Source organism: Rhodamnia argentea, chromosome 8 (assembly GCF_020921035.1).
Source record: "Rhodamnia argentea isolate NSW1041297 chromosome 8, ASM2092103v1, whole genome shotgun sequence".
Lineage (NCBI taxonomy): Eukaryota > Viridiplantae > Streptophyta > Magnoliopsida > Myrtales > Myrtaceae > Rhodamnia > Rhodamnia argentea.
The window spans coordinates 7,981,632-8,038,229 of NC_063157.1; the positions used below are offsets into that span (position 1 = coordinate 7,981,632).

Genomic DNA, 56,598 nt, shown 5'->3' on the forward strand with positions numbered 1-56,598 from the left:
AGGCGAACACGCACTCTCATGGCGCATCATTGCTTCTCATGCTCATGCTTCATGATTTTGCTCCCCATTGCCGATCATGATGTCCCATCACCAGCAATCATGCCCCTGGCTTATCATAATACCTTCCTAATTCTTTAGTTAATTTAAACTATTTTTGGAGCAGAAATGTTGTTCTTCTTAATCACAATCTTTAGCCAACCTCTCAAATCATATAAGATGAGATGGAATCCGATAGGATTCGACTGATGGGATATTTGCGGCAGGAGTGAAGATGAGCAGCTTAGGGTTGAGGCAAATCTTGCCAATGCTCGAGGAGAAATTGTTGTATGCCAATATTTAGTCTGGTCTTTGAGCTTTTAATGTCGTATTGAATCTGATTGATTTCGTCCTTTCGGATAATTCGACTTAATGGCATGTCTGACTTGCTTGAATCTTTTGATGGCGCTAATGACCAGACCCCGCGAAGCGATACCACTTGCGAACGACAGCGACAGTGGAAGAATCGCTTTCGCATGGCCCGCAGGGTGTGATAGGGACCCTGTTGACTTAAGCAACAAGCGCAAGTCTCGATGTTTCGAGATCACAGAAAAATGTTTAAGAAGAAGAGTATTCGAAATCTTGCTTGCAATCGTAATTTACCTCTTTTTTTTCGGGTCTTTTTTTGGGGACGAGTAGGTATTTATCATTTGCTATTGCAATCGTGGGGATTGGGGATCCCTTTCGAATCCGAAAATGCAGCACCTAACGATTTATCTTGACATTCCATTTTGTGCGTATTCTTATACAGTTTCCAAAGATAAAGATAAGAAAAGATGGAACGGGGTCTTATGATTCCTATATATCTTGGAAAGATTTCCCCGATACTTTTAAACGGGTCATTGCGTATTTCGCTTGTGCTTAAGATTTTTCGATTATGCTAGAAATATAACATCCTGTAAAGGATTCAAAGAATTTGTTATAAGCAGATCTATTCGAGCCTTCGAATGCCAACATGCGGCCCACTAGGTTGACCTTCCCCAGCCATCTAAAGAAGCTAGAGAAGCCCGTTAAGCATACGCACAAGGGCCGCGGTTGGCTTCCCTGGTCAATTATAAAGAAGAAGTCGAGCAAGCAGTCCAATGCCAACATATTGGCCCAACACCATTCTAGTTTGAATTGAATCAAAGGAAAAAGACATCAAAAACCTCAAACTATACGTATCGTGTGACGTGTTTGCCCTAATTTTTTTTTTTATGTGACGCAAAAAATGTCAAAATTTGTACCTTTGTCTCACATTTTTTACCCTCCGCAAATGAGGATCTTCAAAATCTGCCTACTTGGATACCGGGAAGCAAACATTATTGACATGGCGCCCGCGCGATTCAAGTGAAATAAAAACGACATTATTTTGATACAAAATCTGACGGAACCTTTGATGGAGGTGTCAAATAAGTACGAATTTATAATTTTTTTTTATGTCACGAGTAAAATTTTAGGGTAAATATGTCACTGGGCATATCTCAAGGTTTTTAATGTCATTAAAAAAAAATGTTCGACGTAAATATGCCGCGACGGCATAATAAATTGACATTTTTGTTTTTTTTTGGGCTTTTCTCCGTTGGATCAAAGTCTTCTTCCCCGTTGTCGGTGTCTGGTGAAGCGCGTCAAATCCAAACGGAGTCGTATGACATTCGAAACCACTTGCGTAACCCTTTTGACTGGTCTTCTCCTTTTCCATTTGCTCGTGGTTATGTGGGGCTTATGGATTTGTACAAACGTTTGAAAAAAAAGTAGACAAGTACACACGATGTTGTCCCTTGGGAACGATGTCGTTTTCCGGCTTCTCGAAGCCCCCGATCCCGCCACCAATCCCTGTCCTAAGTTGAAACGTCCCCCATGGGATTCCGGTCCAACGCAACCTTTGAAAATGTTTGAAAAATTCAATGCTGGAAAACATTGACATTTTTGACACACGACCTCCGTCTTCCAACGTCTGCGAAAGAGACCTCCCACCGCCGAGTGAGACCGGGGGGCAACAAATTGTGCGAGTCGATGAACAAAATCTTATGGGAAAGATTACGGAGCGAATGGATAAACTCGACGCGCTTTTGTTTCCGGTTGAATTAACGTCACGGCGTGGCGTTTGAGATTTAAATATGACACGGTCCATGAAGATCTCGCGGCGATCAAACTTTTGCGAGCACGACGTGATCTATTAAGCCACACCAAAATAATGCACTAGCCCATGCGCTCTATTGAACCAAGTTTATCTCATAAGATATATAAAACAACCCCCTCCCCTCCCCCCCCTCTCTCCACACCACATACACACATATTTTTAATAAGGATAATAATCCAGAAATTTATAAACCCATTGTACAAGTGGTCAATGCGAGTCCTAACATTTCGATTGTGCAAATTTAATCTTAAACCTTTTAACGATTTGCCAATTCAATTATAAATATTTCAATTGCGATAATTTAGTCTTAAATTTTTTGAAATTTTGTCAATTTAATTTAGTCATAAATCTGTTATTTCGATAATTGGCTGAAAGTACTATATTGGAAAATCGTCAAAAGATTTAAAATTAAATTGACAAATCGTCAAAATTTTTAGGACTAATTTTGTACAATTGAAATGTTTAAGATTAAATTGACCGATGTATAATAGGTTTATGAATTTTTGGATAATTTTCCCTATTATAGTCTTAGTGTTGATTAATTGTCAAGTGGAGATAGATTCACTGTAATTATTTAGCCGAGAATACGGGTAGAACTTGGGTAGATATCGTAACCGATCTTAAAACCTGTGATAAATTCCAATTTAAGGATATGCAAGCTAGGTTCCATTAATCGATTTTGACGCTCTTGTCTGCACATTATTCGAAAGCCCCCACAAAAAAGAAATGGGATTTAATCTGAAGGAGGGCAAGTTTATCAACTCCTCATGAGCCAGAGCCACACCGAGCGGAGAATTTATTCATTTCAAATGATAATCTTGGTTGGTCAGCTACGCCTTCTCCTTTCCCAACCAACCAGGTACCTTTCTTCTCTTCCTTTCCGTCTTATCTTTTTTTTTTTTTTTTTTCATGTGGGGGTAAGTAACCAGGAAGACGTCATGGAGCTTTGCCTCCATTGACTTGATTTGCTGACCTCGTGGTTGTAGCAATTTGGACCGGGCCAAAGCAAGGCGGGAGAGAGAGAGAGAGAGTGTGGACCGGTCTTGGAGTTTCCTCTTACTACTACAGCGTATCTAGCGCGCCAAAAACAAAAAAGCCTGCGGGATTCTTGGGGTGCTGCTGGCTAGTCTCTTGCCTTCTCGGACAACCACCACTAACGACTCTCCCTCCTCCTCCTCCTCCTGTTTCCTCTCGTAAAACCAACCCTTTTCTGCGTTTCACGCCAAGTTTTGCTTCATGAGAAGTTTGGCTGTTGGAATTCTTGGTTGCCCGAGTGTTCAGACACATTCCTTGTCTGATCTTTCTCAAGAGCAGTCCGCGCTGTATCAGACCGAGTCTTGCCCTGTCTCAGCTTGGAGGAGCAAAACTCCGAGGTCTGTTTGTCTTTCAACTTTGCTGCTAATTTCAATGTCGAGAGCTTGTTTTGCATGCCCAGTTTCCTTCTTCGTTTCGCTTCTGGGGGGTTACTTTGGTTTTTTTTGCTGACGGATGAGGCAAGGGGTCTTGAACAAACCCTTTCCGTCTCTTTTAATCTCGATTTCTGACGTCTAATTTGCGCCTCTGTTTTCTTTTTTTGCTGTCTTAACTCTGCATGAAACTGCGAGCCTTGCCTTTCTCTGTAGCAAACGGCAATATCCCGAAATCCTATCTTTCTTTCCCTTTTTAAGTGCTGAGAATCTCTTGTTCGGTAGTTAGAAGAGGGAAGTAGTTCAATGTCCATTGAAGTCTGAAATCAGGTGCAGGAGCGTCTGATTAGAAGGCTAAGAATGAATTAGGCATGGAATTTTAGAGTGTTTTATATTATTGGGAAAGAGAGTAAAGTGGTTCTCATGTTGCGCTTTGTGCTTGGATCCTTATAATTCTGAAGTTACTTGGTGCTTGATGTTGATGATGAGGTCACAGGAATCTTTGGCTCTTTAAACCGTGCTTGTGGATAATACCCATGCCCGAGTATGGCTCGTCAGTGCATTTTTTCGCTCACATAGCATGTTCCAATGTTTGATTCAGGTTCCAGTGATAAAGTCAGTCCTCACGACGTAACTGTCGTTAAGTAGCTAAAGGGCCATTCGAGACTTTAGGTGCGATCTTGCTTCGACCTCTCACAGATGGAAGGGGACATCCAGGGCAGAGATCACGGCATCCGACTGCAGAACAGTCATCCTGGTTGCTGGTGGGGGTTCTTTCACGTCCTCGACTATCATTACTGGCGTCACGTTAGGAGAGCGCTTCATGGAAAAGAGCGTCGAGGGAGAAAACGCCGCGGACATAAGCCATGTCGGTTTGCTCATCCTCCCTGGTCGCTTGTTTTATCGCCTTTTGCATCTCTTTTATCCTCTATAATAACGAAAAAGTGGGAAGTTAAAACCTTTTTTGCTATGTTTAAGAGACTGTTTTCTATGTTGATCTGTGACTGCTCTTTAAGTACTCTTCCATATATCCTGTTTCCTGTCACCGTCGCCGACAATCTGATTTACCCTGCTTTCCTTTTCAATGGTACAAACTTCGACGGTGGAAGATGTCTAGCACTGTGAGGAATTTTTCGCAGCATGAATTAATCAATGAACCAGATAACTTTAGATTATGCTGCCAACTCGAATATCACATTGCTTGGGTAGCTTTAGATATCACATTCCTTTTCTGAAATACCGCATTAACTGCGGGTATCAGTGGTGTTACATTTTATCATATTGGATTCACTATGGTAACTTTGGATCTCACATTCCTGTTCTTTCTCTTGCAGTTCTTATCTGAGTTTTATCTTCCTCTGGTTTCAGGTTGCACGACACCGAAAACAATCTCTTTCAACTGTGAGACTGGTCAAGGGCAAGACGAAGCAGAGCATCTACTGGTAAATTCATGTTTTTAACATAGAGCATCGTCTGAATTTCGGCATACGGCTCTCAATTTATATCATCGAATTATCAGCTGTATTGGAGAATTCTCGTTTTCAATTACACCGATGTTTAATCAGAATGCTTTCGCTGGCCCTTGTGTAACATTGAACTTGGATATCTTTTAATTCTGAAACTTTCAGCGGGAACGGCCTAGCATAGAAGCTGATTCTCTCAACGATGTTCCTGCGAGTAGCACCAGAGAACTACTTGCAAAAGATGCGCGTGAGGAAAACATCCATCAAGATTGGATTTTGAGCTTTCTTCTACACCGACATCACCGCACTGATTCCGTCCTCAATGAAATAAAAGACGAATGGAGGGATCCTATCATTATCCTTCATGATGGTGCCGACACTCCAATCCCTAAATTGCAAGACCTTTATTCCCCGAGGACAGGGGAGGAGCTTGGCGGTGGAAAGAGAGCACCCCTTTTCGAGAGAGGTGAAGAAGTGAAGCAAAAGCTGATGGACTTTGGGAAGGGCGAGACAAATTTGCAGCGGCAGAACAAAGATAAGGCCGAGAAAGAGACAGTCAAGGTAAACATGGATTCCCTATCCAATGGCTCCCAACAGCAAGATTCACATGCGGGCATTGTGGAACGATATGACGGCCAGCAGGCTTCAATTAGAAAAGCAAGCTTCACAAGGTCTCGATCATTTCCGGTGGCCGATGCATCAGGCGTTAGACATTATAGGCCAATCACTCTTAAGCACAAGCAAAGTGAAATGTGGTCTTTCCCAAAGGGTGAAAAGCCGACAACAATCAGTCAGGGGCCAAAACTCACCTTATCCAACTTGCTGCAAAATCATGATCTACAATCAGTGCAAAGCAGAGCCATGAAGCAAGAAGATATGGCTTCTTCCTCAGGCAACTCCCACCCAATTAAAGTGCACGGATGGAATCAGACAGTCATGAATCAGATTAAACGCATCAAGCGTAGAATAAGGCGTGCATTTAAAGAAGAAAGAATAGAAAATGCGCCAGCAGATGCTCGCCCTGACCGAATTTCTTCTGGATCAAGTTCTCCTGCCAACATGAAAGAGATTTCTGAAAATTCTCAGTACCAAGATGGCGAAAACTGGACCGACGTGAGTAAGCTACACCACATGGAAAGAACTTCCTCTATACACGATTCACTGGATAGATATGCTCAGTTATTCGAGAATGCTTATGGGAAGGAGCCTAAACTGCATCATTCCAATAGCCTAAAATTGACAAACAAAGACAGGAATTCTTCGGGTGGACATACGCGTAAATCATTCAGAAGGAGACTCTCCCTTCCGGACCCTGCAACCCTATCTTTCCTCCTTGGTGTGGTGTCTTTAGACGCTATTTGTTCAGACATGCAAGTGAAGAAGGATGGGGATTCTTGTGTGAAAACTGGGTGTGATTTAGGCAGCAAATTAAATTCTTCAGCTATTCCTTCAAATCCTGATGGAAGTGCTCTATCACATGATACTCCGGAGGTCAAGTTCCTTGAGGATATTAAAGAAGAAGAAGAAGAAGAAGAAGAAGGCGATGATGATGATGCAGAGACTAGTACTGAACTGCGCTCCAGCGCGGTTGTAGCTTTAGATCAGAAGACTGTTGAACATAGTGAAAATGTTGTTGAATCAACAGGGGAGGATAACAGGGCCCTGCATGAACGGGAGATGTCTATCACATGGGAAGCCGTCAGTCAAGGAGATGAACTAAGTTCAGTTTGTAGTCCCAAACCCTCTCCAAAGGTCGACCAAGCTACAGCAGGGGAGTTCTTGCCCTCAAACGGTATCAACTACATCTCCAAGACAAGTTTCCATTTTCGCATCTTTCGCCTGGAATTGCCTGGTTTATAACTGTCAAGAGTGGGACGGAAATGGCATTTCTTAAGCATATTAAGATCAGTCATGTCCTTGAATGCAGATCTTACAATTCATGTCCTCTCTAACATGTTACATGTTTTGTCTGATCCTAGTCAATCCAAGTTCATATTTAGACCTGCTATCGGAATGCATTTGCACCATTCATCCATTTGGTACTCTGTTTTTCTCGTGTGCAAGAGTTGGGTGTGACCGTGTGACAAATTGATCCACTGTTGCTCCAGGTTGCCTTCATCTGGAGGAGCCAGGTTCTCATGCAAACCTGCCCAGTAGCTCTGTGCCGGAATCTTTGTCAGTATCTTGCGAGGCTTCAAAAGATACGGGAAATGGGATGAAGAACAACATTGCAGACCATTTCTTAAAGACTTGGCATTTGGATAAAAGGGATGAGGTAGACTTTAACTACGTAAGTCACTTGCTCAACCTATCCGGCATCTCCGAAAGTGAGGAATTTGAACAGTGGCAAACTGCGGAGCAACCGCTGAACCCTAAGTTATTAGACAATTTGGAGGACTGCGCAGCAGATCACGAGTTAGGATGCTCAGATGAGGACGTCGGTGCTTGTAGCAACCACCAGCTTCTGTTCGATTTAGTCAATGAAGCCCTGCTTGAGATCTTCGAGCGATTGCCCGCTTACTTCCCAAAAGCCTTCTCCTTTACGACGAATGTCAAACCAATCCCGAAGGGTCAGCATATGCTCGAGGAGGTCTGGAAAAGAGTGAACCGGTACCGTACAAGGCCGGAGCGGGACCAGACATTAGACGGTGTGATCGCTCGAGATATGGCAAAGGGGGATGGTTGGTTGAACCTCCAGTGGGAAGGGGAGTGCGTGGCGCTGGAATTGGAGGATTGGATTCTTGATGATCTCTTGGATGAAGTATTAAGTCCTTGAGAGTTAGAGCAAGTTGGTGGGTAGAAGTAAGATGTCTGCACACTGTTTTCCGCTTTCTCGCGCGCCAAGTTTTGTTCATGGTATGGTGGATCTGTGCTGCATAGCATGAGATTGGGTTGTCTTAGATTATTTTCTAAGGGCTTGAACTTAAGGATTTTAGTATTCCGCTTCTTAATGGCAATCAGTTCGGTAACAAGCCCGTGAAGATTTTTTTTTTTGGTATATATGTTGATACAAGTCGCGAGGATCCGGAGTCATTCATCAGATGTCGATAGATTCGTCAAGAATATTTGCTCGATTGTACTAGTGGAATGGAGAGTTTGTTAGATTCGCCATTCTCTGTACTTTATGTTTGAATGAGTGAATGGGGTTGAGATCGGAGCAACTTATTACTACTTGCTTGAGCTTTCCTCTGCTAGTATGAAGAGACATGATCACAGGCTGTGAACTATCGGTTCCGGTTCATGAATTAACAGTTCCGACTCGTGGTCATGCTTGAACTGGAACCGGCCCTTGAAGGGGCGGTCTCGATTCCGGGGAGGTTCAAGGCCGGTTCCGGTTCGGCCCAATTTTGGGCTGTTGGAAGGAAAAAGAGTCGTTTTGTTTTTTTTTTTTTTTTTGGCGGTTCGGAACCATTGGTTCCGGGCTTGTTCCGAATTTTTTTAAACCGTAACCGGCCTGTGAGGGGCCGGGCTGGTTCCGGTTTGGAACCGGCGGTCCCGGTCAAACTATGAACGAGCTGAAACATATTCTGGGAGGTTCTGAAATCCTATTGGCTGTCGTTTAGGTGACACGGATCGCGATCCCCGTCTCACCAGCACACTCGTTCTCAGTCGTTGATTCTTCTCCTCACCGACGGTCCAGATTCACTCGCCCCCTCTTCCTCGGAAGCTCTCAAAATTTTTCGAAAGTCTCCCGCCTCTTCCAAAAGAACTCGAATTTATAAATACGAACGCTCGCGTCCTCTCTCCGTCATCACCATCGCATTCCTTCCTCATCTCCTCGCGAAAACCAAACACGAGCAAAAGCCCTAGGTTTCGTAACCAGAAATGGCTCGCACGAAGCAGACGGCGCGGAAGTCCACCGGCGGCAAGGCCCCGAGGAAGCAGCTGGCGACGAAGGCCGCCCGGAAGTCGGCACCGGCGACCGGCGGGGTGAAGAAGCCGCACAGGTTCAGGCCCGGCACGGTGGCGCTGAGGGAGATCAGGAAGTACCAGAAGAGCACAGAGCTGCTGATCAGGAAGCTCCCGTTCCAGAGGCTGGTCCGTGAGATCGCTCAGGACTTCAAGACCGACCTCCGGTTCCAGAGCAGCGCCGTCGCGGCCCTCCAGGAGGCGGCGGAGGCGTACCTGGTCGGTCTCTTCGAGGACACAAACCTCTGTGCGATCCATGCGAAGAGGGTCACCATAATGCCCAAGGACATTCAGCTTGCAAGGAGGATCAGGGGCGAGAGGGCATAGGAGGTGGTGTGTTGCTGTTCGTTTTGGTTTGTGTGGTAGGGTTTAAAGATCTGGATTTGTGGTTTTGGAGATGATGAGTCTGGTCTTGCTCTAGGTTTGATGATGAACCCAGTTGTAAATCTGCCAGTTAGATGTGATTCTTGTGTTTAGTGATGCCAATTACTGATTGGTCAAATCATTCCATGGCTCTTCGATCTTTCTTTTTCTGAGTAGAATGTATCAATTTACAAAGCTAGACCAGAACAGGAAAAAAATGTGTTCTTTCCATTTGAAATTTGTCAAGGACTCATGGTTGTCGAGAACTAGGAGATGGGCAAGCTGATCTAATCTTTATGACTGCAATGAGAATTTCTGGGTCATTGGTCTGATTAAGCAATTCTAGTTTTCTCATTGATGCGGATATATTTGACTACTTCCATCATCTACTTTGGTTTCTGATGTTTTACCGCATTACATTCATCCCAAAATGGCTCCATCGCTTTGTGCCTTGTGGAATAGACACAAATGTGCTGGGGTGGTTGATTCATACTGGTGGAATGAGACAAGTATCGAGGTTCCCAAGTCCTTGCTGTGGCAACTGGACAGCCTCACGAAGATCAAACCTGGCAGTATATATTTTGTTTGTGCCAAGAGATAAATGGCGACAGCTTGGTTGTGCTGTGCCAGTTCCTTCAGGGATACCAAGAGAATTAAACTTTCTGGGATAAGAATCGATTTTTATTGGTTTGAATCTTTAGCTTTTTATCCTGATAAATTTACTGTTGCCTGCAGGATTGAGATTTTTCCTTGGAAGTGTGGAAACAAACCCTTTGCAACGGCGAGAGCTCCTGCCGGCCGAGGGTCTTAGACTTGTTGGCAGATGCTCTATATTGTTCTTCAAGACAACAGGAACAAATGAGAAATATTTTAATGTGTGAGTAGCACCCTCTTCAAGGACCACAAGAAAATAAAAGGCAAGAACCACCATTAAAGCAAACTCCACAATCAGGGGACACGGGGAGTTGAAGACCCACCCACCATTTGAGAGCCTTTCCGTTTGCCTTTTCTTTCCATAGAAAGCGAATCTGCGATTCCATTTCCTTATCTTCGGAGCTGTTTGCCCATATCGGGTTGAACCTGATAATGCGGAGTCTCTGCACCACTCGTCTAGTAAACTTCCAGCCCTCACATACGGCATAGAGAAAGCTCAAGGACCAAATTTTTGCTTACTCTTTTGCTAGCATCGATCCAGTTACCTTCTGTCGATGCTCTCTGTTGCACATGAATTATCGGGACTTCTTGACATCAAAGCGAAGAAAACGAAATCCAACGTTTGAATTCAGTCAGGAGATGGAGCTCTGTTAATTCCTTTCGATGAATTCGAAGCGCCAATGGATTGTGCAACGAGACTAGTAGTAGCAAGTACTGCATAGAAGGCTGCATAATAAGATGGAATCCCCCAAGCCACTGAGTCACGTACCGCCTCTTTTGTTTTCTTTTGGGATGTCCTTGCAGTTAGTCATCAATCAATTTTTACAAATGAAGAATTCATAAATTAATCCTCGCAATGTTCTAATTAACCTGGCAAAGGCATGCTTCATGCCTTCAGACCTGGCTGTGTTTAACGACAAATTACTTTGCCGAGCTTCTTTGTCTCATAGTGTGATCCTGGTTTACTGTCATTCTTGTGGGAAAGAGAGAGAACAAGCAGACAAATTATGATTCCGGAGGCAAGCAATCATGGAAAGCACACTAATGATATGTTACTGCTAACTATTCCCAACCAGGGTATACGATATTATTAATTATTGCCTGACATGGTTCGATTCTACACAAAAAGTCACCATTCAAGACAATTGTGCATTGGACCGAAAAAAAAAAAAAAGGACAATTGTGCAAAAGAAGAAGAAAAGAGGGAGGGAATTTTCTCTTTGATCAGGCTCTAGTGCCTCAGGATTGATCCACGTGTATGGCGGATGTCCAACGTCAGTCTGCTCATCGACAATATAAATAGGACTCCGGTTCATGAGCTGAGGACTCATCCTAGAGTTTGATCCTGTATGCTCAGTACGTTCCAGAGAAATCATCCGAAGAGACTCCTAAACATGTCTTGCTGCGGTGGAAAATGTGGATGTGGCTCTGGATGCAAATGCGGCAGCGGCTGCAGCGGGTAAAACGATCTCCACGTTTACTCTTCTGAGTACAGTTGTTTTCATTTGGATAATCTCCTCTGCCGTTGTCGATTCAATCGCCTGCTAGTCCTGCAAGTGTCTAACTAGGAGAGTAAGAGAGAATGGTGAGTCTTTCCATACTCCTAGGCACAGGGTTATACACAGAAAAGCTTTGACACATCTGAGTGCCGCTAATAGCCTATGACAAACATCCTATTCCTAGTTCACCAAAATTGAGCTGACCAGTTTCCACTTTCATCTTTTCTTTGTCAAATGTTGGGCAGATGCGGCATGCATCCTGATGTGGCCGAGAACAGCCTGGAGACCATCATCAGCGGCGTTACCCCTGTGAAGATGTAAGTCAGTTCAACACCAATTACCGATTATGCAGAGCATCATTTTAACTTTCTTCTTAACGTTGTTGTCCTTTGCGGATAACGCAAGAACTTACTGTCTTTCTCAGGTGCCATGAAGTGTCTGAGATGAGCTCTTTCGGGGCAGAGAACGGTGGCTGCAAGTGCGGATCCAACTGCTCGTGCGATCCGTGCAAATGCTGAGGAACAGCACAAAGTCCCCCACACAAAGCAACCCTGTTATTCGTTATTAGCAAGTATCGACCCGTCTGGCGGTTCGGCGACCTTTCCATAGAAAATAAAATCTATAATGAAGCATATGTATAACCAGTAAATAAAGCAGCCGCAGCATCTACAAACCCTTTTCCGGGTCTTTAAGATGCTCTAAGGCTGTGTGATCGCTTGTATTTGGTTTGCTTTGTTGTGGGTATCATCGTTTGGGAACTATCCATGGTGCAATTCTTAAGTTCCTCATAAAGAACACCATTTTCAATGCATTGATCGCACATCGCATTAGAAAGACATTGGAAATAAAAAAAAAAAATTTCCTTAACTAGAACAAAGTTTGGAATAGAAACACTTTTTCTATTTCTGTTCCCGGTAACGATTTTTGAGAACGTAAACGCGTTTGGTAAGCGTAAAAAAATTCTGTTTCCGGAACAAAAAAGAAAGAAAGAAAAGAAACACCCTTGGTAACTGCAAAAACATTGTTCCTAATTTTTCATTTAATTAAGGGGACTATATGTATTAAAATTAAGATGTCTTTATCTTTTTAACTTACTAAATCAAATTAAATCTCATTTGTTCAATTTACTCAATCAAATTAGACCAATATGTGTATAAGTAATTTATATACGATTTATCAAATTACAATATGGATGAGATCAACTATAAAAAAAAAAAAAACCGAAAGAGAAGACGAATTGGAATTGGACAACGAGAACATCAAATATGTTTTCTATAGATAGGAAAAATCACACTTATGAGTCACATGTAAATGTTCTCAAGTAGTTAAAAATATGATTACCTTTAAACGGAGACCACTAGAAAAATATTAATTGCATTTTGAGTGAAACCGGAGACTAAAATGAAAAATATTTGTGCATTTAGGTCCTTTTAGTCCAATTGTGCAATTTTTCCAAACATGAGGACTGGAATGAGTTGCAGGGTATCAAAGTCTCATGTCATGACTCTAAAAGTGAAAAAATTTGGCTACAATGATTTAAAATGAAATTTTTTAGTTCATTTAGGATTATGTTCAATGAAGAGGCATGTGGTCCCAAACTGAATTTTTAAAAATTTAAGAGGCAAAAATAAAAATGGAATTAAAATAAAAATATGGACTATTTTTGCACATTTTTCTGACCACGAATACTATTTTTCCTGATTTTCGGCTATTTTTATAATTAAAATAAATCCGAAAAATGTCAAAAATTACGATTTTTTTTTCAAAATTGGTTCCTAAGGCTAGGCCAAAGCTTCCAAGGTTGATTTTGTAATTTTATGAATTTCTTTGGTATTTTTAATTAATTTTCTAAAATAAAAATGATAAAAAATCAAGTGTCAACATCGTGCAAGAACAAAAGTGAAGAGTGTGTGTTCAAAAATAAGTTTTTTTCCAATTGTTCCTTAAAAATATTTTAAATGTGTTTCTAAAAAGCGTTTCAGGAACATAGAAATAAGTTTATTTTTTTGTTTTTTATTTCTGGTCCAAAAGTGTTTCTGTTTCTTAAAAGTGTTTTCGGAACACTCTTTTATCATACGCGTTTCCGGAGTGTTACCATGCGCAGCCTAAATGTCCATGAGACACACCATTCACGAAATCCTTTTGATATTACACATTGAAGAAGACTGTTGTTATCAGAGTCTTACGTAAGTCTTACCCACGTACAAAGAAACTGTTGTTATCATCAATACGATCGTTACAAGCAAACTATTGTTATCATCAATATGGTCGGAGAACTATGTTCTTTTTATTTCTTAAATAAAAGAGTAAGCAGGGGCGACCAGCGCTAGTGATCCCAACTTGGCATTACCATAAGGTTTCTCCCACTAGCTATGGAATGTTAAGTTTGTGTCGTAGCTAATCCACATCGCTCACGAGACGAAAATATAAGGTCGACGATCCCGTCATCATAGCCCTATCGAGACACTAGCAATCAGAAAGTCTCTCTACACGAGGCATGCGCATCTAGTAATGCAGGATGAGCCGTTCAGAGGTTTGTTCACGAATCAAACTCGTGATGCCATGAGAGACAAATAACCCCTTTACTACTAGGCCCACCATTTTGGTGGTATCCAGAGAACTATACTTGCTGCTTAATGCTAATGGAATCACACCCAGCCCAATGCCGACCTCCTATTTCCCCATAGGAACAATCTGGTTCTGCCATTCGACTCTGAATAAACCCTCCACATCTCACCATTAATAGCCTATTAATCATGCAGGTCATGTGGTTCTCCCTTCAGGAGATAATTTCCATTGAAAAACTGCATCAGAACCTCCTTCTTTAATTACTGACATGTCACTATTGCATTTATTTTACACTACCTTACAATGGATTTGCAAGCATTTGTATTGAAGGTTTCAGATAATTTATCCTGCAAGGTCCTCTCAAGAAAACTGGGTAACTACAATCACTTGTACAAAAGGTTCACACAAAAGTCCTCCGTAGAGAATCTGAGTCTGCGATGTAAGGAAGAGTTCCATTCTAAAAATGGCTCCATAAACCTCGATAAACTCATAAGCGATAGTTTACAGATGAGAAAACGATGATTCGACTCTTGACATCAAACTTTCAGTTGTTTTGCTTACAAGAGAGGGGCAATGAGCAGAAGAAGCATACTAGATGCTTTCTACCTTAAAGGCAAGAACGCATCGGGAATAGGTTGCTCCATTATTCATGTCAGATAATTGATGAACTCTGCAGCAGTTGCGATTGCACCTCCTGTGATGGCATCCAACACAACCCTGTCTCTGTTATTGCTGCTGGCCGCAGATATTGTGAGGCCAGTCAAAGCACCCCCTATCATAGCGTTTTTCTGCAACATATTGAAAGGGAGTGAAAGAGTCTTGGTCAAACGCTCAGTCAATAAGAGAGATATGGGTGTGTTGGGTAAGTCAATAACTAGGGAGCGGAACTCAGGAAGTTTAGTAACAAAAAGTGTGGCATTTTTTCAGCTAGACTTGCATACAACAGTTTAGAAGTCTTTCATGTCTGATCAACCATGTAAAAGTTCATGTTGCATTTCTAGTAGTCAAGGAAGCGGAAGACATTGCAACATTATCCTTCCCACTACCGAGATTCGTATAAAAATTTTGAACATGCAAAGAACTCTTCTTGAAGAAAGCCAAATCCCATGAAGAAATGGAAATTTCGCCCAAGGCAGAGCAAGCATTACCCAGTCTCTGGTGCCACGGATTCTCTCTACCCCGTACTCCATTCCTGCATAGACTCCAGCAACCGTCCCTGTTTATACACAGGATAAATCTTTACATTGTCGCTGCTCTTGTGAAGAGAAGAATTTTTAGACACTCCCCCGGGCAAATATGATAAACTTTGCATGTATTCTTGATTGATACTTACCCCAGTATGCCCCTTCTTTGCACATCTTCTTCAACTGCAACATCCAAGTAATCACATCAGCAGGACAAAAGGGCCATCAATTATCTGTTGTCACAACTTTGCACAATGCAAATGAATATGCCACAGAAATCCCTCTTGGCAGATTCTACAGTCCAACAACTCCAAGAAGCAAAAACTTTTAAGATAATTTTGAACGAGTAAACCAATAAAAGCATTTTAAAGAATGGATTAGAACCTTCATACTGATTGATCATGTGAACTGTTCATTACATACGCATAATTTGGCAAGAAAAGAAGATATATATCAGCATTACAGATTGAATTGACCAGCATAGTCCAAGAATACTCACCGTGTCCTCAAAACTGTGACTTGAAAAATTCCCTGCAAAAAGCCACACCGAACATTAGCACCACTCCAGCCAATGGAACAACCTGTCAATCTGATTATTAACATAGAGCCCGCTAAAGAAAGTTCACAGGATGAGACAAAGTCCTTCACGGCCTTGCAGGTCAAAATCGACACACGAGACGTCGAACAACCAACTCAACATTTTCAGCTGAACCGCTAGGAACACACTCGACATACACATTTCTCCATTCACACAAACTTTTGGGGTCAAACCCCAAAAGGAAAAAGAAAAAAAAGAAAAAAACCAGCTTGCTAACATTTGCAAATGTAGAAGCACAGTCCAAGAACACATACAAAAAGTATGATCTTTATCCGATTTTTTTTTTTGTTGTCTGATGTCAAGTTCAAGAGAAAGACCTTTCTTGACGATGAAATAGGCATCTTCCGCTGCTGATCTGGTGGCTGCGACCTGCGGGAATCAACGACCCGGTGTCAAATTTCAACCGACAAATTCAGGGGAAAAAGATGGAGAAGAAGAAGAAGAAGAAGAAGAAGAAGACGAGAAATGGTACGGTGCCGATCTTGAGGAAGCCATCGACAGTGACGTTGAGAAAGGGGTTGCCCATGTCGATGGCGACGTCCACCTTGGGGCTCGAGATCGACCCAGCGAACCTGCTTCTCGGCATCTTCCCCGCTACTCTCACACTCCCACAACTCGAACTCTCTGCAAATGATCTGAAACGATTTAGGAGGATGATGATGACGATGATGAATATGTCGGGTGTTATGGATGCTTCCTGTGCCCCTCCCTCTCTGCCTCCCGGCCTTTTGACGGTATGGATGCTCTTCAATAAAATATCTCACTCACATGCTGACAAACCAAGGAGGATGATAATATCGAGTAAACATCTATGGAAAAAAACAAAATCCTAAAACCGATCGCTTCAAATAATTAGTTACATTCGACCGAAACAAAAAAAAAAAATTAGTTACAAAAATATTTTCTTTTACTAATTTAAATTTTTTAAAATTATCCATGATAATTTTACAAAATTTCGTATGATATCATAACACAACACATATGAATAATTCATCTTCTTGCTATCGTTTTCCTACTCCCATTGCTTATTCCGACAAATCATTCTTCGAAGCCTTTGTCCTGTGCATGTGAGAATCGATCGAAAGGCGCTTGAGTTTTTGGGACAAACGGTTTGCCTTAAGAAATTAGTGAACATCCTTGCAAACTGGACAAGTAAAAGAAGAACTAAAGAGAGCATTTTGAACTTCACCCAATATTTTCCGACCAAAAAAAAAAAAAAAAAATCACCCAATACAAAAATTAAGGTAAGCAATCCAAGAGACAAAATGGGACGCTCGTAGCAGCATGAACAGGAACCCCTCATCGTTGATTTTGCACTTTGCTACCTCTTGAATTTTCTCAGCTCAAAAAGGTCTTCAGTTTCTTAGGGCCCTGAGGAGACAAGATCCACAAAAACATGCGCTATGTAGGAAAAACAAGAGCCGAAAGAGAAAAAGAAAAGACTTTATCTTGACCAAGAAATTGCTTTCTCCACACTCCACAGATGCAGGGCAGCTTAAGCAAGCTGCATTGCTTAACTTGAACAAAATAAGTTTAATCTGGACACAGATCCCTAACTACACAACATGTTCCCAATTGACACTATCGTATGCATCTCACCACCGCAATCTTAGGAGGATGCCAAATCTCGCTCTGTCTGACGAGGCGGCTTCCCATTCCTCGTTTCGGCAATATCATCGACGTCGTGATTGAAACCTCGCTGACATTTTGATTTGGCAACTCTCCCCAGATTGCCATGCATGTTCCTCCATCACTTTTACAACTGATGCGGCGATAGCAACAGCATAGGACATGACTCTGCATTTGAAATCCTTGAAGATGGAGCATGATGACTGCCAAACATTCAATAGCCAAGAAGCATCACTCTCGACTTCCATGACCAGCCCATTTAGCCGAACTTCGGTCCTCACATGAGGCAGGACCAGAACATAACTAGATCCTAGTTACTCGTTGACTCCATGTGACATTCGAATGGCTGTTCAGTCATCACCCAAGCCACACACCTCTTAGATTACTCATTACAATTTTGATCAACTCCAATGCCATCACCCTTGAAATTGGCATAGAAGAGGGAGAGAAGAGAGAACAGCGTTAGAGAAAGAATGAGAAGAGAAAACCGTGTGTGCCTAGGTTGGGCACACATATTGTATTTATAATAAATAATAGCTTATTACATTAGATGGGTCAAGCTCAAAACACCAATAAACAATCATAAAATAATTAGTAAAAGAAAGAGGAGGGGGGGGAAGGAAGCTCACGTGACTTAACATTCCCTCTCAAACTGGAGCATATATATTCATTATGCCCAATTTGTTTCAAAGTGAACTTTATCATCTTTCCAGTAGTAGATTTTGTAAGGATGTCTGCAAGTTGATCACTAGTCTGAATATATCCGAACTCGATGACGTTCCTGAGCAAAGCATCTTTGACAAAGTGACAATCAATTTTGATGTGTTTAGTCCTCTCATGAAATTATTTCTAATATGTAGAGCTGATCGATTATCACACCATAATTTAAAAAGACAATCAATGGAATAACCTATCTCCGTCAAAAGTTGTTGCAACCATATAATCTCAGCAGTTCTACTTGCCATTGAGCGATACTTTACTTCGCAACTAGACCGAGCAACCACATCTCGCTTCTTACTCTTCCACGAGACGAGATTGCCACCCATAAATATAGTAAAACCAGATGTAAATAGCCTATCAGCGGGAGATCTAGCCCAATCCGCATAATAGAATGCTTCGATGAAACAATGTCCGTGCTTTTGATAGATGACACCCTTCCCGGGGTCCTTCTTCAGATATTTTATAATCCGCACAGCAGCTTCCCAATGAGAAACACGAGGGTTAGCCATAAATTGACTAACAACACTAACTAGAAAGGCAACATCGGGTCTGGTCATAGTGAGATAATTAGTTTTCCCACTAATCTACGATACCTCTCGGGCTCGGAATCGGGCCCCTTCCTACAAACACGAGCTTATCACCGGGAATCATGGGGGACTCACAATATTTTGCCCCGTAAAGCCTTGTATCCTGCAGGAAATTTGACACATATTTTCTCCGAGATGGAAAAACACCATTCTTACATTTATAAACCTTAATACCAGGAAAGTATCCTAGAGGACCAGGATCCTTGGTCTGAAATTGACTGTGCTGGAACTCCTTGAGCCCGGAAATGCCCGTTAAGTCACTGCCGGTGATCGCAATATCATCCACATATACAACCATATAGATACAACCTGTAGAAGAAGTATGATAGAAAACAGAATTATCCTTAATACTCTACTTCATGCTAAAATCCCGTATAGCATTTGTAGTAAACTTGCCAAACCATGCACGAGGTGACTGCTGAAGACCATGTAAGGAAAGACGAAGCCGACGGACCTTACTAGACTCCCCCGAACAACAAACTCGAGAGGTTGCTCCATATACGCCTTCTCGTCAAGATAGCCATTCAAGAAAGCATTTTTGACATCAAGCCGATGGAGGATCCAATCATGGGAGGCTGCTAGAGAAATAAATAACCGAACGGAGGCCATTTTAGCCACCGGAGAAAAGGTCTCAAAATAATCAACACCATACTGTTGAGCATATCTCTTAGCAACAAGACGAGCCTTCAAGTGAGCCACCCGGACTAACCTTGACAGTATAAACCCATTTACAACCACTAGGTTGCTTACCTATGGGAAGAGGAACAAGCTCCTAGGTCTCAATTTGAACCGGCGCCCGCATCTCATCCACCATAGCAAGACGCCAACTAGAATGAGCCAAGGTATCAGAAACCGATCGTGGAACAAAGATGGAATCTAGAGTGACAATCAATGCCCGTGTCGGGACAGCTAAACCCTTATAAGAGCTAGTATAGACAAGTCTATCAAGGCAAGCACAAACACCTTTACGAAGAGCAATAGCCTCATCATCCGAGGGGAGATCCGGTACCAATGGAAAGTTATCCAACGGAGGTGGCTTTGGCAAAGATGCATTTGGAGGAGGATCCAATGAGTCATCAGAAGGCACATTGGATGGGTTCGAAGAAATCACGAGAGTCGGCCGGCGATGATACACGGGACCATACCACACGTTAGTGGATTAGGCTGTGGGCGTGGATGGTGCCTCAGAGGTAGGATTGGACAAAGGACAATGGACCGGGACATCCTCCAAGAAAGTAGATGGAGAACATTCTTGGTGCCATAGGACTGAGACTCATGAAAGGTAACATCTGCAGAGATAACATAGTGACCTAAATCAGGGGAAAAATAGCGATAACCTTTTTGATGCCGAGCATAACCTAGAAAAATACAACGAAGAGACTTAGGGTTGAGTTTAGACACCTGAGGTCGTGTATCACAAACAAAACATACACACCCAAATAACTTGGGAAAGAGAGGAAACAGAGATTTAGTAGGGAACAACACACGTAAAGAGATTTCTCCGTTGAGAATAACAGAGGGAAGACGATAGATAAGATAACAAGTTGTCAAAACTGCATCCACCCAAAATTATTTAGGAATATTGTGCTGGAACAAGAGAGCACGAGCAACCTCTAACAGATGCTCATTCTTGCGTTCTACTACACCGTTTTGTTAAGGTACATCGGGGCAAGAAGTTTGATGGACAATACCATTACGGGAAAGAAATGACATGAATTGAGAGGATAAATATTCCTGACCATTATCATTGCGCAAACATTTAACAGAAGTGGAGAATTGAGTTCAAATTTCAGCATAAAATTTAAAAAAAAATTGGAACACCTCGGAATGATTTTTCATTAAATAGACCTACGTCATCCATGCATAGTCATCAACAAAGGTTACATAATATTTGAAGCCAAGCTTTGACACGACGAGACAAGGACCCCCTACGTCCGAATGGACTAACTCAAATGAAATTGACACTCTTTTATTGACTCTAGAAAAATAAGGCACACAATGGTTCTTAGCAAACCGACACGACTCACATTCACGGGAAACATTCTTAAATTGAGGATATAACTTATGGAGGGTGGTAGGAGCTGGATGGCCGAGACGACAGTGAATCTCATATGGACTAGGGGATGTGGCGAAACAGGCTACTGATAGTGGTGTGGCTTCAATAACATAGACTCTTCCTTCGACCCTTCCTCTACCAATGACCTTCCTCATCAAAAGATCCTAAAAAACATAACCATCGGGGAAAAATGAGACAGAAAAATTCAGTTGTTTCGTGATCCGACTAACCGATAGTAGATAAAAAGGTGAATTCGGAACATAAAGCACAGAAGATAATGTTAAATCCGATGTAAGACAAGAAGTCCCACTCTCTTTTACAATTGCTGAAGGGCCATTCGCCACGGTAATAGAACTAACATGTGATGAAGAGGAATAGGTTGTGAGATTACCTACTGTCCTTATTAGGTGATCTGAAGACTAGAATCAACAACCCATTTGCCACGAGACATGGAAACACATGCCGTATGATTACCTGTCTGTGCATATCTAGTAGTAGAAACCTGCTCGTCCACCCGAAACTAAGTATACTGTGCAAACTCCTCATCAATCATCTCAATCATTCTCCTCCCGAAAACAGGAGAGGACTCTTGGATCCTAGAAGATGCGAGTGCTGAGGCATTAGCGACTTTGTTACTACTCGGATAACCGTGCAACTTATAATAGTTGCTCATTAGATGATCGAGAATACCACAATGATGACAACACGCTGGTCCTTACTACCACCACAACCTCCACGACCACCATGTGATCTGCCACTCTCGGAAGAAGAGAACAAGGTGGACTTGTCACTAGATTCTGGTTGCACAGACGGAGTATAAGCCTAAATGGTAACGCTACTTAGCCGATTATAGAACTTGAGAATAGATATGGGAACCCTATGAAGACTCGGCTAGAAACACATAACACCGAGTTGCTCCCTCTACGCAATCATCGCATTAGGACTAGTTGGAATCGGCCACAACAAATCAAGTTCATCAAACGGGGCTCGAAACCCAGTATAAAACTCTTGAATAGATCGCTCCTCCCGATTAAGTTGAAATAATTTTTTTAACACATCTCACACACGAGATTTGTTGTTCGTGTTTGAATATAACATAGTTAAATGATTCGACACATCTCGAGCTGTTGGACAATTAGCAATCATAACCTTAACTTTGCGATTCATGGAATTTAAGTAAAGTCCGAAGATACGGTTCTCTTCAATCTCCCAACTCAAAATAATTACGGTCGGTAGACTTAGGAGGCAAATCAGTCAAATATTTAGTTTTACCTATACCTTTTAAACAGACAAGAATAGTCTTTCACCAAATTTGAAAATTTAGGGCTCCTTCCAATTTTTCATTGGACAGTCTCATTGGAAAAGAAACAACACCCTTGGTATTGTTGGAGCCAGAACCATCACTCGTGATCACCTCCTTCTGTGGATCATCTCCTGCCATTGTTGTTGCAAAAAAAAAAGAGACACCTGCTAGGTCTCTACACAAAGAAACTGGCACCTCCGGATCGGAACAAAAAGATAACAGCACCAGCACCTTAGGGCTGGAGGCAGAAGACCAGCCTACACCGCTTGGTAGGCTCGGCAAGAAATCTATGACTTAGAAGTCATGCTGATGTATGCCCATTATAGAAGAAAAGAGAAAAAGAAAAGAAGGAGAAGAAGAGGATGAGGGCCGATCAAAACAAGGAATGAAAAAAATACTACTCTGATACCGTGAAATAGGCAAAGAAGAGGGAGAGAGAGTGGCGTTAGAGAGAGAATGAGAAGAGAAAACAGTGTGTGCCTAGGTTAGGCACACAGCTTGTATTTATAATAGATAATAGCTTATTACATTAGATGGGTCAAGCCCAAAACACCAATAAACAACCATAAAATAATAAATTAAAAAGAGAGAGAGAGGGGGAAAAGCCCATGTGACTTAACAACCCTAATGTCAGCAAGCACGAGGAACTCCAAGATATCTAAAGCCATATGCGGTAAAATATATAAAGAAGCTTTTAAGGCCAAGAAACAGCAAAAACAATTATCTCAAAGCACAACAAGAACTTGCTCATATTGGACCTGGTTCTCCTTCCTAGGCATCAAGCCAACAAGAAGTTGCCTCCCAATGCGGTATTTCTTTTAAGGTCTATGATGGAACATGTACCTCCAAATGTATTTGTTTTCACAATCACATGAGACATATGTACTGGTATAATTCTGCTGGTCTTATTCTAAACAATAGCAGGGTAAGTGTAAATACTCCTCCGAGAGTTTTCAAGCACAAACCTGGATATATAAGGAGCCAAGTATGCTTGGAGGCGAATAACTTTATTTGAGGATAACGGCTCAACTAACCCCGCAGGAGTTCATTTCGCAACATAATCCATGATGAAGCTCAAGAAAGCATGACCAAAGATAGCTTAAGCAGGATATGCTACTGGTACAACGGACGGGTGCACGCCGAACCCTCAGAGTAGGCTGGTCTTATTTATGTAGAGCCCACCAAATCCAAGGGCTAGGACGCACTCAGTGAGCTCCATATCTTTTCCTAGAGAAGACTAACACTGTTCGAACCTTTGAAAGATGTTCAGCAAATTCAGCAATTCAAACATCAAAGTATAAAGCATAGAAGTTCCTTATGTTTTAGAAGCAATTCCACCAAGAATGATACTTACAACACAAAAGTGATGTATAGCCTGGTATTCCACAGAGATCTTCTGTGCTGTTATCTGGTTCCAAAGGAACTCCATGGGAAGAAAAGGTAGAAGTAAAAGAAAACAATTTTTGAGCCATCATGAGCTCATGTTGAACTACCATTTACTTCCGATGGCACAAGAAGTTGAAGTTCATGAACCCCGTGTCACAACATACAAAGAAAATCACATTTATGAAGCGATTTTTTACCCAAAACTAAGGGGGCAGTTCTTAGTATGTTTATCCATCCTTTGGAAAAATGATACTCAACAGTTGATAGCAAAAAGTGAGAAATCGTATCTTAGTTTGAAGAACTTGAAAGGCTTTTCCATTTTCAAGACACCACGTTCCTAGTTCTCGCTCCCCCAAAAAGTGACTTGATTAAAATATTTAAATATCTGCAGACAGGCCGCTGTCATGCAGTGCAAGCTGTAATGGATTACACAGAAGACACCATATTTCCTTCCTCTGGGAATCAGCAGGTTCAAAAGATATCACCAGCATCAGGGACACACATCACATTTCACATATTTCATGCAGTTATTCCCTCCCCAAGCCATCTATCATGAAGCAAGACTAAATTTCGGCCTCGTAAACCAAACAAAGTACCTTGTTAACCCCCTAGAATGCACTCTTCAGATTAAGGAATCTCTAAGGATATCTGAGCAGCAATAACTATCTACGTATTATATCAACTGGCCACAATGGGTATTTTCGCAGCCGTACTCTATATTCAACAGGCCGTGATGATATTTATTAGGGAGACAAGAATCACCACCATAGCGCCATAAATGGGCCTAACGATTACCCTTCAAAAAATAAAAACATATACTAATCCTCAATAGCCAGGGAAGAAAACTACTCATTAGCAACAAATCTGCACCAACTAGCACTATCTTGCTATCGTATTATTTATGTAACTCGTACATAGATCTTCTAGTAACCTTTCAATAACAGAACAAAAGGAGGAAAAATTAGGTTTCTTGAAGCGAATAAACCTCATCATTTCTCATTCACATAGAAAATAATCTTTAGTTGGCACTTTGTTACATCTAGTATAGAATGACGTTCTACAACATAGAAGTCTTCCGCTTGGCATCCGGAGATGTCACGTAGCGCATTCCCACTCCCAGTAATTCGACTAAATAGCTAAAGTACAAGTCATTACCTACATCTTAGCTAGAGTCATCCTCTTTATGACGGTGTCTTCTGCTACTCTTGGCAGATCGCTTCCTATCCCTCCCAACACGTAAGTCATCCGAGCTACTTGCTTGGGAAGCGGAAGATGCAGCTACTCTCCAGCTCTTCTTCCTGTGCCGCCTGTTAGAATCACCTGATTCATCTGAGCTGGAATCATCTGTATGTCTATGACTCTTCCTCCTCCTTTCATCCTTCTTACTCTTCCTATGCCTCCGTCGATGCTCCTCCTCATCTGATGACTCGTCCCTCTTCCTCCTCCTTGCCTTCCTCATCTTTCTTCTAACTTCATCCTTATCCTCCGAGAGACTACTTCTTCTCCTTCCACTCTTTCTCTTCTTCGACCTCCCTCTCTTCGTTCTCTCCCCCAGATCACTATCCGAGTCGTCATCTTCTGACCCATCCCTCCTCTTCTTCTTCGATAAATTTTCTACGGTGCCCTTAGTGATTACCTTCTTCCCCTCGCGCTTGGCAATTACCCTCTCAATCTCCAAGTCAACATCAGAATCCGAAGTCTCACTTTCGTCTTCTTCCTCGTTGCTATCCTCCTCACTTTCCGCTTCAGACTTACCACTCGCTTTGTTAGCACTCCCCTTCAGCTTATCCAACCCAGGAAAAGATGCAAGTGCAGCCTGCACTGCCTCCGTGTCCTTTTCCTCATTACCATCCTTCATATTCAGGAAGTTCCTACACTGAACTGTCAGGTGGCCAACATGGCCACACTTCTTGCATGCGCCCCGGGCCTCATCAGCATTTGACCCAGTAATGCGGGCAAGAGCAAGCAGATCTTGGAAGCACGTATACGAGTTCTCGGCCTTGGGCTCCGAATTAGCCGCCGCCATATTGGGAGCGGAGCTCTTTGCATCATCCTTGTTGGGGGCATAGGGATCATACCCGATCGCACTCTGCCATATACCATGGGTTTGAAGGGCTGCACTGCTGTGAACCCTATTGTTTGCGGGCATGCGAACCCTTCCTGCGGTGGCCGGCATCTTCAAAGCAGATGAAGCCCCTATTACAGGTAACCAAACAGACAAATCATAAACACCCGTTTCTGATTTCTCAGGATCCACAACGAATTGAGCCCAATCAAAGGAGAATTCGGCGACCAAACTGAGACATATGCCTTCGGAACTACCAAATTATACCGCAGCTGAGATTTCAACCCCAAATTCAAGAGGTCCGATACATGAAAACCCCAACGTCCAGACAACGCGTAGAATCGTTCGCGATTGAGCTACCTGAAAACGAGCCGGTACATAGGCGTGCCACCGTCTAACACCCACCGACATTGAAAATAACCACCGACATAGACAGCGAACGCTCGTCAAAACTAGGAACACAAACGATCGAATGCTTTCTATATATGCATCGGATCCTAAATTTAACTAATCCCAGAAAAAGGAAAAAAGGAATCAGATTATAGATAATGCAGGCGCCTAGATACTTGCTCTACCTGTGCTTGTGACTGGATAAGTTTGAATGGATAGAGCCGATTCGGTTGATGAGGAGAAATTGTCGGACGAACTTCGCGGCAAGCGAGTTTCAAAATCTGCTTGGATTGAAGAAAGAAAAGGAGCGGTTTCGATTTTGTCGGCCTCCCTCGTGTTTGGGCGGGCCTGGGCTCGGGTCAGGCCCGCCCGGCCCAACCATCAATCCGTTTGTTCGGATGGTTTTTGCGGATATTTTGCACGCGAAGAAGTATTAAAGAAATGTTTTATGTGACTCTAGAATTAAATATATATATATATATGTCTGTATGCATTTTTTTTTTGGTAAAGAATGTATGTTATTCTTTTTTTTTGGGAGTAGTGCTCACATTCCAAGCACCAATAGCAAGAATCCGATAAATAGGAAGCGGATTTAGATGTCCAGCAGATAAAAACATTTTATGTTACGAATTTAAATAAAAAAGATTGAAAACAGGGATTGCAACCCCAATTTCAATATTTCATTTCTGCCTACTAGACATTTTCACGAGTGTTTGATTTTCTTTTCGAACTCCGTCGGACGAATTATGCATAAATTATCAAAGCATGTCGGATGTCGGAACAACTCATTTGGCTCATCGAGGCTCGCTTTAAGTAAAATGTCTATTAATGCTCGGCTCAGCTCGGCTCAGCTCTCATGCTAGCCGAGATCAAATTTATGAGACGATGAGAAAAATTACGAAAAAAGAAAAAACTAAGAAGAAAATTGAATGTGTATCGTCCTTTCCATAACGAGTCATGCCGCCGAGTGGACAATACGAACACGAAGAATGATCATTTCGCATCCAGGATACGGCACACCAGATGGGCTTTTGCCCAAGTAGTCAAATATCCGACCAGAGTGACACTTGCACTTGAACTGAAAATACTGCTCCGCGGGGAGTCAAATATCCGACGGCTGTTATCTTCTCTCAGCTCGATCGTGCCGTCGTCGTCGCTCCTCCGCTGAACCTCCTCGAAGGCACGGGCGCTCCACCCGCCACCACCAAAGATCTCCTCCGCCACGCGCGCCCCCCCATGTCGACGACCACCGAATCGCCGGGTCAGGTCCCGAATCCGGACACGCCCGAGCCCGATCACCTCGCCGGAGCCGTACAGCTGGATCCGCTCCTCCAGTCGGGCTGCTTCATCGATCCCGCCGCCGCCTCCGATGGCGAAACCCTAGCCCCGGGCGACCGACCGGACCAGAGCTCCAATGGCGCCGCCGAGGAGGCGACCCCGAAGAGGCCGAGCTCGAACGGGGCGGAGGCGGTGCCTCCGACACCGGAGAACGCCCACTCAGCCGATGATCCTTGGAGCCGGCGGAAGACCCGCGGGGTGCTGGCGGAGACGCCGGATTGGCTGCCCGCTGGTTGGTACGTGGAGGATCGGGTCAGGACGTCTGGTGTAACAGCTGGAACGAGAGATAAGGTGAACTTCACGACCGTTGTTTTAGCTATCTTCAGCTATTTCAATCGCCAGGATATCATTTTAGCTGAACTACAATGAAGCGGAACTAGCTCTTGAATGTCGCGGTATTAACAAGACTGTACAGAACTGCCCAGTAACAAATATTGTGACTTGTCTGTGCTCAGCTGAATGTAGCAGCTCAGCTGATTGCTTTTCGTTAAGGAACTGTGCTGCAATAACTAATAAGTATATTGAACCTCGACACTATGGAGTAGACTCAGTGCCTATTAACAGAACGGTGAGAAGTTTATCTGGGCAAAATACTTTGTTTAGCTTGATGATAGATTGGGTTCTGTGACACAATCTGTCTTGTAAAAAGAGGAAGTGAGTAGCGGACGCAAGGCGTTGGTGCTATATGCGGTGTGGTAGAAGGCTAGAAGAGCAGATAATCTTACTGTTGTGAACTGAGAAGTTGATGTTTCTGAGTGATTCAGCCGTTGGGTTTAGATAGTTGCCAAAGCCAGTGATGTTACCATTTCATGAAGAAATAACCATTCAGTGGCAAACTTGGTGATGGCGTTAACTGCTCTAGAGCCATCGTATATAGTCGATGCGAGAATAGCACATTCAACTTAACTCTCCCTCTCTTTACTTGGAATGTTCTTTTGGAATTAAATGTCCACGATTACACTCTTGCAGATGGTTGTATTTAATTCATATTTGATTGTCAGGATTTGGAAGATTCATGTATGTTATGTCGTAACTTAGCTTATCAGCCTTTGCATGTGTTGAAAGCAGCTTAGCCATGTGCCTATTTTAGGGAAAAGAAGAGCTAGAACTCAATTCTCCTTTTGCCTTTTTAAATTCACTTCGTTCACTTGCAATCCTGAACCATATATCCTATCCAATCAATTGCTATTGTGTTGCGGGCTTACTTTTCCAAATTCTAGTGTCTTTCAAACGAATCAAATTGCTCCGACAGTATTATATCTACTTGTGATCTCTGTACCTAATATAAGTGTATTTATACAGTACTTCATGAGAAGATAGAGAGCTGGGTGGGATTTTAATTACTGGCATATTCCAAAAGATCAGCTGGTTAGATTTGTGACACTAAATTATAGAGTTGTATCCGGTGCTGTGTTTGGAGAGCATCATGGAGCTCTCTGTAGGCATGGATGAGTTTTGAGAGAATTAAGCACCTCTGTCTAGTGTAGATGGATTTGCTTTCTCTTCTGATGAGCAGGTGGAATACTGCCAAGAGAAGTCAATATTGTCACACATCACCTTTGTGGTGGTGGGTGTTTGTTTCTGTATTTCCAGAGCATCCACCTCAGTAGTCGGTTTGTGATATTGATCTTATGTTGCTTCTTGAGATATCATTAAGAGCTCAAAGGTTGGTCAATGTTGGAATATCATGCTCTTACAGCATGTCTTTGAGCATTTTCGAGTAAAGTACATCATGTAGGTTTTATGTCTCTGTTGTTTTGTACACTTGTGTATCCATCTACCGGCAAAATTCTTTACCTTGATACCTGTATGATACTTCATCTGTACGACATTACAATGAGAGTTTCTCTTAAATTTTTTAACCAGAGCCTTCTCTTTTTTCTCCTCACATAGATACCGTGATGGTTTTTCTTTCACTCAATGTTCACCCTCCTGATTCTCTCGCTTCCAACGTCGCTTATTGGAGAAACTTGAAGTGCCTCAAATAGACCTTCACACGTTGTACCTCACCTCGGCTACATGACGGTTTTTTTTCCCCCTCTCTCAATGCTCACCTTCCCTATGCTGTACTTCCATTATCTTTACTCTTCCCACTGTCCATAGCAGAATAGTCGTTGTACATCATGGCGGCCTTCTCTTTCTCTGAGTACTTGCCTTCTCAACTGCCACAATTCTGTGTCACTCTTCCTGGTTAGTTACATGCTTCATTTAAACCTCCTCACGTTTTTAGTCACCTTCACACTTTAAATTGTTTTTCCCTCCTTTAACTCCGTCCGACAGAGCTGCCACTTTTCCATTGTTTCTCCCTATAAATCACCTCTCAACATCCTTTCTATAGTCTTTAATATCACTTGACTGGGCTCTTTCTGTTTGCATTGGTGCGGTTTTGTTAAGGTCAGTACCTTTCGTCAAAACTTTCCCTGAGCTTACTCTCTTAGTTTATCTACTTGCATTTTTAGTTTAAACATTAATAGTTTGTTTTTTTTCCCCTATGCCAAAACATAGTTTTTCAATGTCCGCTCTTTGCATTTGTTAAGGAACCGATACTTTAGCATTCCTATCTTTTCAGGCTGCATCATTTGCTATTATTTTCTACCAGGATGCAAGTTATTTGTCCGGAAAGAGGCATTTTCCAATTTACTTGATTTGTTTCCCTCATTCCATTTATCTGCACAGGTCCTTCATTTATTTTGTTCATTGAATATTTGATTCTCAATCTTTCCGAGTTCATCCCATAGAAAGCGTACCCCTAGTATATATAACCTGCTTTCCTTGCGTCCTTCCCCTTCATTCAGCTGGAGCGATGAATTCGATGATATTACCCAACCCAGCAAAAGGGATATCATTGTGATGGATGCTTTCTCCCATTTACTGAATGTCATCTTTGATAATGTTTTTTTGTCTCATTCACACGGATTTCAAAAAGAATGGGGAGGTTTTCCACTACCCAGCCAAAGAAAAGGTCCCTTAGTATTGTTCATGCATGGTTCTTTTCCCATAGATTTCATTCAGCACTTGGCTCCTGAAACCAGCATACATCTATGAAATGTGAAAGAGAAAACATTATAGAAAATTGTGAATTGCTTCTTTTAATACGAATAGGGGGTCATGCTAAGGTGTAAACTTCTAACAAATGGTAAATATACCATCGCCGGATGTAGGATCAGGTTTACTAGTGCTGTTTTGTCCGAATCTTTTGTCATGAAAGCTAAATATTGGCGTGTGCAAGGCAAGGCAATTGAACCCCTGACCTGTTGGTTGCCATCCAAAGAAGCACAAACACATGAGTTGCACCCTCTCTTTGCTGAAAAAGAGGCTAGATTGCTGTAAGGTGGACTCAAAGGTGCAACCTCATGGATAATAATGGCTACCTCAACCATCTCGGCCAAATGGAAAATCATTCTGGTGATTGCATTATATTGTAAGAGTACAACCTACTGGTCACGTACCACTACTTATTCAGTTTGGTTTCTGGTACTGTTTGAAAATGTTTTGATGTTTCAGTGCATTGATGGACAGCAAATACTGAGGAAATAGAAAGTTTTTGTCTGGTAGTGTCCACGGCATTTCAACATTAATGACTAGTATCTGATTTCCTTGTTAGTATCTAGTCATTAGTGTTGAGAATTGTTTCTAATATTAGGGTAGGGAAGGAGCATTTACAATTATTGGGTTTGCGATCACCATCACGCGAGCCACCAGGCCCACCATCTAGAGCCAGATAATGGTCATTTACGTCTGTCGTCGCTGTCCTAGATCTTTTTCTCTTATCTCCATCCAAGAGTGCCGCTCTGAGCTATGATTTTCCCAGGTTACTTGGACAGGTTCCAGAGACTTTGCTCCTTCATCCATCGCATAGTCATGTCTTATGTATAAGTACATAAGAGTGTCTGATATCCTCTCTATAGGTGTGGGTAGATTAGCAGTTTTAGTGCATTGGAAGTTCTGTGTAACTTCTTTAGTCAGGGACTTTTCACTTGAAAAAGAATAGCAGCCATAAGATTTGCAAATCGTCTAGTCTGTCCTATATAAGTTGCTGAAGTTTTCAATTCTTGACATTATTTGCAACAAAATCAGAAGAAAAGGCAAAGCTTGACAGAGTGATTTGATATGAAAATAAATCATTTGAAGGGGAAGTTGTCTTGGTTCGCACTAGGACTGCACTGTTCTGCGTTTTGAGTTCATGAATCCGTTGACTCAACAGATTGTTTGGTCAAGTAGGGAATATGCATGATTTTCTACTTGATTAAGCTATTATTACAGCATTGTCTGCCGAGTGAAGAAAACGAGTGTCCATCTTAAGCTCCACTACTTGTGGATGCAGTGTTCGCCTTTTTGTCTTTATTCTTTGTGACTGGTTGATGACTTATTAGGCCGGGATTGCATGGTTTATTTTTTGTGTTTATGTGTTATGTGTAGGGAAAATTAACACAGGCTGCAAAGCTTGATGACTTGTGTTGGTTATGTTACCAACGATCAAAGATTCGGCTCTTTGGAATTGAACCAAAGTTGTTAGATTGTTGCATCTAAACTTGACAGTGGTCTGTGTTTATTGGGTTTATATTTACAATACAAGAGTAGGGTTGTGGACTACGCTGGCTAACTTTTCAATTTTTTCTGCAGTATTACTGCGATCCAGTGTCACATCGTGTATTTCGCTCGAAGAAAGAGGTACTATACTTTCTTGAAACGGGATTATCCCGGAAGAAAAGGAAGATGGAGAACGCTGATGCAAATAATGATGGGGGGAACTCCAATGCTAATAAAGCGGTGAGCAGGAAACTTCTTTGCATTTCTCCCTTTTCTTTTGCTCATTGCTGCAAGGGGAATCTCGTCACCCGGCTGAGACTTACCTTTGTTCCTGGTCATTTAAACCTGTTTACACTAATATGAAAATATTTTGACAGCAAGCAGATAGCTCTGGAGGCCAAAAACAGAAGAAAGCGAGCCGAGCACCACCCCTGGCGCCGCCGAATTTTGACTGGAACAATTGCCCCGAGCAGGTACAATGGGTTCTCAAAGATGCTTCGACCAATACATGGATTCCCTACATTAACAACGAGGAGGTGCCCGAATCGATCCGCAAAGAATGGGCTGCTGCATTGGAGTACCTTAAATACAAAACTAAAGCGTGATGTTTCACTGCAAAAATTTCGGAGGCTTGAAGTCGAGGTCTTTCTGTCGTTTGGGGCTGGGAAACTCTTGGTTTAAAGACCCAAAGTTTCTCGAGCACTTCCTTTTTACCTCGTTGACAGTCTTGTATCTTAAGTTCAATAATTTTGTTCGTGCTGTCAAAGGATAGAATATATCAAAGTGTTCTGTTAATGTACTTAAGTTCAATTTCGGAGCTCTGGTAGCTGAACTCGGGGAAAAGCACATTAGAAGTTTCAAATCTTCTTTTATTGCTTTCAGCTTAATGCAACAATTTCTCGATTGCTTGTTTAAGTTCCTAATATCGTTCATCTAAGTTACTCCGGCGACCCGAATCGCGGCAAATGGTGATGTGGTACTACTCTAATGTGAAAATTGCTAGTACGTGAACTTCTTAAGAATGTCGCGGCAACTTTTCCGGCAAGCAAGTAGTCAATGTAACTCGATGGAATGAATTTTGAAAGTTATTTTTTTTTTTCAGTCGGAAGAATTTTGAAAGTTATGAAACTTAAATATGACCGAATGTGTATGGATCCGTGTATCAATCAGGATTTGGAACACTATGTAGGGAAGAAAAATGTGTTGAGATTCGATGACTAACCCGGATATGAAAGCAAGTTAGATTTTTCTTTCCGAATTTTTATAATCATTTTTTTTCATATTATATCTCCCGTGATATTCGGTATTTTACCAAACAAATATAATAAATAACAAAGCCGTCCATATTTCTTATCTCATTTTATCTCATCGTATTCTTATTCTTGCCCTTGTAATTGGATGCATCCTGAAAATTATGCCGATAAAAGAAAATTGTCACGAAAATCGAAAAAAAAATTAGAATGTTATTGCTCCGTTACCTCCATTATTTTTCCCCTATAAAAGTGAAATGACTGAAGTCATATTTACGGTGGAAATTGGCTATTGTGAAACGGATGGATGGATGGAATCGGATTTGAATCGAATTGAATATGGTCCGATTCATATTAATTTATTTAATCGATTTTAATTTATTTTAACGTAGGACAAATCTAACCGCCTGTGCCCGATCCCAACCCATCCCGCGGAAAGGAAACTTCCATTTTCAGACCTCAGTCCGAGCTAGTAACAGTGATCGCACCGTATCGCCCTCGTCTTCCTCTTCGCGTTCTTCTCTGCGTTCCTCGAGAAATTCGCAATCGCAATCCGCAAATGGCGAGGAAATTCTTCGTCGGCGGCAACTGGAAATGCGTACGTTCACCACCGATGCTCTCCACTTTCTGTGCTGGAGTAAACTGAGATGCGTCTTTTAAGTTCATGCACGAATGATTCGTTCCTAAGACTGATCGCGCTACGTACTGTTTCCGTGAGTTCGATTGCGCGGCTCTCCACCGCGCGATCGATCGATTTGTCCATCTGCCTGTGTTGTCGTGCGTTGTCCGATCTTAGGTTGATTTTAGAACTGCGGACGGCTGATTTGTGTTTGCTGTTCCTGTTTCGACTTCGGTGCATGCTGGGTTTTGATTTGCTGCAGAATGGGACGAGCGACGATGTGAAGAAGATCGTTAGTATGTTGAACGAAGCCGAAGTTCCTCCCGAAGATGTCGTGGGTGAGATGCTTTTCGGCCCCTCTGTTGTATTTGGAGTTCCTGTTTGGTTGGTGTGACAGACACTCTACCTACCTTCACGTTTTCATGTGATGGGCATCTGCATGAGATTGCAAGCATGTGATCTTAGCTTCAGTCTTGCTTGGGTTGTCCTTTTAGTCATTGCTGTGTAGATAAGTTTCTTGTGGTGAAGAAGCTTTATGATTTGTAATTACAGAGGTGGTGGTGAGCCCTCCATATGTATTTCTTCCTCTGGTCAAAAGTCTACTGAGATCTGATTTTGGGGTTGCGGCACAAAACTGTTGGGTCCGAAAAGGCGGGGCCTTCACCGGAGAGATCAGGTAATCCAGTTCTTCTAGGCTCTTAGAGCTACCGATGTGCCTCTATAGTTTACCATCTTTTTGTACTTCGTGAAATCTAACTGATTATCTAGAGTTTGCTTGACCATGCAAAATAGTATTCACTTTCCTATGACGTCTCATTCTGAATACAACTCTTGAATTTTGAACTTGTATTTTTTGACCTGACTGTAAGGCTTAAATCCTTTCCACTTTCTGACCAAAAAAAAAAAAAAATTCCGTTCCACTTTTTTCATATTTCAGATTTTCGGCATTTAGTTCAGTTACCACTTACCAGCAGCTCTTTATATACTAGACCAAACTCCCTGGTTCAATAATTCCCCTCCCAAATTCTTCTCTTTTATTTTTTTTGACATAATCTCTTTCATGCTGAAATTCTTTCATCTTTTCTCAATGCTTGATGACTTCTTTTCAAATCCCATCTCTCTCTCTCGGTCTCTCTCTGTCTCTTTGTGGCTTTAATCTGTTAATTCAGTTATCAGAATTCTTTCCAAACTCGCTGGTTCCATCAGTTGGACCAGGAACCAATCTGTTCTCTGGTTAGGTTGCTGAAGTGGATTGCTTAACTGGCTGACTCTTTTGGACTGCAAACTTTGGTTATTTGACTGGTTTTATGACCTCTCGAGTTTTCAAAGTAGTGCTTGTCAGAGATCTGTTAAAGTTCTAAAATTTGAGAAGTTTTATATTCGTTTATGTGCTCTTCCAAATTGAACCATGTTAATCAAATGAAAGACTGAAAAAACTTAGAATACCCCTAAAAGAGCTTTTCGGAGAGCAGTAATAGCAGCTCAGGGATAAATGGTGTAATGGTTTGCCATACTAACAAACAGATGCAACTGTCCTTCTGAATGACAGTTGAGTCTTTTCTATATAGACGGTATTCTTGCAGTTTTCTATTTTGGATATCGGTGTAAACTGTAAAGTGTATTGCATATAGGAAAATATGAAGTATGCTAAGCAGTAAGCTCCACATGTCTCAAAAGTGGCCGAACCTTTCAAGGTTTTAACTGATCTTTAGCTGCATTTTGCCATGTTGGAGTTGTATACGTTGCGAAAATTGTCCAGATTGTTAGTGTAGTTAATCCAGGACTTTAAAACCTTCTCAGCACTCCATATAGCAAAAGGCTAGTCATAGAGTCCCATATTGTGGTTACTACCTCTGAGTTATGATCAAACCGGTGAAGTTAATCGTGTTTGCTATTTTTCCTGGTTCTCACTGTTGACTGCTGCCAGAGAATTGACATGATTGGATCGGTCAATCCCAATCTCAATGGCAATTGCATTTTTACTAATGGTTTAGTCTTCTTTTGTTTTTGCTAGTCCACTTCCTGTTTTCAACTTCAACACTAATGTGATACTGAGGTTTATGTATGCAGTGCTGGAATGCTTGTCAACTTGAACATCCCTTGGGTCATCCTCGGTCATTCTGAAAGGAGACTTCTTTTGAACGAGTCGAATGAGGTTTTCGACTAGACAACGTCACAGACTCCCTCTTAATTACTAGTCCTTCAAGTATCTCCATTCATTTAATTGCCTCTTCTCTTCATCCGTCATTTAAGAACTCATAGGTATTGCACTTGGAATATCCAATTGATGTGTTTATCTCTGCAGTTTGTTGGTGACAAAGTCGCTTATGCGCTATCTCAAGGCTTGAAAGTGATTGCCTGTGTTGGGGAGACTCTCGAGCAGCGGGAATCAGGGTCTACAATGGCTGTTGTTGCTGCACAGACAAAATCAATTGCAGGTACTTCTGTCCGACCAAGCCATTTCCTTAATACAGGAATATGGATTTTGAACAGATCTCTCTGTGTTAATTCAATTTCAGGATCATCAATGTACGTGTACATGGTTCTCCTAGTCAGGATAGTTTTCTTTTGTTTAAACTTAATTTGAAAATGCATGACCTGTTTTGGGGGTTTTGCAGAGAGAGTTTCAAACTGGGATGACATTGTTTTAGCCTATGAACCTGTTTGGGCCATTGGGACTGGAAAGGTTGCAACTCCGGCTCAGGCTCAGGAGGTAAATCCAGTGCTCATTTGATACACCTTCTCTTGAAAACCCTCCATGAATCTACTTATTCTTGTAAAGTTGGCACTTCTCCAAATTAGCTCACACGTAGAAATCTTTTATGGTTGAATAATACATACACTGGTATGTCTGATTAGGTCTTGACTGTTCTTTCTAGAACATCGCATAGTATTATGATGTAAAGTACTTCTAGATTTCTTAATGGAAAAGGAATATTATATTTCCAAAATCAACAACATAGACATTGGTGGAATAGGCTTAAGACATGAAGAGAATTTGTGTTTCACCCATTGATTGGCAGGTGAATTCTTGTAGCTTGCCTGCCATTCTTTCTGTTGCTTTGATTTATCTGCGAATCCATGCATCAATCTGCGCAAAATCCAGGCGTAATGTTATCCCTTGTGATCCCTGTGATCCTGTCTACCCCTGTCATCTCATGTACTTGCACAATGTGCTAACTCTGGGTTTTTTTATGATCTAACATTTGCTATAGTAGCTGAATAACTTCTTATGTGTCAGGTCCATACAGAATTGAGAAAATGGCTACATGACAATACTGGTCCCGAAGTTGCTGCATCTGTCAGAATTATATATGGAGGTATCTTTCTAGGTTTCTGAAGCTAAGTGTTTCAGATTAATTGACTCTGGTCGTAAGCTGGAATTTCTACTGGTCTTTACTGGTTCTTCAGGGGGAAAAAAAAATGCTGGTTCTTTGGGATGTGCTTGTCTTATTTTATTCTATGTCAATGATGCCTTCTTTTCTCTCTCCTTTCTCTCATTTCCTTTGAAAAGAAACTTCTCAAATTCCTGTTGTCAGATCGGAGAAAGGAGGACAATAGTGGAGGAAGCTCCTTCCTATTATTACAATTCAGTAGTTCTGTTTTACCTAAATGCAATTTATTGTAGGTTCTGTTAATGGAAATAATTGCAAAGAATTGGCGGCCCAGCCAGATGTGGATGGATTTTTGGTAGGCGGTGCTTCCTTGAAGGTGATCCCGTCTTTTAGCACATTTTATCACCATTTGTTGTTGTTCTGTTCATATGGGCGCCTCATCTGTTCTTTCATGAATGTGATCAGCCGGAGTTCATCGACATCATCGAGGCTTCTACAGTGAAGAACAACTACTAGAGATCGAATCAGTAGCCCGTTCAGCCTAACCATTCGACGCATGCTTTCAGGAGATCATCCTTGTTGCATTTTTCCCCCTGTATCAGGAACCCGCATGGGGCTGCATAGTTTCTGTAACTCGATACTCTACTTTCCCGTGTTTTTTGACTGTCAGGATGACTAAACTTTCGGACCAAATAAGGGACTACATGAGATGACTGAATTGGTATTGGCTACCGATTCTCAGATTTCTTGTTGTGCGATCGACCATTGAATTCTCTTCCATGGCAACTTCATGAGAAAATGGGGCGGGTGGATATAACTGCTATGCGGATGCAACCATGCAAATGATGGTTTCGTGCTGTACTAGTTTGCCTAGGCATAAGGCTCAATGTATCCCTTGCTCAACGCGACGTATTTTGCCTTGTGGAAGACAAGGCTCCGATGCGTGCCTCAACACGTCAATAGTGCGTTTTATGCGTAGAAAAAGTGATTTCGCCGTGTCTATTGACCCCATATTTCCTGATTCAACTTCTGAATCGGTTACCTCCACTTCTGGAGTACATGCAGACGTACTTAGTATGTCTTTTTTCCGTCCTCTTAGTTATTTCATATGGAGATGACGTGGGAGTAAATTCATTTTTTTCATTTTGTTGTAGGGGATAAAAAAACTGCCCCGCTAATAAATTTAAAACTAAAATTCTCGATAATTAACTTGAAAGTGAGTCTTAAAGACAGAAAAGCCAAAATGCAAAGAGCAAATAAAGCACCCACTTCTTCAGGGTTTGCTTTGTCTTGCGGGATGAGCATCAACTCTCTTTGATTCTCTATCGTCTCTATTGGTAATATAAAAATATGAGGCCGGAGGCCGAATGCCAAGCCTAGCTCTCGTAGCTCAGTTGGTTAGAGCACCCGTTTAGTAAGCGGGAGGTCTTGAGTTCGACTCTCAACGAGAGCAGTTCCCTTTTTTTCGTCTTTTCTTTTTTAGCTCTTTGGGCGTCATTTAAACTCTTTTGGTCATATTGATTATACACAAATGGCATTTCGATCTTGTCTGGTACCGCCGCCACATCGGAAAAGAGAAGCCTGCTCTACGCATGCGTCATGTCCAGGCATTATGCACGACTTGCCCGATTCGGTTTCACCTATGTTTTCCATCAAGTGACCCCGGATCGTCCCGTTTTTCCAGGAAAGAGCCGAGGCAGGCGGTCGGAGGGCATCGCAGCATCGCGGTCCGCCATTTATGTCATCACCCTCCCCTCTGCATGCGCCATGCATTGGGACAAACAAAATAGACCGACGAACCATCCAAGAAAATACACAGAAACTTCGTTTCCAACAATCCCACGGGGACGACAGTGCGCTCCTGGATGTCTCTTATCTTATTCGACCGAGCGAAATAGATCATTTTATGTAATGCTTTTGGGGAAAAGCTTGGACGAACAGGAGGGGCGAAACTTCTTCGCCTTCGGCCGAAACCCCCCACTTTCGACATGCACGCGAGCCATGAAGAGGCTCTCTCGTCCACTTTCTGTGTTCATGTTGGACTCTGTTTAGATTGCTGATTTCCAAGGTTCCTTTTTCTTAGTCTTTAGCTATTTTTTCTCGAGTACATGAGCGCAAAAAAGGAAGAGGAGGAAGCTTCATTCTCCGTTTTCCTCCGATACCCAAGTTGAGCATATTAAGAACTATTTGGCACATGGGGACTACACTTAGCCGGGGAAAAGTATCGAAAAAGCTCCACATATATTATGCGGATGGCAATTCGGTCATAAAATTTTTAATCTAATCAATTTAGTCCTGAACATTTCGACGATTTGCCGTTGTAATCCTTTTCGACCAATTTTGGGCGGCAATCGCCGACGTGAACACTAGCCATCTTACGTAGCAACAATTGGAACCGACATTGACACTTTTGGCAAAATTTCCAAAAAAAAAAAAATCTGAATTTTCCCTATTTTTTTCTAATTTCCCTTCGCCGGTTGCTATGGCTTCGGTGATGCCGATGGAGGTCGGCCACGGGCGAGGGTCACCTTTGTCCGATCTGGCCTCAACAACCCTCACTAGTGTAGTAATCTCACCTGATCTGACGGAGGAAAATATGGGGAGAAAAAAAAGAACAAGGAAAAAATAAAAAATTCAAAAACCTTCCACGTCAATGCCGGCTATGCCATGGAAAATGGCGATAGTGACGGAACCACCACGCCAACGATTTTCAATCGGGTCGGCCGAAAAGACTAAGTTGGTATATCGTCAAAAGGTTTAAGACTAAATTGACTAAATTGAAAATTCAATATAATAAATTTAACACTATTTTGTTATCGACATGTGATAGACTTAGTTAATGAGAGCAGAATTTGGTCCTGTATGAATCAAATCATCGACAACATGATGAATAAATAACTTGAAAAAACCGATAAAAAGTGAAGTAAATTATCTTGGATGCAACTGTTGAAGAAGTAACCGTCAACAAAATGAAGTCGAAGAAACTGTCAATGGAGTGGAGTCGGAGAAAATATTAACCTAACCATCAACGTATGTAGTAGAGTCGAAGAAACCGTCAATGTAGTGGGGTCGCAGAAACCGTTCGGTAATTGTTTGTAATATATGTTTCCAGCTTCTTTTTATAACCTCTATTTGTGACTTCCCTTTGTAACCTCTGTTTATAAACCCCCTTTGTAACCTTCGTCGACAACCGTCGATTATAGGCTTTAAATAGCCGTATTGTACTCTTCGGATGCACTTGAACAAATCGATCGATTTTACTAATTCTATCTTTGTTTTCCTATACTGCATTTTATTTTCCTTAACTGTAACTTTCAGATTCGCGTCACCGATTAAATTTCAGCATGTGTCTCTATCCTAGGTGCTACATCGTCGCTTAAAATTCTAGCATAATATCATTACGTAGTCAAGCTTTGTGGTCGATTGAATTTCGAGTGGGTCTGTCTACATTTGGTTCGTCAGCAACGCTTGTGCTTTTTAATCCTTGTCGTGAATTAAATTCCAGTAGGGTTTGTGTTTGTACAATACTATCGAAATTCAAGTTTTTGATTCTCTTGTTTGCCTGCATATCTCCTGTCCGGAGCCGGAACATGGACCTCATCCTCTTTAATTAAAAGCCGAAGAACGATTTCGATAAAAGATATTACGTCGCGGGAAACAATTTCCGGTGAAACACCCGCACACACGCATGGTCCACTTGGCAAACACATGATGGACATTCTCCACATTTTTCAGTCAACTACAATCCTTTCAAGTTAGTCGAACCTTGAACCTTAAGCAGATAACACCATTCCAATTCCAAATATAGATCACCAAATCGCTACTTCTCAAATCATATGATTAATAGGGTCATCGAGACGTACACATATCGAAAGTTTATATCAAACCCTAGAGCGACACTATCATAATCACTATCATAATCATAAGCTGCGGGCTACAATGTGTTTGTGCAGCCGCTTCAGCTACTTTTCTATGCCTCACTCACCTTACAATACTTGTCATCTTTAACACAATAGTAGTTGAAACTATGACAGTCTCGGACCCTAATTAAGGAAGATGACCCTCGGTCAACGCCGGAAGTCAAACCCTGAAGTTCTTGCCCGTGAAGGTTTGGCCGAACTGCCAGCCGGCGGGGACGATGTTCCAGGATGTGGAGGTGCGGCGGTCGCTGCCCGTGACCCGGAAGGAGAGTGACTGGCCAACAAGGACGGCGTCAGATTGCCAGTTCTGGCCCCAGTTGCGGCTCATGCTCATCCACCCGGTGCGCGAGCCCTTGACGCTCGCCCTCACGATGTCCCCCGCGCCTGCCACGTTGGAGATCAGCACCAGGTTGAAGTACCGGAAGCCGTTGATCGTGAACCTGATGCCGCCCTGCTTCCGGCACGGCACCCTGCGGTAATTACGGGAGCAAAAATAATGGAAGGGTGAGGAAGTAAATTTCCATATGGGCTCAAGCTGGGACAATGAGCAGGCAAGAGCGACCACATTCGAGAGCGTCGAAACGACGACGCAGGAGGAACGACAGTTATAACTAACCGTTACTAAAAACCGAAATGCAAATTTGGATGTGCGTTGGCGGATAATAAATGTGGAAACATAGAAATTCCTCCGGATTATCTGACAAGAGCAGGGAATACAAAGGAAGGCCCACAAATGGAATCTTTACCCAGTTGCTCTGTTTAGTAGCCGAGTCACGAAGAAGGGGAAAATCATATTCAGAATGGGCCCTTTACCTGCGGTGCGCGACGGGGACGATCCCGGCGCGGTACTCGGCGATCTTGAGGAACACAGGCATGGCGAGGTCGAAGTGGGGGCGGGGAGGGTTGCACCACCCGCCGTTGTCGCTGGGGAGTGCGTAGTTCGGGGGGCAAAAGTTGGTGGCCGTTACGAATATGGAATCGCCACCCGAGTGGCACCACCGTGGGTCGTCGGCGCACTTGATCTCGAAGCACGCGCCACAGCTGAGCCCGTTGTTGAAGAGCGCGGTGCTCAGCGCCGCCGTGTTCACGCCGTACCCCTGGCTGTAGAGGTTGCCGTAGCCACAGGCTCCGCCTGTAAATTCGTAAAGGAGAGAGCATCAGTACAAAGTATCAGATTCCATTCGATGGGTGAATTGAGACTGCTGCTGTCTGTGACTCTGCAGTCTATGAATTGTTCGTTGATTTCACGTCCAGTAGAGAGGAGATTCGATGGTAACTGAAAAGATTCGAACGCGAAGTAGGATTTGGATGAGGGTCGTCACACATTGTGATGGAAGGATCAAGCAGGCAACCACTAGTTAAAGTTCCTAGAATCTGTACTGTTAGCAAGTTCCTTGGTCAATTCTTTACTTGATGAAAGCGACAGTAGGTCAATCAGCTAATCCTGTTTAACATTCCCTTGACGAGATTGGCTAATTCATAGTTCTTTTTTGAAGGTTGGAACTGGGGGAGGCGGGCTCTGCTAAGTTGTGTGAGAGGTAATTTTGGCACTAATGGGTGAAAACAGGGGAATAAGAACAAACTAGGTGCATATTACGAAGGCACGAGAGTAAGCGTTGGATGAGCAGAAAATGAAGAAGTACCCATGGTGCCGGAGGCATCCGCGCCGCCGTAGAAGGTGGCGTGAGCGCTCTGCCACGGCCCTCCGGCGTAGACGCCAGGTATTCTTGCTTCAACCATCCATGTGGTGGACAGCATGATACCGAGAACTGCAAGAGCCAGAGCCATCACTCTAGCCGAAGCCATTGTCTCTGCTCTAAGATGCTAATGAAGCTGGACTTGGAGAGAGAGAGAGAGAGAGGGTGTGGCGATGAGGAGACTTCACCCTGCCAAGCCATGCTTATAAAGAGGATAAAAACAGGGGACGGGCAGAGGAATTTCCTCCAAGATCTTTGGCCCACCCCAGTTGTCTTATCGTACCTTGTGTTCTGCACATGAAAACTCCAAAATAAAGTGTAGACTCATGTGAACGGAATACGATGCAAATTTTCCGGACTTCTCGGTTGGCACGAAGTGTTAACTGCTCTTCCTCAATCATCTTTTTAAGGTTGCTACGTAGGCGATTGCCAATTAAAAAGCTAGCGATTTTGAATAAGTTTTGCTCCCCGCACCACCATTTTGTGATGAGCTCCTAGCTAATTGATTAGTCGGCTCTTTGAGTTTACCCGGGTCATCCCTAATTCGATGAGTCCGAAGGCAATGCGGGTTCGTTTGGGCAAGGGCGGTTAACTAGAGTCGAGCTTGGGGCAACATTTTAATATGACCCCAACGTACATGCGAACCCTCCGCTTCGGCCAATCACAACCGAAATTATTTCGAGCAAAAAGCGCATTTCTACCTATGAGAAGCAACAACCAGAAAAGGAAAAGATACAAAAGGTGATGATTATAAGTGCAAGGACACAGTTGGCTTTGCTTCAATCCGAAGTTGAGGCGTGAATAGTGCTTCTGATGCGGTTTAGTGACATTTTGGGTGGTCCATTAGGTTTTTGCTGTGCAAATGTGGTCGGTCCAATCTATTATCACATGGTCATATGTCGGTTTCGGAGTTAAAAGTCTAATATCTTGGATTAGTAATTAATTAGGTTGCTAATTGGGTTATTGCCCATCACCATACTTTTTTTTTGGGGGGGGGATGATGATCTGAGGTATTTTCCTCCTGAAGACTCTGTATTGATGTGCCTCCAATAAAGTATTGTCGGTGGGAAAAAAAAAAGAGGATATTGTTCAATATTCATAGGTAAAAAAAAAATTAGAGATTACGATATCAAAAAAAAAAAAAATTTAGAGCAATTAGAATGCAAATAACCTTGATATTAGCTGGCAGATGAGGATGGCTAAATTAGTGGTGTAAGTGATATTCGAAGAACTGTGAATTGAAATCAATTTGGCACTATGGTGTAAGAGTTTTTCTAACGTGGGCTTACATTAATTGAAATTGATATTTACCGTTTAACAAGGTTTGTCTAATAAGGTAGAATATATAAATTTTTAATAGTTTCATATGAAACTTGCTAATGTGGGTCGAATTGAGCCCACCCCATAATAAGAGCGCCCATGGCTGAAAACTCTATAAATATGACTCAAGTCCATTTTCTAATCCTCTAACGCATAAAAGTACTCACATAAAGGAAGAACGCATTCGTTTTTTTTTTTTTTTCTCATTATGCTAGTGTTCAGGTGAGGGGATAGATTGGAAGCACTCGAGTTACGAATCGTCGCCGTTTCGCATCAAGCCGGATAAATTCCCAATCAGGTGCGCCAATCCTCCGATCATGTACTATTTTGTGTTTCTGATTCTGATTATGGTGATCTTGGGGTGTACCACATTGGTGGACCTACGTGAGGTACTTAAGTTAATTGTTTGATACCAAATGCCTATAGTGAGTTGCGACCGACTTGAAGAGAGTTTCACCTAATCTGTCAACAAAAGTTAAAAATAACTTTGGTTAAGTTGGCAAAAAGGTAGTACAACCAAACTGAATCTTGGATTTTTGAACTCAGAATAATGGAATAAGAACTTTTGAATTGCTAATTGCGAATATGGTCAAACTTTACTTGAGAATAGGAAAAATACATCCCCTTAGTCCTCTATTCCAATTCTTAAATTAGGTGAAGAATTTGTTTATTTTTCAGATTTCAGTGGCTGCTAATACAAGTTTTCGCTTTATTTAGTTCGGCGGAAGCACTTTTAGCGGTTGATTCGATTAGTCAAAAGTATCCAAAGCCCTTTAAGGCCAGGAAAGATAAGTAGGTTTTTTTGGTCCTTTACAAGGGCAAGAAGACAAAAGAGTCGTGTTGGGAGACGCGGCAGAAACCCGATATCTCGACTTGAGGAGATCGCCGAGAAGGAACTCAAATCCGAACCTTCGAGCAATGCCCATTTTGATCCACCTTCACTCGAAAATTTTTAAACCGACGAGTCACAGGCCGGCCTACCATTTTACTTTGCGCCACACCTCCAATTCGAGACCTCCGCCCCTCCCCCCTCACATTCTCGCAAGTGTACTTACAGAAGTTGCTTTGAGCGAACTTTGCCATGGACCTTAAGATCAGCGATTAGTGTTTTTTTTTTTTTCAGTGAAGAATCAATTCCTAATAGAAGTGCCAAGAAAAAATACACGATCTATCTAGTTTCATGAACTTGTGAGATTTCTTGACCGTCCGAAGAACATGATCATGCTTGTCCCTAGTCATGCGAAGAACATCGTCCGATTCCACATCATTGCTCCAACTAATCGATCGGAAAGCGCAATTAAGTTCAAGCCAGCCCATGTGTTCATCACCTTTATCAGGCTCACCATCATTCTTAGGTCAAAATCCCTGTGAATTTAATCCCCGGTAACAGTTTCTTAATCATCCAAATGCCTGCTTTTTATATCAAATTCATGTGAATCGATGCTACTGGTTTCTCATTGGGTAGTTAAGTTCAGTTTCAGTTTTGTCTGTTGGCTCCAAATTGTGCCCGTGGACGTATGGGGATAGAACAGCTTAAAAGTGTAAAAAGGGTTGTGGGCATGATTAGGGTTCGAGTGCTGAAAATGGCAAAACCATGTGACCTTCCATCATTCGAGGAGAATCTGCCCCTTCTCAAGTTTTAACCCCTATCATGATCATGTATCAATATGTCTTTGTCAATATATAGCCAAAGAAAGAATTATCATTACATGCCGTAATTTTACACGGTATGAGAGAAAATTATCCAAAAAAAATCCTAAATTTATTACACTTTTGTCAATTCAATCATACATCTTATAATTTTGCCAATTGAATCTATTGCTGATGTGAATGCCAGTAGTCCCACGGGGCATGGTTGATGCTGACGTGGACCAATGTATAATGCTATTGTGATACTTTTAGTTATTTTATTTTACTTTTGTTTTTCCTTTTTCCTTCTTCTTTCTCTTTTTTTTCTTGATTATTCTTTATTGTGGCGGACGAGGGTCGACGACCCTCACCTAGTGGCCGACGAGGGCCGGACGACCCTCGCCAGCCACAGTAAAGATAAACTAACAAAATAAGAGAAAGAGGAAAAAGAAAAGAAAATAAGATAAAAAAAATCAAAAAAATTAAAATATTACTAAGAAATTACCTACGTCGGCGCCGTCTATGCCATATAGGATCTACGTCGGTAATTTCGGACCAAAACTAACTAGATAGACTCAATTGAAAAAATATGATAATGCATATGACTCAATTGACAAAATTAAAAAGTTTAGAATTGAATTGACAATAATACAATATGATTAGGACTTTCTAGAGAATAATCCTCATAGTTAGGGATTACTTTAGCACGGTATTCGATTTGTAAAGGCGTTGTAAGATTGGGAGGATCACTCTTACGCTCTCGTTTTTGGCCGACTACGACAAAAAGACCTCTTCGCGAATTTTTTTTTTTTTTTCAGAATCGAAAGCTCGTTCGAATACAACGTCAAGTTGGAACCGCGAAAACCGGTTAAGACAGGAAATTACAAACTCAAATGTTGGAACGAGGGACTGCGGAGTCACATCGTGACGTCACCGGAATCCAAAGATCAAAACATTTTAAAAAAAAAAAGCAAACGGGCCGCCCTGGATTCCTCCGTCGTGCGGGCCTTCCTACGTTCAATGATCATAACCGACAGACGGTTTGGTTAGTTAACATGGGCCATGCTTGTTAACATTCAACTCATTTCATTTCATATGCACTGTTATTTCTCTTTTTACTTTTTTTTGGGCGCTCAAATTAAAAATTTCCAATTAAGTGATCCGACTGAAATCAGTCGATAATGAATGGTTTGACATTGCAATTAGGACAAAGCATCATTATGAGATTCATTATCATGTTCGTCAACCACCCTCGCACATCGGATGTTAACTGATTACTCGCGGATGACGTCACGATCAAATTGGCCTTAACCATCAATTTTTCTTTCTGGGTATTAGTTTTACGTTTCGGCATAGTAACCTCACGTTTCACTTGGACGGCGATGGTAAAAGTATCGCTCGTGTTGCTTGTGTACGGAATTTGTACGGGTTTTATAGACATGCAATCCTTCTCTATCTTATGATTTAGAAGTCGGAATTTTTTTACGGTACCCGTGTTTACAGTGAAGTTATTTGACGAAGGGATCAGAATCAGATGGTCCCAAAACATGCAAGAACTTGTATCGATGAAGCACTTTGTAGTTTGCATGCCTGCAAAACATTGTGCCCCCACAAATCTTTACGCAATCCCATCTTACATGATGTGTCTGCTGTCTGAAGCAAGCAAAGTAAAATGGAATCATATCATTTAGACAGTCTTTTCCTTTTCCCCATCATTGACACTCAAAAGGGTATCTCCTCCAGCAAATCTTGCCTTCCTAATTGGGACCTCTCAATTCAAAGAACTCTTTGGCCAAAAAACAACCAGACATCATCAGTCGAGGTAAAGAAAATTTTGCGTAGACGGCTTTATTCACCTTTGATTTGAAATTATAACTATTCATTCTGTCAAAGCTCGCATGGAATGCCTGTTTTCACTTATCCTCGCCATTCTGGCGTGAATATCAGACACGACGGTGCGATTCAGACGATCAGGATTGCAGTAAAATACAGATGTGGAGGTCCCCGAAGGACCCGAGCTGAAAGTTAATTCAGCTTTGGATTACAACTTCTGGTCATAACTTGGAACATGTGCCTCTTGGATTAGCTTCACTTGCTGAGCCAAAGAGTAATATGATCTGTTGAAGGACTATATGGTCTATATGGACTTTGTGATCTTGCCAATGACTCCGTGTTTACTAGATGATTTAAAGTATTCGTTATCTTCTTACTGCAAAAGTTTTCACTGAGTAAACTATTTTGAGACCAGAAAGATTTAACAGCAGCAACCAGATGTATGCCTAGCTCAAACGTGACTCTTGCTATGAACAGGTCTTGCGCTATCCAAGAGCAAATGGCTCTGTCCTATCTTCACTTCCGTGTAAGAAAAGACTAAATGGAGTGTCCTCTCATTAGCTAAAACTGGGATTCCTAAGAGTCCAATTGCATCATTGCGCTTCCAAGTCGAAGCAAGCATGTGATTCATTCACCAGTTCACCTCATAAGACCAAGGGTTGAGTACTAATTTGCCCGTGCTTTGAGCTAATCGAATGGCTCTGAGCTAAGTCAAAATCAGTTCTAGTGAATCAACTCTTTCTTCTCTTTTCTATTTTTTTTTTGTTTTTTTTTCCTTGTTTTTTGTTTTGATGAAGGGATGCGAGACAATGTTCTCTGTTGATGCAGAGTTGAATTATGTACAGAAAGGAATATTGCTCACGCAAAGCTCCTGTACCTGTTCATGTGAGTCGATGTTAACTGCATAACTGGTTGCATAAGCTCTGGATCAGGGAAGGATCATCATCCGACAATACGTAAACGTTGCTTTTCCCATTGCTCAGGCATGTCAAGTCAAGTACATTCCCAGTTTGGTTCATCTGCAGAAGTGACATTCGTGAGTTAAGAAGACAGGTATTAAATACCAGAACGAAATGAGGAATTCCACAGTTCTATCATTCAAAAGTTGCTAAAATTGCAGAAAAACTCTCCCTCTAAGCTCTGGGGTCACACCTTGCAGCTAAATAAATGGAAGGGCACACTGACTAGCCAGTTTCTCAAAGAAACCCTCATAACAGTCATGAATCTATCGATCTTTTCTAGTAAGGTCTGACTTCCATGGACTTCTAGAGAAGTACCTTCCTTGGAACCAAAATGTATACTCCTATGGGCATGTTTTCCTCGTCACAGCTTCACTTTAATTTTCCATAGCAAGCAGATACATGCCAACTTTTTTCTTTTGTTTCTAGTTTTCGATTATCAAAGGAGGAAATCACTTCCGCTGCCGTAGATAATACTAGAGAAAAATGTTGGAGGTAGGCAAACGGATCGGTTGGTTTAAAGTGCACAACAGAGGGATCAATTACCATGCAGGATACTAGTTGCGACTTGCAGCTCCATTTCGAGGTGGGGAAGCAGCTCAAATAATGACACCACGAGCAGTATTTATTTGCATTAACTCCACGGAAGAGTATCACCAGGCCAACCGTAAACCTGTCAAGACAATATGCCCCTAATGCCCATATTCGTAATCCTACAGTCCTCAGATCTGTAGAAGGAGAGTGTCAAATGCGACAGAAGCTGAGAATGATCGAAACATAATGAACTCACCCGGAGATCAGTAGAATCACGGAAACCACCCATAACACATACTGATACATCGTGTGCTTTTGCTTAAGCGAAGTGGTTGCATATCCAGGAAGAGCATTTCTTTGGCTAACCCACCCGAACTGGGGCCGAACAAAAAACACGAAGCCAAGAAGAAAACCAGAAAGAAATCCCCCAAGATGTGCAAAGTTGTCCACGTGAGGCAGAATGCCCATCGCAAGATTTATTATAATGACGACGACGAGAGTTAACAGTGTTGCTAACTGCCCATACAGACAAAAACATTCTAGATGGTCAAGAGGCACATTAAAAGAAATTCAAAAGGCTGAAGGTTCTAATGAAGGCCGTTTTCAGTTCTTTACATGTACCTTGTTTGCGTATATTGTCCAGTTTGTAATGAGTTCGGAAAGCATGCTCCCTAGCAAACCGAAAAGGGCACCCGATGCACCAACCGAGATACTAGATTGGATGAATAGGGCTGATAACAAACTCCCACCAAAGCCAGATATAACATACAGTATCCCGATTCGGGCTGAAAAGTTGGAAGAAAAACTACAAGTTAATTTTTCAAAAGCTGTAATACTTCATAATAACAGGAGCTGAATATTTCCATGGAAGCATCAGTGGGAGCCTATCCACTTGGGTTTGTGTCAGAATCTCAAACAGATGGAGCCTTTCAAGGTAAAATTGATGATGCATTACGAAGTTGCAGCAAAATCATCTGCTAGAGTAAAGAACATTGATGCATACCAAAACCAAATTCCTGTTCAAGTCGGATCCCTATGAAATATAGACTCAACATATTTGCCAGCACATGGAAAACCCCAGCATGCAACCATATGCAGGTAAATAGGCGCCAAGCCTGGTGCTTCCGAACCACGTCAGCAACTTGTAAAGCGCCCATCTTGTATAACCTGTACAGGAAAACAGCAGATGACATAATCTTGTTCTATGAAAAATTTCCCTAAGCCATAACTCTGCTATCTGGCACGCCAAATTGCATGTTAAGATGGGCTGAACACATAATGTAAATCTCCAAGAGTTAAGAGTTCTACTTTAGATATTAACATTAGATCACGTTTTAACACATGCAAAACAACTCGGACATAGCTCTCAATACACCATTCAGAATTAAATGACTGCTAAGCATTCTCTTGCTTAGACATGTCTTGCTAAGGACTGCAGAAATACTATGCCCAGCTCCATAATGTTAAGCAACATTTATAAGTCTCATCCCTTCTCTGTCTTGCTGCTCTCTTTTCTCCTTTTTTGGGGGGTTCAAGTTTGTCCAATGGCCTTTATTCAGATCATCCATGAACAAGATGATTAAATCAAACTCAGCTACTTAGTTCCAATTCAAATCAAGAAATTTCTGGTTACTACACGAGATTTCTATTACACAACCACCTTTTACTACAATCCCCTCTAGAACTTGAGGTTCCATTACTGTTCACCTTCTGCCTTCAGGACCCTATTTAATTTGAAACAAGTACGTGGAAATGCATACGGAACATTAACTATAGTATAGCCTCAGAAAAGTTACTGCATCTCCGGCTCCTCTCTCCGCTAATAATTGACCTCACGAGCTTCCGCATTTACCATTATGCATCTCGAATCACAATGACTTGGAATTCTGGGTATAGATCTCTCCCTTCTCGCAGCTTAGAATCCCATTCCCACAAGGATCATGTAAACTAAACACCAATGGAGCACAAACTCATACAAAGTCATCCGCTACAAGGATCATTATGAAAAACCCTATACAGCATCCACAAGTCCATGTCCTTTCCATCTGCAGACACATCTAAACATTGCATTCCACACACCATGCCATGCATTAATCCCATACACATGCTAGAGATGACGCAAAAACAGAGAGAGAACAGAGAGAGGAGGAAGACTCACGTATCTGATGAAGGCCCAAGCAGAGGATTCTCCTTGAACGTTTGAAAAGAGAACCTCCCCAGAAACCTGGCGATGCAAAAGCCGGATTTCCTGGGACAATCGTTCACGTACATGGTCACCACGAACATCACCACGTTGGCCACCACGAACGATAGTACCAGCCACGGGACCCACCGCCCGAACGGCCTGACCTCGCCGAACGCTTGGTCCTCCGCCACCGCCACCACCCTCCCGTCCCCGCTTCGCCCGTGCACAGTGATGGGCACCTCCGGCGAAGAATCCTTTCCCTTCATTGCGACTTTTTTGGTCGAAAATGCGTTAGCTTGTCGTCGGCATACTGGGATTTGTGGGGACACAATTCAATCTCGAACGCAACTTGGGTCGGAAAGGAATTATTAAAAAGGGGAGATTTTTTTTCTGGTTTGGATTGGGTTGGAGGGAAACTATTCTTGTCTTTTTTTTTTTTTCTTTTCCTTCCTGTTTTTTGGTTGTTTCTTCAGCAGCGAAAGAATGCGATACGGACGCGATCGATGCGAAGTGAACAAGAAGACGAATTCTTGCAAAATCGTGAGACGTGGATGATGGGTTTTGTGGTCGGAACAAGGATCTTGCGATCCGCTGTTCTTCGTGTTTTCACAATCTATATTCCATGTCTGATCTCGCACGAATTCTTTCACGAAGACACAGCGATTTCCTTTTATTTTTGTTCTTTGCTAAGTTTGCTTGGTCTATTTGTTGAGGCTTTTTTCAAAATTACGATTAAAAAAATTTACAAATTTAGATGTTTTTTCAAAATATTTACACATTTACGGGATGTGCGGCTGTATAGCAACCGCACATACCTGTGCGCCTATATAACAAGCATACAACTTTGTTTATAAAAACAAAGCCGCTCGCCTCCTCACTCGGCAGTTTGAGCTCTTCACTCAGTGCGTGCTCTCTCTTGATAGTTTGAGGTAAGTTTTGGTATTGTTTTTTTTTTTTTTCAGTTTCTCAAATATAGATATTTATTTATTTATTTTGTTATTATTTATACATGTTCATTTATTTGCATTTATTATATTATTATTTATTTATTTTGTTATGTTATTTATTTCATTTGTTATATTGATAGTTATAATATTGATGTGATTTAATGAGTATATTTAGTTGAAATGTTAGTTTTTTTATGTAATTTTATGTTATTTATAGGTTGTTAGTAATATGTTTTTCTTTTTTTGTTAATGTTTTGGTAATGTTTAAATTATTTATAAGTTGTTATCAACAAAATATATTGTTTTTGTCTTTTTATGTTATTTATAGGTTGCTATTAATATCGGGCTTTTTTCAAAAATATGGTAAAAACAATTACAAATTTACGTATTTTTTCAAAATATTTACACATTTATGGCATGTGCGGCTATCATGCAGCCGCACATCTTTCTCTTTTTTTATACTTTTTTTTTTCTTTTTATACAGCTGCACATCTCTTTTTTTCTTACTTTTTTTTCTTTTTATATTTATACTAACGTTTATTTATAACGTTTATATTTATACAACTTTATAAATATAACATTTTTTTCTTTTTAAACCTTCTTTTTATAACGTAATTATTAATAATTAATTTAAAATTTATTAAGACATATAATTAATCAATAATTTAATATTTATGTAATTAATTTGTTTAGTATGTGAATAATTAATAGATATAGATAAAATTGGTAAAAAAAAAAGCAAAATAAATAAAATAAATTGGTAAGATACATAAAGATGAAATATCTAAATTAAAAAAAAGTGCAATAGTAGATAACAATCCATGAACTGAAAAAAATTCGACAAATAAACAAGTGTAATAATAGATAACAATCCACAATCCAAAAGTATCATTGATGATGATGTCGTCCTCCTACATGGCCTCATGTTCCGCAACCGGATTGTCTCCGTCGTTCAGCAGGTCTAATGTTGTACCGAAGACAAAGTTACGGATGAGTAGGAAACGTAGATGACGAGGGCATATCCTGTGATGGGAAGTGTGGTCGTGATGTGGGTACATCATCAAAATGGGAAAATAGTCAATGCTGAGATGGTACATATCCTACTGTAGAATAACCCGAGTAAAAAGGAAAGAAATCAAATTGCATATCATGTCTATAGGAACTTTGAGAATCATCAAACGCTCGTCAAGCAAAAAAAATGTTTTGAGCGGAAGTCTGGGACTATCGATTATCATGAAAGGCAAAAGCGAATCCATCATAAAATTGGTTGGCAAACTGGCTGAACCTTAGAGTGAAATCTGTCGTGCTATTGGGGACCGTAAATTGTGATTGTGTATAATAGGTCACGGAGTAGGGGACGGCATCATTAGCTGGATGAGCTCGAGTGGTCCTTTGGGTGGATTGAACGATCTCATATGGGTCATCCTCTTGCGATCTAATGGATGCTGTTGTAGATGCTGGTTGGGGTAGTGACATCATTGTAATCTGCCTCTCCTCATCATACGAGAATAAAATTGCCCTAATTATCCTCGTTGTAGCATGTGTGTTCTCACGAGATGTAACGGAACTTAATTGTAGGATTTGTTTCATGCCATCACCCTGTTCATGAAATCAAAGTCAATAGAAGTTGTCAAATGCCAATAATATATGTTACTAAAAAAATAATTAATGAAATAAATTAAAAATATTTCACGAAACGCTGCACTCATCGCGCCTCTCTTGTAAGAAATCGATCTCCGTGTGTGTCTACGGTACCACTCCATATATTTTGAATGATAGTGAAGTAGCTACGTTGCGGGAATATCAAGGACAATATAGTTATGATGTCAATCGTCCGTGGAAATCGACCCAATTCTTTTTAGATTACCTTAAATTTGTATCATGAAAGGCTTTTAGATCACTAAAAGGAATAGGTATTGGCTGCTGCATACCAAACTGTCGAAGTACTCGATCCGGATAATGCTACTCAACGATGTGGAAACAGATCAGTGGGACACGAGCCCTCCAAATATGTTGTTCCTACGAGCAGTAATCTAGTAAAGTCCGGAGAATGTAATCGGTGTAGAGCTCCCATGTAATCTATTATCGTATTAAAACACATCAAATTAAACGAACAAATTACAAAAAGAATTACTTTGCAAACTAACATTATATTGAACTCGTTGGTTGCTATTATTACTTACATCCGCAGATGTCAATTTATCAAATTGGTAGCGCAGATGTGGCAAAATATGTGTGGAGACTTCTGTTATTTGTCGCGCTTGACTCCAGCTACATAAATAAAAACCAAGAACAGTTAATAATATTACAAGCACTGAAAAAAAATTTAGATAAATCAGATGCTAGAGTTAGTTTGATTTTTCTTCCACTACTGGAGGACCTCGAGCATTTTACTAGATACGGTTGAGGTCCAGCAGCACTTGAGGTCCATCAGAAATCATAAGTCTTCATCGAATGCATATCTTGGTAGTCGGTATTTGATTTATTGCCTTTTTAGTTCTTGGGTCATAAATTTTTTTCAGTGCCTATAATATATTTAAGTGTTCTTGTTTTTTATTTATGCAGGTGAGTCAAGCCAGACAGATAACAGAGGTCCCCATACATATTTTGCCATATCGTACTAGCAATTTGATATAATGACATCCGCATATGTAAGTAATGATAGCAATTGTGGCAGTGAAAATATTTTTAAGCACTTTACTTTCTATAATTGACAGATTAGGGGGTGCAATAACCTATTTCTTGCTCTTTTGATGTGCGTATATTTAGTTATGTTTAGCAACTATGGCAATGAAGATATTTTTAAGTATTTTACTTTCTATAATTAACAGATTAGGGGGTGCAACTATAGAAAATAAAGTACTTAAAAATATCTTCATTATCACAATTGCCAAACATAACTAAATATACGAACATCAAAAGAGCAAGAAATAGGTTATAACAATACGCTTCAAAGCCATCGGGAACCGGCCCTTCGAGTGTCTGAAGGTGTAGAGTTCCCGTATGATGGTTATATCTATTCTTAATAACTCATAGCCACATCATTAGGATCGTAGGGTATATGGCTAATTAAGTTCTGCAAAATATCACCATGTAATATGTTTTGCCAATTTCCATCAGCACGAAGAAGCCATCCTTGCTTCTTCTGACTTTCTTTCCTAAGAAGTGCTAAGTATGGTTCCAATTCCAATCTGTCGCTGACATCCTAGAGAAATAACAATCTCTTCATAGTATTTTAAAACATGGGATGATCAAGCACATTTGATTTTTTTGTCTGCCAATAAGTAAAAGCAATTAAATAATGATTGGTGCAATTTCTGAAACAATTAAAACCGTATTAGCGCAATGAGAGAGCACTCTTATCTTTATTCAGGATGTGGGTTCAATAATTTTCATATCAAATGACGAGCCTCACAAGAGATGGCTACAGATTGCAGTTGGTTCTCAATTTTACAGTGATCTAGATGCCAAATTCTATCGTATTATAAATTAGGTTTGCCAAACTGGTGATTTTCAAAAGTGACACGTAAGAAGGAGGCACACCCAAGACTAAACGGGTCGCCTCCTCATGTTGGCTACGTCTCGGGATAAAGCATCTTTGGTGCTCGCCGCCCGAAGTTTCACAACGAGACATCGGAGATCTACTAAAAACTCTCAAATGAGCGTAGAAGATCAAACTTACAATTATCAGGATTTTTCCAGATGGAATGTCCTTCTTGGGGCAATTTAATAATTCCCATATCGGTCCATTTGACCGATAATATTTCACTCCTAATAATCAACACATTATTAGGCCCTACAAATGACCCAATCCTAATGTCATTTCCCTATATCATAAGTAGACATAATAAAAAAAACAACCAACTAAATAGTATCTTGGACACTCGAAATCTTCAGAGCCATAAGAATTATCTCATTAGCTTTAGTATACTTTAAATTTTCAGTGCCATAAGAATTACCTCATTAACTTTAGCGAAATCTTCAGATACTCGAAATCTTCGGAGTCATAAGAATTACCTAATTAGCTTTAATAAGCTAAAGATATACTCGAAATCATCAAATACTCGAAATCATCAAATATTCGAAATCTTTAGAGCTATAAGAATTACCTTGCTAAAGTTATACTCGAAATCTTCATAGTCATAAGAATTACCTCATTATCTTTAGCAAAATAGATGATAAACCTAATGAGGTAAGCTAAAGTTATACTCGAAATCTTCGGATACTCAAAATTTCTAGAGCCATAAGAATTAACTTATTTTTGGGTAAAGCTATACTCAAAATCTTTAGAGCCATAAAAATTATGTTATTAGCTTTAGCAAGCTAAAGCTATACTCAAATTCTTTTTGCTAAAGCTAATAAGGTAATTCTTATGCCTACGAAGATTTCGTGTATTTGAAGATTTCGAGTATGCTAAAGCTATATGAGGTAATTCTTATGACTCTTATCAAAAGCTAAAGCTATACTTGAAATCTATTATCTCATTAGCTTTAGCTTGCTAAAGCTATACTCGACATCTTTAGCTACTTGAAATCTTCAGAGTCATAAGAATCACCTTATAGCT

At 41.3% G+C, this 56,598-nt stretch overlaps 9 protein-coding genes and 1 non-coding gene across 17 annotated transcripts; 6 read left to right on the forward strand and 4 right to left on the reverse strand.

Moving 5' to 3' along the window:
* Positions 1–4,167: 4,167 nt before the first annotated feature.
* On the forward strand, positions 4,168–8,196 carry LOC115736785 (protein TRM32). 5 transcript variants are annotated; one of them, XM_030668641.2, is made up of 5 exons: positions 4,168–4,432; positions 4,933–5,006; positions 5,193–6,819; positions 7,136–7,839; positions 8,034–8,196. In XM_030668641.2, the coding sequence occupies exons 1-4, from the start codon at positions 4,264–4,266 to the stop codon at positions 7,801–7,803; spliced, it is 2,538 nt and encodes an 845-aa protein (XP_030524501.1). In that variant the 5' UTR covers positions 4,168–4,263; the 3' UTR covers positions 7,804–7,839; positions 8,034–8,196. The 5 variants fall into 5 exon arrangements, with proteins under 5 accessions (XP_030524501.1, XP_048140558.1, XP_030524503.1 ...); XM_048284601.1 differs by lacking the exon at positions 8,034–8,196 and having other exon boundaries at positions 7,136–7,185; positions 7,261–7,932; XM_030668643.2 differs by lacking the exon at positions 8,034–8,196 and having other exon boundaries at positions 5,193–5,621; positions 5,664–6,819; positions 7,136–7,932.
* Positions 8,197–8,746: 550 nt separating this feature from the next.
* LOC115736767 (histone H3.2) lies at positions 8,747–9,631 on the forward strand. The gene has a single exon (XM_030668606.2). It carries the CDS (start codon positions 8,853–8,855, stop codon positions 9,261–9,263), a length of 411 nt encoding a protein of 136 aa, XP_030524466.1. The 5' UTR covers positions 8,747–8,852; the 3' UTR covers positions 9,264–9,631.
* A 1,627-nt stretch (positions 9,632–11,258) lies between these two features.
* Positions 11,259–12,210, forward strand: LOC115736805 (metallothionein-like protein type 2). Its single transcript, XM_030668672.2, has 3 exons — positions 11,259–11,412; positions 11,698–11,769; positions 11,877–12,210. Exons 1-3 carry the CDS (start codon positions 11,303–11,305, stop codon positions 11,968–11,970), a joined length of 276 nt encoding a protein of 91 aa, XP_030524532.1. The 5' UTR covers positions 11,259–11,302; the 3' UTR covers positions 11,971–12,210.
* A 2,270-nt stretch (positions 12,211–14,480) lies between these two features.
* LOC115736640 (outer envelope pore protein 16, chloroplastic) lies at positions 14,481–16,501 on the reverse strand. The gene is made up of 6 exons (XM_030668435.2): positions 16,275–16,501; positions 16,120–16,171; positions 15,704–15,735; positions 15,354–15,387; positions 15,169–15,236; positions 14,481–14,808 (listed from the first exon to the last, which is right to left on the reverse strand). Exons 1-6 carry the CDS (start codon positions 16,386–16,388, stop codon positions 14,668–14,670), a joined length of 441 nt encoding a protein of 146 aa, XP_030524295.1. The 5' UTR covers positions 16,389–16,501; the 3' UTR covers positions 14,481–14,667.
* A 584-nt stretch (positions 16,502–17,085) lies between these two features.
* On the reverse strand, positions 17,086–26,218 carry LOC115736633 (CAX-interacting protein 4-like). Of its 4 annotated transcripts, none has more exons than XM_048283455.1 (2): positions 24,639–26,218; positions 17,086–17,306 (listed from the first exon to the last, which is right to left on the reverse strand). In XM_048283455.1, exon 1 carries the CDS (start codon positions 25,657–25,659, stop codon positions 24,646–24,648), a length of 1,014 nt encoding a protein of 337 aa, XP_048139412.1. In that variant the 5' UTR covers positions 25,660–26,218; the 3' UTR covers positions 17,086–17,306; positions 24,639–24,645. The 4 variants fall into 4 exon arrangements, with proteins under 4 accessions (XP_048139412.1, XP_048139411.1, XP_030524282.2 ...); XM_048283454.1 differs by lacking the exon at positions 17,086–17,306 and adding an exon at positions 22,870–23,324; XM_030668422.2 differs by lacking the exon at positions 17,086–17,306 and having other exon boundaries at positions 24,511–25,679; positions 26,124–26,213.
* Positions 26,219–26,954: 736 nt separating this feature from the next.
* Positions 26,955–32,621, forward strand: LOC115736637 (methyl-CpG-binding domain-containing protein 5-like). The gene is made up of 3 exons (XM_030668431.2): positions 26,955–27,567; positions 31,900–32,046; positions 32,184–32,621. The coding sequence occupies exons 1-3, from the start codon at positions 27,175–27,177 to the stop codon at positions 32,409–32,411; spliced, it is 768 nt and encodes a 255-aa protein (XP_030524291.1). The 5' UTR covers positions 26,955–27,174; the 3' UTR covers positions 32,412–32,621.
* Positions 32,622–33,490: 869 nt separating this feature from the next.
* Positions 33,491–37,750, forward strand: LOC115736638 (triosephosphate isomerase, cytosolic). Its single transcript, XM_030668432.2, has 9 exons — positions 33,491–33,654; positions 33,938–34,013; positions 34,228–34,351; positions 35,746–35,830; positions 35,981–36,113; positions 36,294–36,388; positions 36,917–36,995; positions 37,304–37,386; positions 37,476–37,750. The coding sequence occupies exons 1-9, from the start codon at positions 33,616–33,618 to the stop codon at positions 37,524–37,526; spliced, it is 765 nt and encodes a 254-aa protein (XP_030524292.1). The 5' UTR covers positions 33,491–33,615; the 3' UTR covers positions 37,527–37,750.
* Positions 37,751–38,389: 639 nt separating this feature from the next.
* On the forward strand, positions 38,390–38,463 carry TRNAT-AGU. Its single transcript has one exon. It is a non-coding gene; the product is annotated as a tRNA-Thr (tRNA).
* A 2,320-nt stretch (positions 38,464–40,783) lies between these two features.
* On the reverse strand, positions 40,784–42,787 carry LOC115736635 (expansin-A4). Its single transcript, XM_030668429.2, has 3 exons — positions 42,574–42,787; positions 41,744–42,062; positions 40,784–41,400 (listed from the first exon to the last, which is right to left on the reverse strand). The coding sequence occupies exons 1-3, from the start codon at positions 42,734–42,736 to the stop codon at positions 41,091–41,093; spliced, it is 792 nt and encodes a 263-aa protein (XP_030524289.1). The 5' UTR covers positions 42,737–42,787; the 3' UTR covers positions 40,784–41,090.
* Positions 42,788–48,014: 5,227 nt separating this feature from the next.
* On the reverse strand, positions 48,015–51,514 carry LOC115736632 (RHOMBOID-like protein 1). The gene is made up of 6 exons (XM_030668420.2): positions 51,061–51,514; positions 49,906–50,069; positions 49,524–49,687; positions 49,159–49,418; positions 48,915–49,041; positions 48,015–48,428 (listed from the first exon to the last, which is right to left on the reverse strand). The coding sequence occupies exons 1-6, from the start codon at positions 51,351–51,353 to the stop codon at positions 48,306–48,308; spliced, it is 1,131 nt and encodes a 376-aa protein (XP_030524280.1). The 5' UTR covers positions 51,354–51,514; the 3' UTR covers positions 48,015–48,305.
* Between the last annotated feature and the right edge of the window lie 5,084 nt (positions 51,515–56,598).

Excerpts from the sequence above, each read along its gene's own strand:
- LOC115736785 (XM_030668641.2), top strand. The coding sequence starts at position 4,264 with ATGGAAGGGGACATCCAGGGCAGAGATCACGGCATCCGACTGCAGAAC. Across the intron at positions 4,433-4,932 it reads ACGCCGCGGACATAAGCCAT|GTTGCACGACACCGAAAACA; the intron begins GTCGGTTTGCTC and ends CTCTGGTTTCAG. Across the intron at positions 5,007-5,192 it reads ACGAAGCAGAGCATCTACTG|CGGGAACGGCCTAGCATAGA; the intron begins GTAAATTCATGT and ends TGAAACTTTCAG.
- LOC115736767 (XM_030668606.2), top strand. The coding sequence starts at position 8,853 with ATGGCTCGCACGAAGCAGACGGCGCGGAAGTCCACCGGCGGCAAGGCC.
- LOC115736805 (XM_030668672.2), top strand. The coding sequence starts at position 11,303 with ATGCTCAGTACGTTCCAGAGAAATCATCCGAAGAGACTCCTAAACATG. Across the intron at positions 11,413-11,697 it reads TGCGGCAGCGGCTGCAGCGG|ATGCGGCATGCATCCTGATG; the intron begins GTAAAACGATCT and ends AATGTTGGGCAG. Across the intron at positions 11,770-11,876 it reads GGCGTTACCCCTGTGAAGAT|GTGCCATGAAGTGTCTGAGA; the intron begins GTAAGTCAGTTC and ends TGTCTTTCTCAG.
- LOC115736640 (XM_030668435.2), bottom strand. The coding sequence starts at position 16,388 with ATGCCGAGAAGCAGGTTCGCTGGGTCGATCTCGAGCCCCAAGGTGGAC. Across the intron at positions 15,736-16,119 it reads CTATTTCATCGTCAAGAAAG|GGAATTTTTCAAGTCACAGT; the intron begins GTCTTTCTCTTG and ends GGCTTTTTGCAG. Across the intron at positions 15,388-15,703 it reads GTCACAGTTTTGAGGACACG|TTGAAGAAGATGTGCAAAGA; the intron begins GTGAGTATTCTT and ends TGGATGTTGCAG.
- LOC115736633 (XM_048283455.1), bottom strand. The coding sequence starts at position 25,659 with ATGCCGGCCACCGCAGGAAGGGTTCGCATGCCCGCAAACAATAGGGTT.
- LOC115736637 (XM_030668431.2), top strand. The coding sequence starts at position 27,175 with ATGTCGACGACCACCGAATCGCCGGGTCAGGTCCCGAATCCGGACACG. Across the intron at positions 27,568-31,899 it reads CAGCTGGAACGAGAGATAAG|TATTACTGCGATCCAGTGTC; the intron begins GTGAACTTCACG and ends TTTTTTCTGCAG. Across the intron at positions 32,047-32,183 it reads ACTCCAATGCTAATAAAGCG|CAAGCAGATAGCTCTGGAGG; the intron begins GTGAGCAGGAAA and ends ATATTTTGACAG.
- LOC115736638 (XM_030668432.2), top strand. The coding sequence starts at position 33,616 with ATGGCGAGGAAATTCTTCGTCGGCGGCAACTGGAAATGC. Across the intron at positions 34,352-35,745 it reads GCCTTCACCGGAGAGATCAG|TGCTGGAATGCTTGTCAACT; the intron begins GTAATCCAGTTC and ends TTATGTATGCAG. Across the intron at positions 36,114-36,293 it reads ACAGACAAAATCAATTGCAG|AGAGAGTTTCAAACTGGGAT; the intron begins GTACTTCTGTCC and ends GGGGTTTTGCAG.
- LOC115736635 (XM_030668429.2), bottom strand. The coding sequence starts at position 42,736 with ATGGCTTCGGCTAGAGTGATGGCTCTGGCTCTTGCAGTTCTCGGTATC. Across the intron at positions 42,063-42,573 it reads GGATGCCTCCGGCACCATGG|GCGGAGCCTGTGGCTACGGC; the intron begins GTACTTCTTCAT and ends ACGAATTTACAG. Across the intron at positions 41,401-41,743 it reads GTCCCCGTCGCGCACCGCAG|GGTGCCGTGCCGGAAGCAGG; the intron begins GTAAAGGGCCCA and ends TAATTACCGCAG.
- LOC115736632 (XM_030668420.2), bottom strand. The coding sequence starts at position 51,353 with ATGAAGGGAAAGGATTCTTCGCCGGAGGTGCCCATCACTGTGCACGGG. Across the intron at positions 49,419-49,523 it reads GGACAATATACGCAAACAAG|TTAGCAACACTGTTAACTCT; the intron begins GTACATGTAAAG and ends CTGTATGGGCAG. Across the intron at positions 48,429-48,914 it reads CGCAACTAGTATCCTGCATG|ATGAACCAAACTGGGAATGT; the intron begins GTAATTGATCCC and ends TCACTTCTGCAG.